Raw genomic sequence first — 72,089 nt, 5'->3', positions numbered from 1 at the left:
AGGAAACTAGACTATCACTGCGGTTTACTGAAACAATTTCAAATCAACCTTATTCACTAGTGTGAAGGTACGGTTCGTGTTGAAGGGATGTATGAGTTCATCTATGTATGAAGCGGTATTCATGTTACGCATTTGAATTTCAACTTTATATAAAGGTGTTAAAGTGGTATTTGGCAGTGTTTGGTCTGCGAATTGTTTTAATCATGACATTGAAATAGTGCTAAGGCAATTTGTGCCCTAAATTTATAGCACTTTTAGTTAGCTCTCGTTTAAAGTAGATTAGGTGTTAAAGACATTTTGCTGTAGGATGTGGAAATGCATCTTTTAGTAAATATCAAAGTTGAACTTTGCATATGGTAATTAGCCGTTTGAAGATGACAGCTATTGTTATTAATGCTCGTTGTGTTCGCGTTCATTTTTGTCTGTTTTCAGCGGATTTCAAGTTTTAAGCAACAAAGGAAGTGTTTCTGTGTATAGGTATTAAACTACAATTTTTGCTGACTCTACTGCAGTGCTATGCGGGGCTCCGCCCCAATTTTACATCGGTGACAGGTGCGACAATTGTAAAACATCACTGTTGCTGACTTCACAGGTATCCATGGGCTACGGTTACCGCTTACCATCGGGCGGGCCGTATTCCTGATTGCCACCATCATAGTATTATTTAAAAAAATGTTATACCGGAAAAAAACACATATTTATCTTGCGAAGTTTCTGACAAGTGTCACAAGAAACACGACAATTGTCACGAAATTCCGACATAAATAATACGGCCCGCCCGATGGTAAGCGGTAAAGGGGCCCACTGATTAATAGCCTGTCAGTTGTTCGGAACTGTCAAAATTTTGTTCTAACTGACAGACCGATACCGTCCGGCGGACTGTTAATCAGTGGGCCCCTTAACCGTAGCCCATGGATGCCTGTAACGTCAGCAACAGTGATGTTTTACAATTGTCGCACCTGTCACCGATGTGAAAATGGGGCCTTGGACAGTATGCCATGCCCTTTGGGCATCTGAAGCACCTAATTTTAAAAAAATTATGTGACTACCGCCAAAACATTACACACAGGGAGTTTACGATCGGGCGGATATTACGATCCGCCGCTGACATATGATAGTCTTATGCCCAAGAATTCCTAGCGGAGACCAGATTGTATGTAATATGTAATTGGTTTTTGTAAATGTTTCTATAATATGTCCCTTTACCATACGCACCAAAAACGCAGTTTTTACTACAAACTCCAATTCCCACTTCCCACCTTAGTGAGGCTTCTAAGCCGTCCTTACAAGATTGCGTGTAATCTCCCCAGTAGTCCTGAGCCCCTGGTGCCTGACGACTGTTGCATAACATGTGGCATGAATTATTAACCGATTGCGAACAAAAGGGTGGGTATGTATGAAGTAGGCAGCGTAATACCTAAGGCCGGAAAGGTAAGTCCGTCTAAGCTTCTAGAGTTACACCAAGAATAGTCTGCAACGATTTTGATAGTTTGACCAAGAAAAGTCTGCAGCGATGTTGGTAGCCCACTCAGTGCAAGTGTTATTTTAAACGTCCAACTTCTATGAAACACTTGCACTGCGTGGGCTATCAAAATCGCTGCAGACTTTTCTTGGCCTAACTCTAGCATACGCAGTGCAAGCGTTATTTATACGTCATAATTTCAATAATTTCATAGAAGTGTGACGTTTAAAATAACAATTGCACTGATGCACCTAAGTAATCTTGCCGATTTATAATGTATTTATAAACTGTACACAACAGCTTGCAGGGGCTTTACTTATTTTTTGGACCTTTCTTTTAAATTAAATTAAAATTAAAATTCATTTATTTCGAGTATCTGTGACTCATAAGTACATACATAATTCAATACAGGTATTATCATTAAACAAACACATACTTAATATTATAATTTACAAAATTACTGCAACCGTGGTAAGCACATTGACAACCATCATCTATTTCTCAATGTGTTTACCACAGTGCTTGCTGGGCGTGTGAAGTCCGCAGCAAAATGTGATATACGGACAATACTTATCCGCAATCATTTCTAGGACGCTGTTGGAGCTGGCGCGTACGCGTCGCACCATGGACGCGGCTCGCAGGAGGCGCATGGTAGCTTTAAAACACGACACATGCGCCTCCGCAAACATCCCTGACGCGCTGCAATATCGCGGTAGCCCCATCAGCGCCCTAAACGCGTTATTATACTGTACTTGTAGGGCCTTATACGATTTCAAAGTGAACTTTCGCCACAGACTGCAGGTGTAAAATGTTGTGCACTACTGCAGGTGTAAAATGTTTTAACACTTTAGTTAGGTTTTTTTCCAAATTGAAAGCATTTCACAAAATACAAATAAATTCAACTCAACTAAGACCTTACAAAGGCGAAGCAATTTCGAGAAATAAAACTGACAGCCACGGGCTATAATCAGTTCAGTTCAAACTTCATTGACTGCACAAAGTCGTAACTACAATCCAAAATTATTACAAATTTAAACCTTATGACTAGGCCTTAGAGACCAATTTCTAATGAGCTACGATTGACGATTACGCTTTTACAGCTAGCACGAGTAAACACCGCTTATAACCATAAAGACGCTACTCCAAACAGCAATAAAACACAGTTCTCAACGTTAAGTATTATACTTAAGATTGAAACTCGCATGGGGTGTTTTCGAAGATTGGTGCATCTGCTGAGTTCCCACGATGCTCCTCGATTTGCTTTGGCCCTGGTGCTGGCAATAATAGCAACACGTGGTTACTGCAATGCTGCAGAGAAATGGCAAATACCATTTGTAACGTAAAATGAGGATAAAGATGAAAGATAGAAGCAGGCTTAGACAAAGAAATAGTACCTACCTAGTGCTAAAAATTGCAGTCGCAATGTAGTATGCGTACCCCTGCGGCCTGCCCCGTACATATCTCAGGCAGTTGGTATGGATGGAAGTTGCGAGGTGATTTACTATTAGAAGGTACTTGCAGTTTGGGACTAAAATTAGTTATATAAACTACTTAGGTACATTTAATTAGCATAATACAATTCACAAATAAGCTTTATGAAGCAGCAGCTTTCAAGCAGCCTTCCATCAGTCCGTAGATGATTATAATTAACTTCTTACCAACAGCCTCAGTGAAATGGGGTTTAGGCCTAGCCATGGTTACAATCGCTATCTCTTCGACAGCGAAACTCATTATGTCTCTCTAACTGTTCTATATTAGTGTGACAGTGACACTTGCGTTTCGACCGCTACGGAGCGTAAGCGATGGGCGTCTTGGCTACTCGGCCTGACGTAACTTGGTTATTATATTAAGCGTTTCAAGTTATCAGAAACGTATAGCGCCGTCTGCTTCTTATACTCGATAAAGTCCCGAACTCGGCCCTCGTCGGCTTTCGGCCCCGCACGAAAGCGCACTGTGCTTCGACGGTCCGGCCTTTCGGCCTCGCACGAAAGCGCGACGCGCCTTCGCAGGGCCCGGAAGCTCAGTCAGTGATAATCGGACATCCTTTTATAGGCGCCAAAATCTAATGATAGATAAGAAGTTCCAATACCGATAAATATACTTATACTAGTAAAACATGTACTAGATAGTCTCAACGATTGCATATACTAGAGAAATTGGGACGGGTACGCTGGGTGATATGTATATGGTCAGGGCTATAACCGCGAAAATCAAAGTTCCCAAATTGCTGGCATCTTTCTCCGTCACTCTTCTTACGCCTTCATTGGAGTAAAATAGAAAGATCCCCGCAATTTGTGAATTTCGGTTTTCGCGGTAGGTCCTAAGGACATTAATTTGCCGCACAAGGTGAAGACGCCGGTTTGATTCCGGCCTCGGCCACCGGAGGGCATATTCCCTTTCTCTTAGTATATGCCATATATTTCTGTTTCAGTGTGTACTGTGTGCGTAGTTGATCGTAAGATCGTTTTAATGTAACGTAAATCTGGACTCGGTTACGCACATCCGCTGGTGACGCTGGTATTTGAGGGTAACTATACCTAAGTACATTAAACTTCACTTTGCTAGCATGAGTAGCATGTCAAGAGCGAAGTTTTGCCACCGCATTGTGGTGTAGGTACCTGGGTCATTTACCATATACAGTTTTATTGTATGGTTAATTTTCTCGCGTCATTCCTGTAGACATCGCATCGCAAAGAATCAAAAGCTACTTTTTATGATACAGCCTTACTTACTTAAGTTTCAGTTTTCAGATTAGGATCTTGAATTAAAGGGTTTAATTAAGAAATGTAGGAACAGGTAGGTACTATACTATATACTCCTTCGCGACTTCGTTTCAGCACCAATTTTCATGGGAGTTCATTATTGATTTTTTATTTACGTACCTAGGTAATAAACCTTAGGCCCTAACTGCCCTAAGGCTTAGGGCATATACTAACTACCCTTGAAAATGCGACCGTATCAAAAATATACACTGTATTTACAAGTATAAATAATTTAAATCAAATCTTTAACCATTGCCGCGTGTGGGTGTGTTCTATTTAGGAGCCACAAACGGCTGTCGGTGTGCCAAGCGTTATTATAATTCTATTGCCATTATTTATACCCGACTATCGACTGAGAGGTTCGGCTAGATTTGAGTACAGTCAGCTTTAAATAAAGTAACTGAATTGCCTAGGTAATAAGTTTTGCAAAAAAAAAATCATTTTTGGTACAAGCTTTTATCGCTGTTAAAATTCATGGTCTTCCTTTTATTTCTGACACTATGTTATTTAGCAAAAAATAATTCTTACGATGAAGCCTTTCGATCGGTATGATAAAGCTACAGGGTATTTTTTTCTTGTGTAGCGGGTTTGATTCCCGGTTCAACCGTGTAATTATTTAAAAATCTATGAATGCAGTTTAAATCGTTTTTTTAATTAAAATAATGTCTTCTAAAATATCCTAACTACGATATTTAAGGTACTTTCCCTTGTTGTCCCATAGTCCTGGGACACCCTGTATAGTAATCCTATCAAGCTTTTCTCTCAACATATCCAATATTTTATAATTCCAATGAAACAATTTGATCGCTAATCCGCCGCTCCGTTGCCAACTGTACTGATCCCGATTTCGCGGTCACCGCCCCAATAGATCGTACCGTCAGCATGTTTATCCCTTTATAGTTCCGGTCAGCGGCGCCTGCCCAGTGAGCGGTCCCGGGTTCGCACTTGCACATAATAGAGCAATGAAAATGGGTCACTTTATATGGTCGGAAATATCCTAAAAACTAACTAAATTGCTGTTAGTGTTGTAGTACTTAAGACATCATGCGTTAGACAGTTACTATAGTAGTATATTAATACAGTAGTAGGTATATACTCGTACGTTCATAGTAAACTAGGTTTTGTTGGTTTTATGAAGATTGGGAAGGCCCCCAGAACTAGGTGGACCGACCTGGACCTGGCTTAATTGTCAGATTCGCAGAATATAGGGCAGTAAAAGAGCTTGTCATTCAAGTGTAAAAATATATATTATTAAAGTGACATTCCATTTCCAACTGCAGCTGCAATACTGTTCATTTTACTATGGAAACGCGTCGCTGTCACTGGACATTTCCATAGTAAAATGAACAGTATTGCAGCTGCGGTTGGAAATGGAATGTCACTCTTACTCTATAATATGTCCCATAGTTTTTAATTTGCCTTTTTGGGTATGCTGAGTGCACCCACATTATTATTTATACTCGACTGTATGTATAGCTCATGACTGTGACTTCTCGAGGCACGTAGCAGCTGTAAACACCTTTTATAACCCCTTATTATTAACCCATACCATAAATATGGATTCGATTGAATTCCAAAGTTTATTGGCACGGGTCATGCCCAATCATTACACTGTTAATAGTAATGTCATGACATTGACATAAATCCAATATTACTATATAGAGCTAAAATATAATATCATATATATTACTATTACTATACATATTACTACAAACAGGCGATTCGTCTGCTCGTTTGCTTCCAAAAAAAATACTGAAGCAATATATTTAAACTACATAATGTACAAAAATCTTAATATGGACATGAATGGACATCACTCAATGACTGAAGCGCGTGGCCTAGCGGTAAGAGCGTACGACTTTCAATCCGGAGGTCGCGGGTTCAAAGCCCGGCTCGTATCAATGAGTTTTTCGGAACTTATACGAAATATCATTTGATATTTACCAGTTGATTTACGATGAAGGAAAACGTCGTGAAGAAACCGGACTAGATAATCCGGCATTATTTGCTCAATCGTCACGTATCAAATGTTTAACCGATTTAGATGAAATTTGGTAGGTACAGTCGCCATCAGATATATCGGAGCGGCCAAGGTGTTCACAAATATCTGAACACGCCTCTATTGTCAGGGCGTTAGAGTGCGTGTTCAGATATTGTGAACACCTTGGCCGCTCCGATATATCGGGTGGTGACTGTACGTATAACTAGGTGAAGTTGCGGAGAAGGACATGGGATAGTCTTTATCACGGATACGAACGGAGTCGCGGGCAGGCGCTACATGAATAGGCGATGGCCGGCAAACGTATGGAAATAAAATTCGCACTGAGATTTGGGGGTTTAGGTTCGAGTCCTGACTGATCCGCTTTATGTGTAGTGCTTATGATAACTTTATTGGGTCATTGCACTAGTTTTCGTCCACTTGACGAAATTTGATTCAGATTCAGATTCAGAGCGTTTAATATGGTAAAAACATACATGCCAAAAACATAAAAATAAAATCACGTACACACCTAAAACTAATTAAACCTAAAACTGTACAACTGTTGAATACCTATAATTAAACCTACATTGCTGCATTTTAGACTTATTGCAATACTTAATTTCGAAACAATATGTCTCTACATAAAAACGCCTGTTTCGAACACATTTATCATAGATCTCATCGCCACGCTATGTCATTGTAATATTTTATATTGAAATATATTTCATCTACTTATACAAATCATAATTACTATCCTAGTCCTAAAATTTAAATATCAAAAACACACCGTCTATATTGTCTATAACATCAAAAACTTATGAAAGCGCGTAAGCAATATTACACGAACACGAAATGAATCTCCCACATTTATTTAATGTCGCCATAACATTAAAAATAAACACGAGAACGAAAGACAAACCATGAACCACTCAACCGATTGTATCGTATCAAAAATAGAATCCGAATATCCACGAAACATATGATTGCAAGCGAAAAACGCGTGAAAAACACCAAGCGACACCCAAACCGGCCAGTCCTACGTACACCCTAGCCCTCTGCAGACGCGCGCGGGAACTTTTAAAAAGTAAAACATCTTGTCGTTGATGTGTGAGTGATGGAATTTAAAAAGTTGTTTCGGCGGGAAAGCGCAAGGATTTTGACAGATGACGGCCGCTCTGAACAGGTGCGTTCGCGTATAGATAATGGATATAGATTAGCTATTGTGTTTTTTGAAATGTGTTTTTTCAAGCGACGCTCTTAATCCTTTGTGCAGAGATTGATTGAAAAGGAGACTGTTTCTTGGGAGTTTTGAAACTGTGACTTTTTACTACTAATCTGTTTTCTTAGTTTGAATTAGTTTAAATTCTTACTGATCTAATAATTACTATAATACCTTGACCTATTTGTCTTTAAGGTACTGTTACACATGCTCTAAAATAGCATGCTAAAAAGCGTGCTATTGAGTATGCTCAATACGAGCATGCTTATGAGCAGTTTACATTTGCTAGCAATACGCATGCTAGTTTTAAGTATGCTCCTGAATAAGCATACTCGAAGCAAACACTCCAAATACACATGCTATTTTATAGCGTGCTCTCTCGCTCTCTGTCAGTTCAAACAAAGCTATGGACAATCAAACAGCTATCCGTATGGAGCTGAATAAGATCATCCTTTTGCTGGCGATGCAATGCATCATGCATCCAGAAACTTATATCAGCTCGGCAAAAAAAGAAAAGAAAGATAAAGATTTGGGTCCGTGATTGGATATCTAGAAGACAGGACTTTGGAGCAAGTGCTCAATTGCTTACAGAAATGCGAGTGGAAGTTGCTGCGGGTTATAAAAATTATTTGCGGATGCTACCGCATCAATTTGACTTTTTAGTTACTCTCTTAAGTTGAAAGCGCTATACAGAATAAGCAATCAATCAAGCCCTCAATAAGCAAGCCTGTTCACACGCGCTAAAAGCACGCCCCCCTCCACCCGCGCTGCAGGTAGCATGCCCAAAAATCGCACGACCGTTGATTTTTGAGCAAACTCAAAACGAGCATGCTCATTATTAGCAATGTTTCGACACACATGCTACTAAGTAGCAATTGCTCAATAGTGGCATGCTTTCGTGCTAGAAATCAGCATGTGTAACAGTAGCTTTAAGTTGTAAGTTTTCAGCACGTCCATAATATATGTATTAAGATATACTTATCTTATTTATTAGCTTACCTACGAAACGAATCAACTATGTCTTATAGATTACTTAAGGATGACTCACCCTAGACCGGACCGGGGCTGGGCCCGAGGTTCCGGCGCTTCGTTTACTATGGAAAGCACCATACGTGATCACCGATCAGCCGTCATAGAAAATGACTTGTCGGACGCCACGGCCCGGGCCCGGCCCGGTCTAGCGTGAGTTATCCTTTATTCGTCCAAATATTCCAAGTAGTACATACCTATGTATGTACTACGTTTTCGTACCTTCGTTTACCTATGTAATACCCATGTATTTACTATAAGAAAAAAAAGTAAAAGATGCGGATAAATTAAATGTCTTGCTTGCGGCATTTTCTGGCATTCAATTTGTAAACTTTCTTTGCCTTGTTTTTATTTAAGTTTTGTTACCTCTTTAACGTTTCATTGAATGCGTATTTGGGTCAAACAGAAAACTGTGTTCGCGTCTTTTCTGTAGACATACACAAAAGTTAAGGGCTATAAGGGTTAATTTTCTTATTTAACCCTTATCCACGTGAAAAGGTACTCCTTTTATTTAGAGAACTATGACAAACTCATTACCTATACATGCCCACAAGCTGTTAACTATTGCCCACAGGAGAAAAAAATCTACAGTACGCGCGAACACACTAGTTTTCTCTTCTGTGGGCAATAGTTAAGAGCTTGTGGGCATGTAGGTAATGATTTTATCATAGTTCTTTAAATAAAAGGAGTACTTTTTCACGTGGATAAAGGTAAAATAAGAAAATTAACCTTTATAGCCCTTAACTTTTGTGTATGTCTACAGAAAAGACGCGAACACAGTTTTCTGTTTGTTCCATTTTCGTTTGTTACAATTTTGTTTCTATGTTTTTAGCGCAATGTTATCTTTTTACGATCTTGTTATAATAAGTAGTTAAGGAATTGCATGCTGATTATGATTTAGACGGCCGAGCTTAAGCGAAACCATATAGTAACACAAGGCGGGCAATACATTATCTGGCCAAAGTAGGTATAGGCTATTCGCGTTTTTCGTCAAAAATGGGATAAAAGTAACATTTAGGTACCATAAAATGTATGATCAGTGGATACCGAATAGTACCGATAAACATATATACCTGTCTGCTGAGTAAGCCCTAGCTGGAGATTTCTATAGGGACGTGCAGTCGTCATTTAGATACACAGGGGGCCTAGTCAAAATGGCAACCGGCATACTTCAAAAACGCCAAACGTAGTTCTTCCAGAACTTCGAAGATACCACAACACGAATGGCTCCATAGTGCCATATAACCTAAAAGAATATGCCTAAGCTAACACACAGTGAATATTTGAATTATAATATTTATAATACTTAACAAAGTGAAGAATTTGTCTTTAATTGTGGCATTGCCACACTAACTCACTGCTTCTAGCTCGGTTATTGACGTCATGCTGTATTCTTTTGTCTATAGATTGACATACAACTAGAGTTAGACCAAAAAAAGTGTGCAGTGAATTTGATAGCCCACGAAGTGCAAGTGTTATTTTAAATGTCAAACTTCTATGAAAATTTCATGACGTATAAATCAAACCAAAATCAGTGCAGACTTTTCTTGGACTAACTCTAATCTATTATTACCAAACGCAAATAAACGAGCCATGACATTTTGACAGATGTCTTCGTTTAGACAGTTTGACAGATGTGATAAATACGCGCCAGTCGGAAATACAAAATGTGAAATGGTTACACTAGACGCTTACTTACCTAAATATTGCATGTTAGGCCGACTGCGCACTATATTGGTTAACCCACTCACCCAAGTCCCTGTTTCACCAACGTGACAGGTGCGACGAATTGTAAAATCACTGTTGCTGACGTCACAGGCATCCATGGGCTACGGTTACCGCTTACCATCGGGCGGGCCGTATTCCTGTTTGCCACCATCATTGTATTATTAAAAAAACTTTATGATATCGGAAAAAAACAGATATTTCTCTTGCTAAGTTTATGACAATTGTCCTGTCCCCAATTTCACCGATGTGAAATTGGGGCCAGGATCTAATAGCTAGACGGCCTCTTGCCTAGTCGGTAATACTCGTAACATTGCTTACGAAACAGGAGGTCCCGTGTCCGAATCCTGATAAGAGCGTTTATTAGTGTGTTCATCACGAATGGTCCTGAGTTATGGATGTTATCTATTGTGTTACGTAGGTATTTATCTACTTATACCGGGTGTTTCCTGTAACAGGAGCAATAAATTAAACAGTAGGCTGTACTCCTCAAACTGGCCAACATTTGTTCAGCTACTTTTAAAAATAACTTATGATTTGATTTTTATTACACTTTTAAGTTTATTCTAAGAATGTATTGCAAATTTGTTATGTTTAAAGCGTAATAAGCAACGTCAAACACAATGACATTAATGTCAGCGTACATTGAAGGCAATATTTATTTCGTTTGAAAAAGAGGAAGTCTATTAAAGATTCATAATTTTTAAAAGTTGTTTTACAAAAGTTTTATAGTTTGAGGAGTATGCTAATATGTTTTATTTATGCATGTGCTCGTGTTACAGGCAACACCCGGTATAAGTATGTATATTATATATCGTTGCTTACCCATACAACCAGCATTGCTTAGTTTGGGGTTACCCCGATCCGTGTAAGATTATCCCCAATTTATTTACTTTATAAATATTTTATTTTGTATCGTGTGTAATTTGCCTAATGTAATGCAAGGCGCGGCGCGAAAATATAAAGTGCATTTCTGGCTATATACTTACGGCTTTCCTTGTACGTTTTCGCTCACTGTTGGGAAAATGAATTTTCATTCGTATTATCTAAAGAAGCATAGTGCATTTTGGTATTATGAATGAGTGTAAATTTTCCAGTGTACCTACTTAGGTACAAAATATTTAGGATCCAGAACGAGTGACGCTATTAATGATGATAATGACACTCCTATAGTTTTCTGTTCAAGCCGGTGCAAACTTAGTTCAGACGAACTCTATCTTAAAAAACTGTAATAATTAGGTAGTTATTCATTATAATGACAATATGAAGCCACAGTGACCTTCGCTCGCTGTCAATGCTGTTGTTCAAGGAGCTGTAATCATCATCATGAAAGGTGTGGGCGTCAGTGCGGTGCCAATTATAAAGTATCGGCAACCCTCTGATAACCCTAACGTTCTTGGTAACGATGCGGCGGCCGGCGCTCACAGCGCAGACCGTACATTACGAATAAACGCGGCTGTTATCATCACACGTCAAGTTACAGTGGCCTCGGCCGTCAATGCATTATTCTACGCTGTAGTCATCATCATGAAGGTGTGGCAGTCAGTGTGATCAATTATGTTTAAAGTATCGGCCCCCGCAGTGCATAATGATTTTCCTTCGTATTTTCACGGGAAAGTACGAACGTGTCTTACTATTTCAGTCAGTGTTGATACAAAAAGTACTGAGATTGGTGACAAATACGAACGTATACGAGAAACAACGAAGGAAAATAGTTTGCACTACATCTGTATTAACGTTTTCTCTTGCGTTGCGGTACGTTGCCGTCCAAGCAGACCTGGCGTCGGACTATTAGGTACCTACTGGTAGATTAGAGTGAATTTAAGCACGAAAGTCAAGACCGATCCAGATGACGGCGTACTGTGGACGCCCTCTGCCCCATCTAGGGGACAAAGGACTTTAAGTCAAGCCCTTAAAAAGCGTTTATATGAAACCGAACGGGCAGCTCTCTCTGGCGCGCGACATTAACGCCGAGAACGGACGGACAAGAACTGCGCAAGTGCTGTAAAAACTCGCGCGCAATAAACGGCCTCGTTAATACACTCACCAGCCGATGAGGGTAGCAGCGAGTAGCCCCTTACACACGGCCCGATTCGAACTTTAATACGTTAAAGATTTGCAAAAGATACGATATGGATCGGATATGTCAGTGTTTTTGTTTGAAACTAAAAGATCTTTGTACTAATGTTTAAAGAACTGTCCGTAATGGGTAAGTGAAAAATAAAGTACCCAATTTCCCGTTTGCGTAAAAGGCCTTCGTTCTTTCCACCCGATATATGCACTCCTGCTGAAGCAATTTATGTACGTAGGTAGGTACCTAAATGTATGAGCCCTTGACAACGTTATCGGTCATTAACCTACATACAGCCCTTACACACCTTGTTACACATTTGCAACTCACAGTCGCCAGATATAGACTGGCTAATGCGCTCAAAAATATCTGACCATGCACTTTATCGTTTGGCAACGAAAATAGAGCAAGTAGAAGTTGTGTGTTGTAAAGGTGGCCACTGACGAGCCTTCCAACAGTCCAAATAGCGTGGCTGCAATCCAAAATCGGTCCGTGAATGTCAAAAACGTACAATGCTTAATATTAGGATGCCTTCCATTTGGACGAATCCATTGTAACGGCATCCATTTGGAAGGCTCGTCAGTGGCCTGCTTAAAACTTCTACTCGCTTTAATTTCTTTAGTAAGATTAGTACCAGACATACATACCTATTACATTACTCGAATGTCCATCCCCAATATCATGTTATTTCAGGATGTTGTTAAAAAATGAGAGTGTAACTTCGATTGTATGGTGGCGGCATGGTGGCGGCTAGAGTCGCGTGACTGTTAAGGTCTCGATAAACGGCTCTGTTCAATTAATTGAGAACACCTCGGCCGCTCAGATATATCTGGTGGCGACTGGATATTGTACAACTATAGTACGGCCCTATTTGAACTTTAAGATACGTAAATTAATAGATCTAGAAACGATATGGATTACATATGTCAGTGTCAATTGTGACGTGCAAACAAAAACGTCAGTTTTTACTCAGACACATATAATCCTTATCGTTGCTAGATCTATTAATTGACGTACCTTAAAGTTCGAATCGGGCAGGTAGGTACTTGCGCCAAAGACGGGTCGTTTCTTAAGTTTGCCTACTTTCAAATTCATACCTTGTCATAGTAACAATACTACACTCGGCATCGCACCTCGCCAAAAAGTTTCAAGCAAATATAGCTCTTATCTTATGCATTGTATACCATTGTACTCGTACATGGCATTGTAACCTGTCATTACTGGTATCATTAGATAGCTCATCTATGAACATTAACAAAATAAATTGCCACTCGACCATCGCCGAACATCGGCGTTTTGTTTGAAAAAAGGGCCGAGATCCGATTTTAATGAGTAGGTACGCTGTTGTGCAATCCTTGTGGTTAGTTATGGGTCATTCGCTCTCCAGTGGTCACTGAGGTCACTACAAAGCAAATCTTCTTCTTTGTCGTTATTCTCTTAATTTGTAGTATCGTGGTCAACTGCTGCTGACATCAGGCACAGATGTTGCTTGCCTTACGATTGCAGCAGCATGCAGCAGCTTCAAGCAGCTCACAGAACAGCAGTAAGCATCTTTGTTGGGAAAACTGATGTCGTCTGCGTTTCCCGCACTGAAGGTGGTCACAGCTGCGATACTGCGTTGTTTGTGCGAGACTACCTGCGTGAGGTTGGGATCACCGTAATGGAGTGGCCAGCAAGGAGCCCTAACCTGAATCCAACCGAACTTTTCTGTATCTGTTGATTTTGTAGTGTTTTTATTCTTCGTTATTTTTAACCTGAATACAAATGATACGGAAATTACATTAATTGACTACTCGTAGTATATAGCTTGGTCTTCACTTATGGGTTGAAAGGTCAAGATATACAGGACGGCGGTCGGGTGCGTCGGGAATCAGGCAGGTCATCAGATAAGGCGGTGACAAAATGGCTGCTTCCTCGAGCGGCAAGATGCATGTATGTACCTCTACGCAGAGTTATGAACTTCATCATATTTATACCTACGGGTAGCTTTAGACGGGGGCAGGGGACAGAATAGATAAGGTCCCAAAAAGGCCCATCGTTAATGTTTTTTTTATTTTCTTGCAGTTTTGTCTATGTTATTAGCGAACATGGACGCAAAATTTTAACCCATTCACAGTTTTGGACATTTTGATAGTACGTAACCGATTCTTTGGCGCTGGTGCCATAAGCCATAAGCTGGATATAAATCCATTTCCAAAATGGTGGACTTGGAGAGGGCAAAAACCGTTGGATCAGTACAGTACGTAATTAAGTTTTTAAAAGCTACTTAAAAACTTTAACGGTTAAAGATGTAATAATAATTATTAAATAAACAATATACAGTAATGAAGCCGCAATAACCGCGATAGAATTCTAAATGCTAATTAAATGATTTTATTACTTACACTGCTAATGCGAATTGGACTGTAACTCTACTAGCATTAGATTCAAAATGCATTACAAATGACACAGCTTTTAAGAATAGAGGAAGATTAAACGTTACTATTAAAAGCGCATATCTACTATTTCAATGTCGAACTAAAAGAAGTCTTAACAGTTAAATAATAAAGTTCAAATTAGGAGTATCGGTGAATAATCTGATGTTCTCAAAGTTCGGACACACAAATCTGTCTCTGATTGCCGGTATTAAAACTTTTAGAGCCAAGTGACTGCAGTTATTTCAAAGAAAACTACGTTATGCTTAACAACCAAACCGTTTGAAATCTATTACCTGAATACGTTTTTTTTAAATAGGAGCCTTACTGCTGTGTGGCCTACGAGTAAAAATAAACAGATCACACGCATTTTATAGCAAACTCGTTCGCGTCTTTCCTGTAGACGTCGCAAATTTATGGGAATCTAAAGCAATAAATTTTTACGCGGCGCCTTTCCATACAGGAAATTTTTTTTTAGATACTTATTGTGCCTCAAATAAGAATAACGGGATATATATTTAGGTACCGGAGTCGTTAACTTTTAATGTTTTGTCCACAGAAGTAACCTTTTTTAAAAAATGTGTTTGACCCCAACGGTTTCAATTGATAAAACACGGCTCACGGTGGAATTATTAGGACACAAACTTAATATAGCTAGTATAGGTACCCAATATCTAGGTACATAGGTACAATGGGGGCCAATTCGAATTCGAACGTATTTATATTTAGACATCTTAATAATGACAGATTTGTATACTTACGAATGTTCTTTTTTGTGGCAATTTCTAAAATTAGAAACAAAGGTAACAAAAGCTTTAGACAATGATTAAGCTAGAAATGCATTCAGCATTCAATGTCTGTCCATTCAATGGCATACAATGCAAAAGTTGCACAATACAAAATTCAGTTTAGTTTGCCATCTAACTAGATAACTGTGACAATTCTAACTTTGTAATGCCCAGTTTTAAGTTAATGTCATACAGAAAGGACTAAGGCCTATCCTGTATTACTTTGCTTCTATACTAGTAGTAGCGCATAGCGCCAAAATGGTGTGCGAAATCATCACTTAAAAGTGTGAGGACTTGAGGACACAATTAATACTTTGCCACTCTTATGGATAAAATGCAACTTTTCATGAGATTTGACGAATAAAGAGAACCTTATGCGGGAAGTAAGTATAGTTACTGTCAAAAGTAACTTTCTTCATACAATCTCCGTTTCGGAAGAAAACGTTTTCTACTAACTAAATCTTAACATACAACAACTGGCGAGAGGTCGCACAGGACCGAGAAAAGTGGCGCTGACTTGTGTCGGAGGCCAAGTCTCATTTTGGGTCGCTGAGCCAACGGAGTGAGTGAGGTATCACTTTGATTTTGATGTCGATCGCTTCAACATACTATATTCTAGGTGTATCTAGGTCTCAAATATGGTCTGCCAGACTCTGACTAGACGAAAACATAATGCATATTTAGAAGTTGAAAAACGTTTTCTTTCTTTGTATGGTCGATCACGTGCACTATACTCCCCTCTTAATGAGATGGTGTGGTGAAAAAATATTTGTCGCACATACTCGTAGTAATCATACAACGACGCCAACGCAAGCAAACCCACCCTCCAGTATTTAATAAGCGAAAACCCTAATCACGTAATTCCCTGATATAGGGTGTCCCGAAATTTTTATCTACCGCCGTTTTCGCCTAATCGTCGCACTGGGACCGTGCATGGCCAGAGGGGGCTGCGAGGGGTCGGGAGGGGCTGGGGCTGCGAAGGGTAGCCGTAAATCGTAGTTGGCCGGAGAAATATTTGGAGCATCCTGTATTAGGAGATTTGGTAGTTTTTTTGGAACTTTTGACCTATTTGTCAGCGTTAGAAGGCAGAAGGAATAGATAATATTATTAAGATGTTACAGAAAATGAAGGCAATAGGTGACATCGTGAAAGAATCTTAACTATGGGTCACTCTCTCACAAATAATAATTGGTGCGTTTCTTCTCACTCTTCTCGTACCTCGTAATCTTTTGGGACAGCCATGATTTTATATACTTGATATTTCTATTGTACGCCACTTTACATATATTTTTGATAAATTAGTAAAATATTTTTACCTTACACTTTACTCGTTTATTTGGAACGTTTTTTTATTATTTTAGAATGTAGCTCAACATTTAATAATATTATTAAGAATCCTTTAGGCAGAGTTAGTATTTATGTATTTTTTTGAAACCGTTTCTACTTGTCATTTCAGTATCCAGATGCTATCCACAGATGATAGCCTAGGTACGGCCGGAGCTATATTAGACTATATCCTAGGTATTGCGTCGAAGCCTAACGTCAGAAGCTATGCGGCATCAGGCTTAAGTCATCAAACAGAATAACTTAGATTAAGCCCGGAATCTAGAATTAGGCCAGGGTGCATACATATTGTAGAATTATTTGATCAGAATCACTATTTAGAATATATTTGTTATAAAAATTAGATAATGTTAATGAGATATTTTTTTAATAAAATTAAAATTTAGCAGACGAATTGCCTGATGGTAAGCGGTTACTGTCGCCCATGGACACCCACAACACGTGTAGTTTTGTGTTGCGATGAGATGGATCGGAGTATTTTTTTTTTCTTCAAAATACGCTCGTTTAAAAGGTAAACTAGAGAGGTTAGTAATCATCAAATACTCATTGCCCAAGCCGCGTAGCCAACATGCCAATCGCCGCTCCGTAGCAATCGAAACGCAAGTGTCTCGTCTCACTAACATGGAAGTTGGAAGATTGATATCTTAGACACAAAGCGTTTCGTTGTCGTAGCGATAGTGACTGTAGTACTAGGCCGGAGCTTTTATAAATCTACTCGTAGGTACTGAATCTACTCCTTAAGGATGACTCGCTAAAACAGTCCGGGTCCGGGCACTTCAGTTTTCTATCTTACCTAAGCATCACGTGATCACCGATCACCCTTTATAGAAAACGAAGGTCGAACGCCCGAACCATTCTAGCGTTCATTCTATTCTTCATAAAGGTGACTTATTAATAAAGTTGTAAGAATAAAAATAAATCAAGATTTCTCTACACCGTGCAGAGAATATAAAAGAATGGTAATCCTCTAAAGCCCTCGTAATTGCGTCTTTTAAAATGCCTCCGTTAATCCTTTAGGCTTAAGCCAAAGTCCAGACTGTTTTAGCTTATAAGGGGACCTATTCAAACTTATATTTTGACACCAAAATGATATCTAAAATGGTGTTATTTTGTTATCATTTACCCCCGCGTGTCTCGATTAAGGCAAAGTTACATGTTGAAGAAGTCTATGGCGATCGCGCGGGCTATTACCTTTTATATCAATTACTCTAAAATATACCTCTGTTTAAAATGTTGATTTTCAGAAAGAAGTGTGTACCAAGTGTACCAGTTCAGTTAAGCACAAGCTAAGCCGTTAAAATTTTTATATTTTAAGACGAAGGTGACGAAGTGACTTCGCCCCCTTTCCATGCATGCATCAAAAATTATAGCTCCACTAAGAAAGGATTTTCATTAAACTCGTAGGCAACCGTATTATTATCTAAAAGCGCTACAATTTTTCAGTAACTCAACTGGCTGAACCCACTGCACCTTAAAAGTTCTAAGGTCTACGCGAACGAAGGGGCTGCCATTGGCTAGCCATTTGATATTTACCAGTCACTTGAGTTAATTAATATACCGTGAGGAAACGCAAAGATCTGAAATCCATAGGATCGAAATTCACAGGAACATTCAAGCGGATAGTTTTTGACTTGTATCTGATATATTGTTTTATTCCCCAGAGAGGGATATCGATTTGTCACCTCTACGTAGATGTTATGTTACGTTCTGTTTTGGAACCGTGAGTATCGCAATAAAATTAGCACGCATAGTTGGTATATTCCCATTTGTTTAAACTTTAAGCCGAGCACAGATGGGAAAAGGCGCTTTATATAAATCATTTAATGAATCTTTTCTATATGCTTCATTAATGGCGGCGGTCACGTGGGGCGGGGCGTACACCACATAGCTAGAATTGTTAAAAACATGGAATGTTATTTAAGAGCTCCTATTAACTAATATTCGGACAACTATAAAAAAACTAAATATTAACGTCCTGAGATTAGATTGGAATCATATTAGCTGTGCCTCGTTTCCTATTAAGTACCTACTGGCAGTCTTATATATAGATATATATATATTCTTGAAACGTTGGTTTGTAAAGATCTAAGCGACGATATACATACTCGTATAGATAGTTAATTACATACATAGACAACATTTTATCGGGAAAAATCAGGTGACAAAACACACTAATTAATTTAAAAAAAATATACATTAATTAACCTTATTTTAGTTCTATAATACATAAATAGTACGGTTCACTATGATGGTTCTTAACTTGTGATGTTAGCGAGTTTTGGTTGTGACCTGACGAAATATTCGTGATGGAGATGAACAGACAAATAAATGCCCTTACCGGGATTCGAATCCGGGACATGCGATTCACCGATGGCCAGTTAAAAGTGTCACTTTTAGCATAGAATACAGTTGCAATCGGCTGTTCGCACAATCAGCGCTGCATTGCATTGATCCCTGCTGTATTGTTTGAATTTAAACCTCCGCGGTACAACCAACACAATAGGGCGGATTGCATTCATTGGTTTCGCGTGTGTTCGAATGAATTTGTTCAAATATGCTTTAATAAGTAGAATGAAAGAGCTTACAGAATTAACGCAAAGTTCTGCGCAGACAATCAAGAGTGCTTGACAAGTACAAACAGCAACCCTCCTAATAACTGTACATCGGTGGACTTTATTACAAAAGGCATAAGGGCCACGATGGTACCGTCGTCCACTGGTCCACTGCACATGTCTAAAGTAAGAACGCTAAGCACGAAGAATATCGTATATTGACCCGCCTATTCCTCTCTATATAGCACGCGTATAGTTTAGCACTCCTGTTGTTTCCTATTTACGAGTATGTATTCCTATACTGTTTACCTAGGCCACAGACCTAGGCCGTGTGCTTATATGCCTCCATGCAAAAAGTTCCGATTTTCCTTAGTTATTATTTAGTCCAAACGTCTTGGCCCATTTCCCGTCATAGCCCATTAATTGTCAAAGTGACAACATAGAGCTGTCCTGACTATACAACATAGCATTCTAAACTGTACCTTGTTTCCTCAAGTTAGGGTTGATAATTACATGAACAAAGAAGCTAAAGGAGTTCCAAATCGAAAATTTGTTTTTAAATGCGGCGTTTTTGTCGCTGTTTAGCGATTTATGAATGTTTTAATGTGCTCTGAGTTATGTTTTATGTGACATGGTTTCGGGTCAATAAAAAATAATATATGGGCGAACGAGCAAGCTTGTGACACCATCGATTAACTAGGTACTAGTAGTCCTGGACCAGTGGTTCTTAGCCGATGGTCGGACCACTTTGCTTTTTCACATCCCACAAGATATTTATTGAAAGTTCCATTATTTTTACCTTAAGATTTAAAATTTAAAAATGGGGTGAGTAGTGTCAAAACTGAAATTCAAACCTCGATAACATTTTATTTTTACATATGAAAACTGAATGGTGTATATAGTATATACCATTCAGTGGTCCGGACGTTTGTATTTTAGTTTTTATTATATTTTGGGTAGTTCCATTTCATAACTTTGACGATAAAGAGGAAAACTCACCTAACCCCGTAGTGCCCCGTATTTGGAGTGAGAGGGGTTTTCATACAAAGGTGATTTTGGAAGATTGTTGGTTCTATTTATTTTTTACTATAGCTCCATTTTAAATTGGAATACATTATTTTTGTAGCAGTAGCCTTAAAAATCCCTTCTCACCCCCCTCTCAAACCTTCTCTCCCCATTCATAACCCACCTCTCCCCGCGAAAGCTACTCACCCCGTTTTACGGTAGTCCGAAAAACTCGCGTTATAAATGTCACAATTTGACATTAATAATAACATTGCCACACTTTGCCACGCAAAGCTTGAGTAACTCATTAGCTTTCGAGTTTTTTTACTGATTTTTTATAAAATCTCACATAGATAATATAATATGAGCGAAGTAAGACGCTGAAACCGTGATGTTTTCTGCAGACGCAGTACGTTCCGGGTGTGGTATGTATAAATCAATATGGAGCCATCCCCTTAAGGCCGGCCCGGGGCTTGATGTAGCACCCAACGACTTAGGCACAACCACCTAGAAATACCTAAAGCTTGACAAGATTCCATTTGGCCCTGAGAGACAAGATTCTGTTTCATTTTCAATGTCAGTACCGGTCAAGACTAATTTCAAAACATTGTTTATTAAATGCTACGCCTTCTTCCGTTTATGTGGGTAAATAATATATTGAATATTTTACTGTTTTCAAAATAAGTTTTCTTGGATTTTTGACAATCTTTTTTGGAAACTTGGTGGTAAATCTTTTATAATTGTGACATATTTTCATCTGGTTTTCTCCTACCGGCTAAGATGGAGCAATAACTTTTTTGCATCATATTACTTTTCAGATTTAAGAACAGCGATTTTGCCCTGTGTTTTAATACATAGAAGTCTTTCCAAACGGGAGTGGTGAACGAAATTTTTATTATGTCTGCCACATCCAGCCGCCCTTATCCGCGTCCGCCCTTATCGGTCACACTACGAGTAGGTAAGTGCTGCGAATTGTCCTCGCCGCACGCTATCTCAGGAGTGATGTCCTAATGGCTTATGAGCCCGTTGGCTATTAAGCCTTACGCTGCGTGCTTACATCGTTAAGTGTTATAATTATTGTGCGTTGCTGGTTTTTCATTCAATATGACGCGACAATTCTGCATAGGTACTCTGGTCAAATATCTTGTCAAAGATCTATTGACAATGACTTAAGTTTCAAGATGACATGTACTGGGACCGCGTCGAGCACCAGTACGTTTATCTTATCAAATTATATAAAACGTGTCCCAAAATTCAACGATAAGCAGGCACCAGGCCCCTGTTTCACCAACGTGACAGGTGCGACGAATTGTAAAATCACTGTTGCTGACGTCACAGGCATCCATTGGCTACGGTTACCGCTTACCATCGGGCGGGCCGTATTCCTGTTTGCCACCATCATTGTATTATTAAAAAAAACTTTATGATATCGGAAAAAAACAGATATTTCTCTTGCTAAGTTTATGACAATTGTCACAAGAAACACTACAATTGTCACGAAATTCCGACATATAACTCATTACCTGTCAAGAATTACCTACAATTCTTCTAAATCTTTGACAATTGTCAAAAACTTCGCAGGAGAAATATCTGTTTTTTTCCGATATAATAAAGTTTTTTTAATCAATACAATAATGGTGGCAAACAGGAATACGGCCCGCCCGATGGTAAGTGGTAATCCTAGCCCATGGATGCTGTGACGTCAGCAACAGTGATTTTACAATTCGTCGCACCTGTCACCGATGTGAAATTGGGGCCAGAAGATGGACCTGCTCATGATTACTCGAGAAAAAAAAATCTATTTAGGTGTCCGTGCCTTCGCTTGAACCACATATGAGATTACACCCTTGTAACTCAGCCCTAATCTAGCGAATTCATCAACTAGTAGCGCCATCTAACGCACTACTCAAGTACTAATGTCGCCCGGTTGCCAGCGCGCGGCTGCTTGCTCTTCAGTACGCTTTTGTAACTCAGCCGAGCAGTACGTGTACAAAGCATGTTTAGAAGATCGAGAAATTTCACATTCCGCTCGGTGCCCATGGCCCAGCGACGAGACGCAGTGACCTTCCTACAGGCACCGTCATAAAAAGTACGGGAACTTACGCCTCATGGCGTCGTCCTTGTGACGACATGCGTCGTCCCGTGTGAATGAATTTCACATTCCGCTCGGTGCCCATGGCCCAGCGACGAGACGCAGTGACCTTCCTACAGGCACCGTCATAAAAAGTACGGGAACTTACGCCTCATGGCGTCGTCCTTGTGACGACATGCGTCGTCCCGTGAGGCGACATGGCGTCGTCCCGTGAGACGACAAGCGTCGTCCCGTGAGACGACAAGCGTCGTCCCGTGAGACGACGAGTGTCGTCCCGTGAGGCGACATGGCGTCGTCCCGTGAGACGACAAGCGTCGTTCCGTGAGACGACAAGCGTCGTCCCGTGAGACGACAGGGCGTCGTCCCGTGAGACGACAAGCGTCGTCCCGTGAGACGACAAGCGTCGTCCCGTGAGACGACAAGCGTCGTCCCGTGAGGCGACATGGCGTCGTCCCGTGAGACGACAAGCGTCGTCCCGTGAGACGACAAGCGTCGTCCCGTGAGACGACAAGTGTCGTCCCGTGAGGCGACATGGCGTCGTCCCGTGAGACGACAAGCGTCGTCCCGTGAGACGACAAGCGTCGTCCCGTGAGGCGACATGGCGTCGTCCCGTGAGACGACAAGCGTCGTTCCGCAGACGACATGGCAGCGTCTTGTAAGATAAAGAGCGTCGTCTCGTTTGAAGACCTTGTAACATTCCGCTTGGTGCCCGTGGCCCAGCGATGAGACTAAATGAGCTCCTATAGCTATATCGTCATAAAAAGACTACGGGTGTAAATGGTACATGGCTTCGTCCCGTAGGATCACAAGCGTCATTGCGTGTAAAACGATAAGACGTTACGTCATTCTGTGAGACGACAACGTCGCGTTAAGTTACGTCATCCTGTAACTTCTTACAGACGACTTCTTCTTACAGGCAATGTCTTCACATTGCGCCATCCTGTGGTATCGTCCCTTGAGAGGATGTTGCGTTGTTCCATAAAACGACATATATGTCGTATCGTGAGACATTAATGCATCGTCCTATGAGACGATATCGCATCGTCCTCTGATCTGAAATGACTTTGAAATGACGTTCTCTTGTTATACAAAAACCGTTGTCTCATGGCCTACCATTAATACAGTAGCGGACGTCTTATTAGTCACTTTATTGTTTGATGTCTGCACGATCGAACTCGTATTTAAGATCTGCATGGTCATGAACCAATGTGCGACCCAGTTAGTAGACGTCATCATCATTGTAGCCGACCGAATGGTGTGTCAGCTTTTAGAACGACGAGCAGCAGAATTTCTATTAGCGGGTTTGGCGCGAAATTGATAACGAAATGCAGTTACGGTAACTGTCTCAACCCGCCGGGAAACAGTTGCCGGGGGATACCAAACACACCAAAAATATACATTCTGAGGATCCTAAACTGTATGACCAATTGGAAAAAGAGAGAGGGGAGGCAAGAAAATCGACAATAGTTTTAAAGAAGGGAAGAAGATTAAATATTTCTCTCTTCTGAATAGGAATACCAATACACGTATAATGCCAATTCATTTACGGCTCTGTCATAGGCCAACAAAAGATACCTATCCCTTTACTGCAGCTCTAAACCCGAAAAGAATAAAGAGTTTAAGATATGAGTGGAAAATCGTCGCACTTAATCCCTCTTTAGAATGATGAATTACTAGTCAGGTGGATAGTGACTTTGGGCATCTCCTGTATCCTCTCCAAATGTTGACCATTAGCTACAACATAGCGGCCTGTCACAAAGAAAAATCTTTGCGCTAGTCTAGAATTTATCTATACTTACTTTCGTTTACTTAACGTCTACTAAATAGCTGTGAAGCAGGGACTACTGAACTAAGAGTAACACTTAGAAAACAGCAACTCTACCTTCCATCACATTCCGTTCAAGAGATCGAACTGACAAAAGCATTTATAATGCTCCATTCACATCAGTCAGGTAGAAACTTGTGAAATCAGGTTCAAATGTTGTAAGTAATAAGCTCCACTTTGGAAGATTATCTAAGCAGCGGGTTGTCAATCGACCTGCCGTTAGTATAACAATCATGCATCATAAAACGTTGATCGCAAACATGAACTCGTACTAGTGGTATAACTATCGGAACAGACGGTATTTGTAGGAGGTCCTTTCAAAGAATAAGGACCAACTAGTAGAATGTTAATTTAGTACGGCAATCCGCATTGTTACCCATGATTGATCATTAGGAGGTTAAACATCAGTTTCTTTAGTGGTAGACGTTATACCTATGTATGATGAAGCGCCCCTCCAAGCTATGTAAATAAATAACGAATTTATAAAAAGATTTTTCGGTAGTTCAGTTAGAGTGGAGACTGATGCTGTGTATTGAAAAATCGCGAATTAAATTAGAGGTGAAGCCGACTAATGGAACTAAACCGTCGAACCAACAGCCACGGTCCACGGCTTTGCATCTAAACGATGATTGTTAATTTTTTTTTTTTTATATTATTAGTCACAGTACGCCCGGGCCAGCGCCGGCAGAGGTTTAAACACGTCTCATATGTGGTTCAAGCGAAGGCACGGACACCTAAATAGAACCGTTTTTCCCCCGAAGGGTAAAAAACGGATATTTAGGTTCCTGCCGAAGCTTGAACCACCGCTAAGGGCCTTGCCGGCTTATATGGTACTGAAGAGCAAGCAGCCGCGCGCTGGCAACCGGGCGACATTAGTACTTGAGTAGTGCGTTAGATGGCGCTACTAGTTGATGAATTCGCTAGATTAGGGCTGAGTTACAAGGGTGTAATCTCATATGTGGTTCAAGCTTCGGCAGGAACCTAAATATCCGTTTTTTACCCTTCGGGGGAAAAACGGTTCTATTATCATCCATATATACATATATCATCCATAATAATGTGGACCCAAGGAAAAAAATGGGGACTACTTTTAAACGGAGAAACGATCGTCCCCTTACCTCTTAAATGTAAAAAGCAGCCTAAACAGCATAACAAAACAAAACTTTATAGGAAAAAGTAAAATAAAGCTTCTGATAAATATCAACTCTAATAAATATAAAGTTTACCATAAAACCAATATTTTGAAAACCCATCGACACCATCATAAACACAAGTTTTAATGCCGTGACAGATCCGGATCATTTTTAACGTCTGGCGTTACCCCAGATATTGGACAATATGTTTTGATCACAACATCTGTCGTAAACTTAAAACCACCTACACTATAACGAAAAACACAGAAATATAAACCTTTTTATCATTAAATTACGGTCAAAAATAAAACGACAGGCTTACACAACCTCAACACATACACCATAATGACAAAACAGAGAAAAACCAACCTCTTATATCTGATATACGGTCAAAAATCAAATGGCATATTAACAAATCTATACTTCACAAGTCTTTATTGAAAAAGGATTCATAATCTGACTTAAATAAGGTTGAAAATCAATGAATGGATAAATACCTACGACGTTGCTAAAACAATGTTAATTAGGGCTATTTTAATACCCCTATAGATAATAATTTATACTAGAATTTTATTTGTCTTCGCCCACAGAAGTTTTTAGAACTGACAGGTATGATGTTGAATCAGTTTGAATGAGACTTATACTATTATATATATTGTACAGCAAATGCGTAAAATATAATTTTTATCGTCGTCAGGTCATCACCCGATCTTTATGTATGTCCCAATTTACGTTAAAATTCTGGTGTGCCTTGTGCCAATCAGCTTGTGACTTGTGGCTCGGTAGAGTTGATGAGATGACAATGGGAGTATGAGTACAAAATACATTAAACATATTACCCTTTCTACAACTGGGGAACAAACCAAATAATTTAATTTTTATTAAATGATTTGAGTTATGTTAGTGACACTCCTTATAAATTACGTTATTTATGTATAAGTGCAGATAGCACCTTAAGTTTGCCTAATTTCTAAGTTTCATACTTTTATAAGTGTGAATGGGTTCAAGTTTTGCGTCCATGGCCGCTAGGGCGCTAGTAAATAGTACGAACGCATATAGAAATCAAATTCCTTGACTGTACATACATTACACAATGTCGTTTGACAGGAGACGTACAAATTAGCCGTTTTACGATATGATATAACAAATAGTTGTGTAAAAATAGTAGTCATAAATCGTGCGCCGGCGCACAGGGGCAGTCGGGCCACTAAAACAGCGAGCACCCGTCTAAGATATATTTGCACCGAATTGAATAGAACAATCTGAACAAAGTGAGAGTATGTCATTTTAAACGTCATATTTCGGTATTTTAAGATTTTTTCAAGCCATTGCAAAGTTAGCTTAGACGGAGAGTCCAACTGTCCAATTCGAACGTACACTGACAATAGAATGATCATCATCAGAATCATACGAGATAAATTCATGACATCTAAATGACATCATCCGGATAAAATTCTGATGTCAGTGTACGTTCGAATTGGCTCGTTACTCTAGCTTGGTCTGACTACTCGCTTTATCGCCAGTGGCCCGCCATGGAGAAACGCGATTTCATCTCGCTCTTATCGCGTGCCGAGCGTATGCCCCCTGGTTGTATGGCCCCGTAACGTTACATCAAACACCGCAGCTTTATTCGCTTTACGACCTATAAATCCGTTATAATAATAACCTGCCAGTTATGCCAACAAATATATCAATACTCGAACTCTTTTACTTTTCTTTGATTGATTGATTTTCACAGATGGAGATGTGATGTGAGCGGATTTAGAGTACTAAATCATAAATTACTAAGCAGTCAAATATTTAAATTTATTTAAACTTGACTAGCTTCTGAATGAAATATCCAAGAACCATTTAGCACTAATGGCATAACGTTCTAAGGCTCTCCGAGTTAACTTTTTAACTTTTGGCAGTAAGCTCTCAACTCACTGCCAAAGTGCACCGAAGAAAAAATCGAGACGACGGAAATCGACGAGGCTTTAATCGGCTTTGTAATATTCAAAGAGAATTCGGAAGCTGTGCTAATAGATCCAAGTGGCCACGTATATCGTAACGCAACCCATTCTTTGTACAACCTATGCAACCATCCTGATATTTTAAAGATAATTTACTAAGGCCCACTTGCACCATTCTACTAACCTGAGGTTAACCGGTTAAACCTGGAGTTACCATGGTTACCAGTACAAATTGACCGCTTAACGGTTTAACCCCAGGTTATTTGGATGGTGCAAGTGGCCCTAAATGATAATAAAACAAATAGGACTTATAAACGGAAAATAAGTGTCTATCGGCCTAACCACTAGTCCACCCGGCCACCTTGAGAACTTGGTCACATGTCTATCGGCCTAACCACTAGTCCACCCGGCCACCTTGACAACTTGCTCAAATTTTCTTTATGACATCTTAATTTCACTTTAATAATTTATATACTTACGAGTAGTATGGGACTATTCAAAAACACAATAATTTCATTTGTTCCCAAGGTATTATTGGCAATGCCGAGCCACGTAGCGCACGTGTCTTTGAACCCACCAAAAACATAAATGTAAAAAAGGAGAGCCAAGTTCAATACAAAAATTATGCTTGGCTGTGGGGCTCGCCGCAAAAAGAATGGAGATCTAAATGAGTGCCACTGCCAAGTTCTATGCAAAATCCAAATATGTATTTATAGGAACAAAATAACATTATAAACAAGTATTAAACTCTATTTCTTTGCTTTATTGGATACCTATAACAATTGCTGTTATTTAAAAAAATGTGAGATCTTAAAGTAGGTTAGATTTGACTTGGCCAGTTTTCATTATATCAATCATTTTATATATATTGTAATTCTGATTAAAACCTGGCCAAGCCAAATCTAACCTACTTTAAGATCTCACATTTTTTTAAATAACAGCAATTGTTATAGGTATCCAATAAAGCAAAGAAATAGAGTTTAATACTTGTTTATAATGTTATTTTGTTCCTATAAATACATATTTGGATTTTGCATAGAACTTGGCAGTGGCACTCATTTAGATCTCCATTCTTTTTGCGGCGAGCCCCACAGCCAAGCATAATTTTTGTATTGAACTTGGCTCTCCTTTTTTACATTTATGTTTTTGGTGGGATATCAATACTTTTTGTAAAGAAAACTAGGCAGGTATTGAGATTTAATGTTTTTTCTTCTGTTTCCGCTGTATGGTTTTTACTTCTGTTCTTTGTATAATTATGTGGTGCCGCGCGCCGCCGACGACACACCGTTGGCCGGTTGTTTAGAGCGTATTACAAGTTTTTTGTACGGGGGGACACCACTTATTTTTTGACTAAACTTTATTTTAATATAGCAAATATAATAATACATAATATATTGGGGTAGTTTCAAATATCTGCTTGTAACGGTTCCAACGCTACAATAAAAAAAAAATTTTTTGTATGGGGACCCCCCTATTTTTTAACTTTTTTTTATTTTTAGATTTTTTTCTACGCTTACACACAATAACCGAGCTGGATTCCAAATTTCATCCTTCTAGGTCATCTGGAAGTAGGTTAGGTTTAGGTACTTATATGTCCGTCCCAATAAAAAATGTTTTTTTTGTATGGGGACCCCCCCTATTTTTAAACTTTATTTTATTTTTAGATTTTTTCCTACGGTTACACACAATAACCGAGCTGGATTCCAAATTTCATCCTTCTAGGTCATCTGGAAGTAGGTTAGGTTTAGGTACTATAAGTCATAAGTCAGTCTTAAAATTTACGACTTTTTGACCTTCATACCTTTATAACCGTTTGAGCTAGCTTCATGAAATTTGGGCTTCTAGATATCCTTATGGATATAATTAAACACACGTAGTTTTATGTGTTTACGTCAAAGATGTTTTGAGTTATAGAAGGGTCAAAAGTGGCACCAAGTGGTTCGTGTAATATTACACTCGGCGCTGGCTAGCCAGTTCCTTTGCTTGAACTTGGCTTGACACGCTGCCGCGTGTCTAGATATGGGGCTCGAATGGACACCTAAAACATTTCAACCACTGGTAACAGAAAGGTCACCATGGTCCTTTAGTAAACTAAAGGGTACCGATTACTGAAATCTGAGATCCGCCGATTAGTCAAAAAATGCCTTGAAAATGAGAACAAGGTACCAGGGTATAATGAAACACTAGGTTATTTATTATTGACAATGCCGAGCCACGTGGGCGGGCACGTGTCTTTGAACATGGGGCTCGAATGCGCCAGGTGGACATCCAGCATCTCGACCACTGGCAGCAGGAAGGCGGCCAGGTCCTTCAGGGTCGCGATGACCTCAGGGCCCACCATGCGGGGCTCGGCGCTTAAGGTCTCGAGAATGTTGTTTTGGATGGCGAAGTTGACTGTGCGGCGGAGATGGTACTGAAAGGAAATACAAATTAATTAAATAATTATGAAAAGGGCTCGGACGATACTTTAACTTTGCACCAATTTGAATAGAACAAAGGAGTGTCATTATAAATGTAAAATTATTGCAGAGTTAGGTTGGTCCGACTTTAATCGTTTGTCCGTTATTTTGATGTGTTTGTAGCATTGTGGTTTATATAGGTATTATTTCAATATCTTGCTAACCTACAGTTTGTCCTCGTGGTGGCGTGTCTACATCAGTGGATAAAAGGATCTCGTAATGAATGACTGAGCCCGTACCATGAGTCGCTGACAGGTCAAAACTGACATCTACGCTACTCTAACGTCTACTCTCACTCGCACTATTATGCGAGTAAAAGCCGATGCATAGAAATTAAGTTACGTTCTCGATAGCGTTTATGTGAGTGCCAAACTAGTGGTAACCGCACTTTTCTGAGCTGCCTCGAGCACTTCGCGCCCGGTGAGAGTGAACCACTTTCCTACCTGGATAACTAGAAGTGCACCAAGATGCACAGGCTTGACTTCAATGTCCTGCAGCTTGCGCACTAGGACCCTGGGCGTTAGGTCATCCATTCTTCCCAGCTGGGCTAGAATTCTGGGCGCCTGCGAACAAGAATAGACACCTGATCATCTGAGGACCGCCAACATAAAAAACCTTATCTGCCTCTCTGTCGCTCTAATATGCAAGCTATAGAGAGGCAGCTAGATAACGATTTTGATTTTTCGACGATGGCGGTAGACCTTTAGGTTTGGTACAGTCGCCATCAGATACATCGGGGCGGCCGAGGTGCTCATAAATATCTGAATACGCCTCTCCTGTCAAGGCGCTGAGCTTGTTAAGCTATCATGAGAATAGATATTCCCGATGCCTATATATATCTAGTCTGATACGTAAGATACTTTTGATGCTGACTGTACAAAGAAAAAGCAACGATTATTGAATTTATGTACACAGGGAGTCCCAGCCTGTCATTTAAATCCCATCAAAAACATAAATGTAAAAAAGGAAAGCCAAGTTCAATACAAAAATTATGCTTGGCTGTGGGGTTCGCCGCAAAAAGAATGGAGATTTAAATGAGTGCCAAGTTCTATGCAAAATCCAAATATGTATTTATAGGAACAAAATAACATTATAAACAAGTATTAAACTCTATTTCTTTGCTTTATTGGATACCTATAACAATTGCTGTTATTTAAAAAAAATGTGAGATCTTAAAGTAGGTTAGATTTGACTTGGCCAGTTTTCATTACATCAGTCATTTTATAAAGTTATTCAACATATATATTTTGTAATTCTGATAAAAACTGGCCAAGCCAAATCTAACCTACTTTAAGATCTCACATTTTTTTAAATAACAGCAATTGTTATAGGTATCCAATAAAGCAAAGAAATAGAGTTTAATACTTGTTTATAATGTTATTTTGTTCCTATAAATACATATTTGGATTTTGCATAGAACTTGGCACTCATTTAAATCTCCATTCTTTTTGCGGCGAACCCCACAGCCAAGCATAATTTTTGTATTGAACTTGGCTCTCCTTTTTTACATTTATGTTTTTGATGGGATATCAATACTTTTTGTAAAGAAAACTAGGCAGGTATTGAGATTTAATGTTTTTTCTTGTGTTTCCGCTGCATGTTTTTTACTTCTGTTCTTTGTATTAATTATACAAAATACAAATACAAAATACAAAATTCTTTATTTTTGTAAGTTACACGATAAATATAAGCTAAGGGATGGAGCCTCCCTGTAAGCAAAAATAGCTTGTGTTGGGAGCCTCCGCTCTTCCTTAGGTAACATGAGGTTAATAATAATAAAGCTATATAATTCTAGTTATTGACAAGATAAAGTTTACAATTTACAATTTACAGTTCCCATAGGTTAGATAATTTAGGTAGGTCTCTAGTTGAGATAATCTATAATTTATTATTATACTTAATTAGACAAAGTTTTAATAGTGATCGATTAACAATCTAACAGAAACAGAACAGGTATCAGGAGTATTCTGTGTGTGTGTGTGTGAGTGTGTGTGCGTGTGTGTGTGTGCGTGCGTGTGTGTGTGCGAGCGTGTGCGCGCGCGGGTGTGTGTGTGTGTGTGTGTGTGTTTATGCGTGTCTTCAATGCTTCAACGAAGTAGATTCTCTGTCTCATCAAAGGTTTTACTTTTTAACCAGTTTAGAAGGAGCTTTTTACATTCGTAGTACGATTTAGAGTGGAAATCCAGAAGTTTGTTAAGTTTATTATAAAGATGAGCCGATCGTATGTTGAACTGTGAGCTAGCAAATTTTGTTCTAGTTCTAGGACGTAACGCTATGTTAGCAATTATTCTTTTCTTTTTGTAATTGGGGTTGAAAGGTAGAGTTTTGTGTTTATTTAGGATAGTGTGAAGGATATACAATTTCCTGACCGATAGAAGTCCACTTATATCATATAGTAGATCAGTAGGGAATGTAATTTTTTTTAAATATATTACTTTTAAAAGTGCTCGTTGTGCACGTTCAAGTTCTATGAAACGGCTTTTAGCAGCACCTCCCCAGACAGGTATGCAGTATATTAAAATCGATTGAGCCAACGCAGTATATATTTCATTCAGGATGTTACGTGACTTTCTTTGTTTCGTGGTTAATTTTTCTGGCACAATGTGTCTCAGAGTTTTAAAAACCCAGAGAAGTTTCCTAATTCTGGAAACCACCTGATCAATATGGGAGTACCAATTTAGGTGCTCGTCTAACAAAACTCCCAGATATTTAGTTTGCGCAATTTTATCGATGGATGGGCACCCACAATCGGAGCCGATACAGGATTGATCAGAGTGTATTCTGAGATCCAAATCTCGTGAAGGTTGCGAGGAAGTTGTAATACTAAAGCACATATACTTCGTTTTGTCGGTGTTAAGTGTCAGAAGGTTTATTCTTAACCATTTAGCAATCTGTGCCATCCCTAACTCAGCACTGGCTTTAACTTCTTCCCACGATTTAGCGGAGAAAACAACTGCGGTATCGTCAGCATAGGAGAAGAGTTTTGCGTTAGGAATACTAATGTCACAGAGATCATTGATATAAACGAGGAATAATGTTGGACCCAAGACACTACCCTGAGGGACACCGTAAGAAACAGGCTCGTCCTGACTGGTGTGTTGTGATAGTTTTACTCGTTGCTTTCTGTCAGTGAGGTAATTTTCAAATAAAGAGAGAGGTGTACCCCTTATACCTATTTTCTGAAGTTTTTGAAGGAGAATAGAAACAGAGACGGTGTCGAAAGCCTTTTTCAAATCTAAGAAGACTGCTAAGCACTTATTGTTGTTATCAAGGTTATCAACTACGAGCGAGGTAAGGGCAGTTATTGCATCTTCAGTAGACAGACCGTGTCTGAATCCGAATTGTGATGGCGATAGAATGTTGAATTTATTTAAGTAACTTAGCAGTCTGGTATTCAGAAGTTTTTCCACAATCTTCGAAATTGCAGGTAGCACCGATATCGGTCTGTAATTGCTGACATCATCCCTGTTTCCATTCTTGTATACCGGTGTGATTAGTGACTGTTTAAAGGATTTCGGGAATATTCCTTGGCTAAAACTAAGATTTACCAGGTGTGTTATGATAGGGACGATTTCTTTAGATACATATTTTAAATAGCTATTTGATATATTATCCCAGCCAGGCGCGCTATTACCCTTAAGATTGAATAATGTGTTATTAACCTCATCCAGTGTGGCAGGTAACAGTGCAAATGATCCAGGTTTTACCGGCAGGTGATTTAAGAACAAATTTTGGTCGTCGTGAGAGTTTGGGACAATTTGTTGGGCGAGCTCTTTTCCGATATTAGCAAAATATTTATTGATGAAATTAGCTGAATCAGAGGGAGTCGGTTGGATATTTAACAGTTCTGTATGAACTTTATTAGGTTTATTTGTAAAGGTGATTTTTTTTATATTATTCCATAGTAACTTGTTATTATGAACTGAATTGGCAATAAGGTCTCTTTCAAATTTTCTTTTTAATTTTTTTATGAGGTTGTTACAAAAATTTCTATAACGTTTATATGTAATTTTTATAATTTCTATAATTTTTATAATTATGTGGTGCCGCGCGCCGCCAACGACACACCGTTGGCCGGTTGTTTAGCGCGTATTACAGGTTTTTTGTATGGGGACCCCCCCTATTTTTTAACTTTTTTTATTTTTAGATTTTTTCCTACGCTTACACACAATTACCGAGCTGGATTCCAAATTTCATCCTTCTAGGTCATCTGGAAGTAGGTTAGGTTTAGGTACTATATGTCAGTCACAATAAAAAAGAAATTTGTATGGGAACCCCCCCTATTTATTAACTTTTTTTTGTTTTTAGAGTTTTTCCTACGCTTACACACAATAACCGAGCTGGATTCCAAATTTCATCCTTCTAGGTCATCTGGAAGTAGGTTAGGTTTAGGTACTTATATGTCAGTTACAATAAAAAATGGTTTTTTTGTATGGGGACCCCCCCTATTTTATAACTTTTTTTAATTTTTAGATTTTTTCCTACGCTTTCACACAATAACTGAGCTGGATTCCAAATTTCATCCTTCTAGGTCATCTGGAAGTAGGTTAGGTTTAGGTACTTATATGTCAGTCACAATAAAAAATGGTTTTTTTGTATGGGGACCCCCCCTATTTTATAACTTTTTTTAATTTTTAGATTTTTTCCTACGCTTTCACACAATAACTGAGCTGGATTCCAAATTTCATCCTTCTAGGTCATCTGGAAGTAGGTTAGGTTTAGGTACTATAGGTATGTCAGTCAGTCTTAAAATTTACGACTTTTTGACCTTCATATCTTTATAACCGTTTGAGCTAGCTTCATGAAATTTGGGCTTCTAGATGTCCTTATGGATATAATTAAACACACGTAGTTTTATGTGTTTACGTTAAAGATGTTTTGAGTTATAGAAGGGTCAAAAGTGGCACCAAGTGGTTCGTGTAATATTACACTTGGCGCTGGCTAGCCAGTTCCTTTGCTTGAACTTGGCTTGACACGCTGCCGCGTGTCTAGATTTGCCCCCTAAAATCAGATGTGTACCAGTTGTTAGTCCGGTCGTTGTATTTCTTTCTGTTCGGTGATATACAATCTCTATTTCCTTCGAGACAGCCTAGCCTTAGATTTCAGTCGTAAAACCGACGTTATTATTATACAAGTTTACTCATGAGATTCGGTTCGCCATAAAATTCTTCCATAAACTCCATTATACCTACCTACGTACCCACGTACGCCAATAACGTCTATATTGTGTTCGTCTTATAGTGGAAACAGATCTTAAGGCTATCGTATAAGACAGGTTCTGGTTAAATGGGAACGTTCGGGATAGGAGCTTGTAAAAGTTAAAAGTGTTCTGATATGGGGTAGGTAGGTATATATAGTTCTTCTGATAACATTTTAGTGTTTTGGGCGAATTAAAGTAAAAATAGAGATAATGATAATAAGTACCTTATTGGCGATAAATCTGTTTAATGTCTTAGAGCCGCGCGCACACATGGAGCACTTGTCGGTCGGCGATCTACATATTATTATAGTAGCGGTGTGCGGTGTCTATGCGGCAAGTGGTTGGTTCTTGTATTGACCAGTGATTGGCACGGACGGTGCCACACCGCGGGCTTCTGATTAGAAATCTTATTCAAAATAACACTCAGTTGAATTACTTTTTTATTATGTGCATTAACACATTCAGGGCCAAGAACCCGACTGTCGGGTACACTCTATTCGTAGCAACTGCGCGCTACAACGGCAAAGATGTGGCTACGCGCTACGAGCGTAACCCGAATTAAGACTTTAATACTCACAGTGAACAGGATGTCGTAGAGCCGCGCGCAGACATGGAATACTTGTCGGTCGGCGATGTCGTCGTGCTGGTCGCGCGACTCCACCGACATGTAGTAGTGGTGTGCGGTGTCTATGCGGTCAGTGGCCGATTGGTTCTTGGGTAAATCCTGGGAACAGAAGAAATTTATATATCACACTTTTCGCACTATATGATCACAGATAAGATGAGTATGTATGTGTCTTTACTTACAGTGACGTCATTGATCGGGTCGCCACTTGGTTGACACGACTAAAAGATGGTAATTTTTTTATTTAAGAGCCAACAGGAGTTCATTTCTCCATACAAACGTACTCCTCGTTTTCCTCCGTGGTTTTTGAAGCTAGAGCAATGTTTTTTTCAACACAGATTAATATTGTCAATATCTGTGTCGGACCGTTTTGCTTTTTTTGATATTTTTGTTTTTTAAGGCGCTAGAGCCCTTCAAAAATAGCCAAAATGGCCTAATTGACTATGCCGCAATGAGAGGCGTGGCATTCAAAACTGATATCAATTAGCCAATAAAGCAAAACAGTCCGACATACATAATTTCATAATCATTTAGATTTCCAAATTTGGTTACGATTGGTTAAGTATTGGAGGAGGAAACAGAGGAGTACGAAACCTCGATTTTTGAGATTTTTATGCAGGATTTTTCGCCTTGTCCTTATCGCACTACTTTTAGGTGCCGCTTCCGTTAGCGAGACGGGTATATTTACCTAAAATATTTAAAAATCAGCTCCTGTTTCGTCTTAACGTCCAACTTGCCCTTGATTATAAAACATACTTATTAAATAAATGAATGAGTAAGAGTATATACGAGTACGAGTTGAATTTTATTGCTTATGTCTACCCCACAGCCCGCTAACGTGTTACCGTGCGATAAAAGCTCCGAGGCCTATTAATGACTCTCATCTAAGAGTCCAGGGATGTTGCAATATTGGATTACATTACATCTCCATTTTACATGGAAGTCGTGTTATAGGTTTCACGGAGGTTTTAAAAATGTCTATATTGGAATAATTAAAGTGAGTTAAAGTAACTCACTCGGGCTATGTCGATGAGTTTCATGATGAGTGCCGAGTAGATCTTCCGGCTGATAGCTTCAGCTCGCCGTTTCCGGTAGTTGTCCACTTCCCTGCACCAACGTTACTCAATTACTCATCCATCAGAACCCCTAGTGTAAAATGCATTCGATCGCGCATGAATAAAGTTTGCGTTTGCGTTATGTCTATTTTTGTATGTAATTTTAAACAGCGCGCCAAGCGGGACGTTATGGAAACTCAAAATCCTATATAACATGACACTTAACGCAAACGCGTACGTCACATCACGCTGTCGAATGAAATTTACACTAGGGGTACAGAAGTTAAGCTAATTCTACAATGGAAAGTACCTATCTTCTAAAGTCAAAAGCATTAGTCCGTCTTCTAACTAATTTTGCACAGACTTGAATAAAACAAAAGGTGTGTTATTAGAGATGACATAATTTTCATAAAAATTGGTCATTAATGATGAAATTGCCACACTTTTTGATTGCAAATTGTCTGACTGTATTCATAAACGTCTGGCTCTCTCTCTCTATCTCTAAAGAAATGATCTCTAACCAGCAGTTTAGTCTCTATCTAACATTATGAGATTAGTGTTTGTTAGAAAGAGACAATATATCTAACAAAGGTTTGCTGAGATTCATGAATAAGGGAGATAAATAATCTTCAATTGTCCCTACGAACAAGTTTAAAATGGCATCAAGGTGTGTGTAATATTCGAGGCCTTCCCTCGATGCCTGGCGGGACTCCAAATCAATCGGCCGGCCTTCGAGAAATCAGAGATTACTTATACTACAAAAAATCGTGTCTACAATCACCTAATTTGAAATTTAAAATTTTGGGATAATGAGTAAACTACGCGGAAATGTTCGTATTTGTCATGTTACCTCAATAAATCTCAGTACTTTTTGTACCGAGACTGACTGAAATAGCAAGACACGTTCGTACGTTTCCGTGAAAATACGAAGGACTTGTACGTTATGCGAAATAGGGAGTTGATTTTAGAACGCAACCTTAGGAACGTTATGAGGTCGTTGGCAACCGTAGGTAATAGAAATACTTGATCAAAGCATTCAGAAACCAATTCCTTATGCATTAATGCTTCCCCGTGATTCAAAGTAACCCCAGTTTACAGGTACTGAATTTGCTTTACTATTATATATTACATTAAACAGCTATATAAGCTAAACAGGTATACATTTAAACAGCTCGCCAATACAAACATCATACTACACCGCACTCCTCCTCGCTCTGACATCAACTGGCCTACTGATTAGTGACGGTAATACCACCACACTTGAAATTCTCTCTCTCTCTCTACTCTCTTACTCTCTCCCCCTCTCTCTCTCTCTCTCTCTCTCTCTCTTTCAAGTTCTCTAAATTCTTATAACAATCGATAATCCTTACTACATAGGGCTAAGGCTCACTATTCGTCACCCTTATTATGGCATAGACACCTGGCCGTTCTGGATAGCCTGCACCACGGCGTTGTCGTTGAAGAATAAACCTTACGGCGACGACATAAGGCACCTTTTGACGATGTACTTGATGAGAAGCGACATGGTCCTGTTGAGCAGCACCTGGTTCTCCTTCCTGAGGTCGAGGGTCAGCTCGCCGTCGAAGCGCCGGTCTTGGAGGGCCTCCACCACGGTCTTGGCCACACGACGGTTGTCGTTGAACAATTGCTGGAAATATATTTGAATTTGTATCATTATCGATACACATACGTTGTACTTGCAATAAACACTAATCAATCAGCGCGATTCGGGAAATGAATTAGAGATTCACTAGATATGAAATAGTAAAGATATTAGATATATATGACGTTCCACGGCAAAAGGTACCTTATGGCGATTGGCGCTTACGCTATTATTAACACCGATCCAATATTACTGCGGCCGCCATAAGGTACCTTTTGCCGTGGAACGTCACATATCTTTACTATTTCATATCTAGTGAATCTCTAATTCATTTCCGGAATCGCGCCGAATGTGTAAACACGGCCCAAGGGGAAGGCTAGCCACACTTACCCGTTGACTTACCGACTTAACTAAGTATTTGACGATCTACATTTTCACCTCGAAGACTGAATACGTGGTATTTACCAAAGTAGGTATTTCTAGTTTCCTTAAAATTAAGTACCTAGTATAAAACGCTCCGTATAACGCTTTTTCATTCTTACCGTAGTTTTGAAACACATTTTAAAATTCAAGTTACGCTCCTAGCCAAAACTGCGGCGTGAATGCGCCCATCAAAGACTACATGTCTAGCAGGTGAAGCATTTAAGGGCCTATTAAATATATTAAGAACGGGTCACTCACGTATTAAAATACGTGAGTGACCCGTTCTTAATATATTTAATATGTCTGTGTCTCACGGGAGTTTTGTCATTTAAGGGCCAGTTATTAAATAACAAAATAAATAAATCATAAATCTAGCCCTAAATTAGCCTGAGGCATTGTTCCCAGGACGCTGGCCGCGTTCCCCCTCTGCACATCGAGGTTGAGTTTTTGCGCAAAAAAAGGGGCAGTTACACCAATCACGTTTAGCATAAGTACTGCCCAACGTCACGCAGCAGTCAACTATGAAACTTCCTATGTAGAAAAATTAACTGAACGATTTAAAGGTGACAGACGGTTTGGTGCAACCGGCTCTAAGATAACTCGCGGTCACCATACATTGCCGCTCGCGTACTGATTCAGTTTAGCGCAAAATTCAGTAAGGGTCTCCCCTGATATATCGACGCGCATTCGGCAAAAGCCGATAGGAAAAAGCTTTATGTCCACGCAATAAGAGCGAAAAAGTCGTCGTTCGGCTCGGCTCGCATCGGCCGGCGCCTGCCGACGCGTCGACGGCTTTTTCGCTCTTATTGCGTGGACATAAAGCTTTTTCCTATCGGCTTTTGCCGAATGCGCATCGATATATCAGGGGAGACCCTAAAGCCCTAATGTTCAACGCGTGTGCAGTTCCCGACTGATTGCACAATAATGGATGTACTATATATGTGAAGCGGTGTCTATGAATATTAGTCTATAGTAACGAACAACAGCAATACAAATATAATATTTCATTGTGCATTCAATTCTGAAACAGGCTTTGCTCCGCCATGACACATCGCTGTCACTGAAAAACTGATATATTTTAAAATGCGCCATTGTTTCGTTTTGTCAGCGGGCATTCTTATTCAAATGTAGTTTGTTTCGACTGTGTTCTGTTTGTGAGATGTTACAAAATGTTAAAAAAATCATTGATACTTACTATTTAATAAAAAATGTATATATTTAATATACATTTTAAGAAAAAATATGCAATGTTTTGTCAACAAGGTCTCCACAACGTCAAAAAGGTCTCCACTATAATCAGCCGAGCGCTGTTCACCTGCCACACTTTAATAATAGGAAAGTCTACACTTCTCACTTTAACATCGAAACAAATTAATACCTCATCAAACTGCTGCGACGTTCCGCATCCCACGAGCAAAAACAATAACACTATCCTACACATAATAAAAATAAAATAACGTTAGAAAAAGCGTGCGAATTTTAAAATCGCCCCTGTAATCGTTTTTATGGGCACGTGCGCTGTGTAAAATGTTTTTATTGAAGATGGAATTGTTAAAAAAATCCGTTCAGAATAATAAAAATGTTGGGTAACATTTCGGATTTTATTTGCGTGTATTGAGCGGTGTAATGGTTAAGGACAGCGAAAGTTATGTTATGTCATACAATACCTACAGATACTTACAAAATTATTTATATCAGAAATTACACGTCTATTTTGAGTTATGATCTGAGGTAGGTAGTGTCGGAGCACGCTAAGTTTTCATACCAAGTGCTACGTCAAGTGTATAGCTTATAGGGATGTGTACTTATGTACATAGGTATCCTTTCTTACTGCCAAGTTTACGTAAAGTTAGCGTGGTCACAGTTCATGGAGCCGCTCGTTAAGCACTAATATTGTGACCTCTTCACTCGTTTAGCTATAAAGGTACTCTCATGGATATAGGTACAGATATCAGCAATAGTATCTTACACAACTAGGGCCGCAAAAATATGTGACACGTGCTTATTTGGAGCGCAATAAGAGCGCGTCATATATTTTTGCGGCCCTAGTTGTGTAAGATACTATTGCTGATGACTGTACCTATATGTATAGAGAAACGCAAAAAATGTTTAATTACCTACTAATTTTAATATGAAATTAATTTAGGTGCTGTAATCCAGTACCTAATTAAACCTAATTAAAGTATCAATTAAATGTTTTTGCGTTTTTCTAATTTGTTATGAGTGGGTATATTTGCTGCTTATGGTGTTATTTAAAAAAAAATCCGCAGGTTCCGCGGCCGGCTCTCGCCACTGCCATAATTCGCGTCATTCCTGTAGACATATTAAGCTAATATTTAAAATACACTCTTACAGCCAGGATAGGTACAGCTTTACCTACTTGAGAGAGGTAAACGTGATATAAATCAAATCTAATATACAGATACCTTATCTTATCTTATTGTTTTCGGGGATTTCGCCCTTGCGGATACACTTCGACCCAGAGGGATCTTTTGTGCAGTTACCTTACACACTAACATATATTATAAAATATTATAAGCTAAAAAACCGGCCAAGTGCAAGTCGGACTCGCTCTCAAGGGGTTCCGTACCATTACGCAAAAACGACAAGAAAATCACGTTTCTTGTAACATGGGAGCCCCACTTAAATATTTATTATATTGTTTCTGGTATTTGTTGTTATAGCGGCAACAGAAATATATTATCAGTGAAAATTACAACTACCTATCACAGTTCATGAGATTCCGACAGACGGACAGCGGAGTTTTAGTAATGGGGTCCCGTTTTTACCCTTTGGGTATATACGGAAACCTAAAAATCATTTAGGCGACAAAGTTTTCTGTTGCGATGTAATAGTTTACAAACATTTAAACATAGTTCTCATAAGTTATGACGCACCCAAGTTTCACGCGGCCGTTATCGTGAAATTTAATTAAGGAATTAGGCGTGTATGGCCTCCGTTAGCGGATTACGGCAGTTTACCTAAAAGCAAGTGCTTTAGCCACGGCAGGGCCCGGCCAGCTGCCTCACTGTGGGTTAGGGCCGGTTGCACCAAACTGACACTGTCGAAGCGTTCTTTAAGGCCCCCCCCCACATCTAGCGTCTTCGAGCGTCGGCGTCTGCAATTCTATGGCCGCTGCCGACGCAACGTCGACGCAACTGCGCAGCGACGTCATTTTCCATAGCGCTGACCAAACGCCGACAGACGCCGTCGCTCGAAAGACGCTAGATGTGGGGGGGCCCTAAATTTTACTAGTTGCTGCTGGAAAAGCGGTCCAAGGTACCCCTATTAGTGTAGTAAACGAAGCAAGTTGTTGTATGGAGACCCATGCATTAATTCCTCAGTCGATGAAATTTTGCTTGGTTATTGTATAGTATGAGCCGAAACTAACATTATAAATATCCAAAAAAAAAACCGGCCAAGTGCGAGTCTGACTCGCGTTTCTAGGGTTCCGTACATAATTCCGACTCACGCTTGACAGCACATTTCTAATAGGTTTTCCTGTCATCTATAGGTAAAGAACTAATTTATGTATTTTTTTCAAAATTTTAGATCCAGTAGTTTCGGAGATACAGGGGGAATGGTCATTTTTTGTCTATATGTATTTTCTTAAATAACTTCAAACCTATGTAATTTTAAATTATACAAAAAATATGTCCATCTTTGGGTTACTAATTTACATATGTGTACCAAATTTCAACTTAATTGGTCCAGTAGTTTCCGAGAAAATAGGCTGTGACAAACAGACAGACAGACCCACGAGTGATCCTATAAGGGTTCTTTTTTTTTCGTTTTGAGGTACGGAACCCTAAAAACACTCCTAAGTTAGGTATTTATACGTAAACATACAAATCTGTTTATTTATTTAACCGAGTAATTCCTCCGTCCGAAATTTTGTACCAAATAAGTTATTGGTATTTCTGCTGGGATTTTTTTTATTGTTATGTCATATATTGTTGCAATACGTTACATGAATATTTCCGGTGGAGACGAAAGTTTGAACGGAGAATTTTTCCGTAAAAAGATATTAACGATTTAAGACTTTAGGTATTTACTTAAATACTATTACTATTATTCTTTGGATATTTATACAATACTTATTATTTATTGATACTTTATCATACTGTAAAGTTTTTTCTGGCTGAGGAATTACTGCGGGGTCCACTACCTTTATTTACTACACTATATTGTAAATTTCATTCAATAGCGCGACGTCACGTACGCGTTTGCGTTATATAAATTTATCCATACTTAATATTATAAATGCGAAAGTGTGTCTGTCTGTCTGTCTGTTACCTATTCACGCTTAAACCGTTGAACCGATTTTGATGAAATGTGGTATCTCTATATACTATCGAATATTCTGAACTGTTCTAAAAATGTCTAGCCTCCGAGGCCCGAGATGTCTGGTAAAAATTTTTGTAAGTATATATTTATTTTAACATTATTGCACCAAAACAAATAAAATGTACAAATGGCGGACTTAATGCCTAAAGACACCAGTCAACCCTTACCAACCATAACTTCAACTACTCCTACTTCTTCAACTTCTCCTACTTCTTCAACTTCATCTTCTCCAACCTTTTCAACTTCTTCAATTTCATGCAACTTCTTCAAGTTCAACTTCCTCAACTTCTTTAACTCAAGTCACTCTTTAACTCAACGGAAGCATACACGACACATTTAGGCCTGTCCCCTATACTTAGTTCATGCACGGGTCCTATTCTGAAAATATGCTTGTCTGTAAAGTCAGTTTACGGACGATAATTTTGCGTGATAAGGTCAAGAAAACATTACCATTACATTTCGTAACGTTACCATGGAGATTGGAGATTTGTCCACAACGTGATACTTTTTCGTTCATGCTACCAACCGGTCTTCATCGATTTATAAGACGTCATCACGTTAAAATTAATAAATAAAAGAAAATAATATCTTAAATTAAAAAGGCCTCAAAAGACCTTTCGTTACAAATAAAGTTCGCATTTTTGACTAATTAGTCATCCATTTTTGGGGTGAAAAGAAGGGTGTAATAAAAAGCAGATTTGTTTAAAAATGATGGTACCCAAATTACTAATTCCACGCAGACGAAGTCGCGGGCAAAAGCTAGTAAATAAATAAATATATAGTTGATTAAGCAGATCTTGTCATTAGAAAAATTTAAAAAATGTAGGGCCTAAGGGATATTGTCTAATAGAAAATTTGAATTTCGCGCTGTTTTCTACTGACAAGATTTGCTTGACCATCTATACAAGAATTGGTCGTTTAAAGGTATAAGACTGATATCCTTTCTAGGAGGTCCCAACCCTTTCTCAACTTGTTTAAGTACATAATGATTGTGTCCAAACAACTCTACAGAGTAAACCGAATAATTTTAACAGCGTGTTCCTGATCATATTTAGAGACAAAAATGTCCTATAAACTTTTTTGAAATTCGCCTAGTTTCAGAGATATTATTAATTAAAAAATAAACAAGTTTTTATTGTTACATAGTGTAAAAGGCCTTTTTGATGGTGATGTTGCTGCTATGGGACGTAGTCTAAATATCCTTAAATCGATAGATGTCAAAAAGTGACAAGTATTATAACACTTTGCAAAAAGTGGGTTTTACGAAAAAAAAATGTAAAAATCAATTTTAAGTGACAAGTTTACCAATAACATTTATTTATTAAGTACAAATACATTCAAAAACGTGAAAAAAAAAACCAAAAAAAAATTTTTTTTTGGCGGAATTGACCTTAACTCATATTACATTTTTTACTTCTTTTGACCTCAGAAATGCGTGGTTAAAATTATTCGGTTTCCTCATGTTACACCGTGTATTTTTCTTTTTTTTTATATGAACGAAAACGGAAATAAGAGTTCATAAAAATGTAATATTCGAATCAACCTAGGAGAAAAAGTTTGATTCCCACTTGACCTAATTAGATTTGAACGGAAGCCTCCAATACTTTTTATTATATAATTAAAAAGTTTAAGTCATTATAGAATTTTTTTAAGTGTCCTAATTTTATACTGACCCAGTAAAAATAAAGCATTTCGTGTTTTAGAAGATACATTTGTGAATTAAAGTTAACGCCACGCCAATAATACCAGTTTCGGTTACTATCAAAGTTTTTTCGCTAATAACTTTTTTCGTTACTAAGCATTTTTAGATCTGTCTACACAAATAGGTAATATTTTTTTTGTGATACCTATGTAGAAGAAAAACTTACCTACTTAGGAGTTCTTCGTATATTAAAAATATAATAAGAGTCAGTCGAAGCTAACTTTACACAGATTTGAAATACCAAAGTGTGTGGCACCAATCCTAGAAAACCACAGACAAAACATCCTCCAGACTGAGCATAGTCGCGCTACCCCCTCTGCCACGCATACGGTAAATTTACTCCATGTTCGAGTCGAAAGTGTCTTTGTGTGACGTCCGTGTCTTTGAACGGACCAATCACGGCACGGGATTTCGCTCACCTCGTCCCGCGCACCCCCGTATTTTTGACATCATCGGTTTCCTGAAATAATTGCTCTAAACTCGGTCTAGAGGATTCCTAGTCTATGTAGAAAACTAATGAAAACCTAATAAAACACACCTCACCAGAAATATTCCGACGAATTGAGAACCACAATTTTTCTTCCGGTAAAAATTTACTACAAAAATTAATTGATTTTTTTTGCAATAACTTTTAGTAACGGTCAATGTGACCTATTTATGTTTCACTTAAACTTTTCAGAATAGGCCCAGTGCATTAACTACATATAAGGGGCAGCGTAGGAGCCGTCAAATTTTTGGCGTGAGGTATAATTATGTGTCGCGTATGCTTCCGATGTAGGCCACAAGATGGCAGGACCTACTATGCACAAATACGGAATATGCTACTATGGAACCGTACCGACGAGAACAGTAGATGGTAGCACTTGCTTTGTCAATGTACATGTGCACATATGTTTCCGATTCAGGCCACAAGATGGTAGTCCCTCCAACGCGCACGGTCTCTATAGGCCATATTCATGTCAATAGATTTAGCTATGCAAACTGTCATTCATGTCAATCCCTCGAAGCTGTCAAACACGGAGTAGTGTCGTCCCCTTCCTGTCAATATCCCGGTCTCGTTCGCGACCGGAAACTGGAGATTTTCGCAAGTATCCCGTTTCAAGGGTAATGGGGGGTGGGGCACTGACGGATAAGCTATACGATGCGATATACATGCTACAGATGTGTCATGTGTGGACGCAGGTTTACACTCGTGTGAAGTTTTTTTTTAACTCTCAGCTAGTTGAATGCATTTCATTACGTAGCTGTCACACAAACTACTATTATAATGCCAGAATTAGACACATCTGCCTGATATATATGTGTGTCGGGTGGAACAGAATGAGGGAATTTTATGCAAACGGGGAATTGTTTCAGGCTACGTACTTTATTTTACACTTATTAATCATGTTAATATTTTTAACCGTTTTTGAGATACAGTTCGTTAAACATTAGTAGATTTATAAATCTGTATGTTTCAACAGTTGGAAGTAGATCCAATGAATGACATGACAGGGGTCAATTTAAAATGCTGTATTTATAATTGCCACTGATATAAAAAAAAATAATAATTTTGTTTTACTTTTTAATCCATCTTTACGATTATAATAACTCGATTGTACTGATTGTAGATCACTTCAGTGTCTCATGTTCCATCTTTTATATCAGATAGTTCATTATACTTACTCGTGCCTACCTACTTAATATACTGGCGTATTCCAGCTTCAAGATATTCACAAGAGACGACACGTACTAGATCCATTCTAGATACGTTATAGTTTAGATATCAACTAGTTCTCTTTTACAGTGCAATTCGGGCAACCAGTGTCACTTTTACGTTAGATAGAGTAAGATATCTATTAGATGTGAATTGGATCTCTAACTCATATCCTGTGGCAATCGTTCAAGAGTATCTCCACAGAATCGCGCAAATGTCTAATTTGACAGGTTAGATCTTAAACATATCGTTAACGTATCTTGGTGATGTCGAAAAGATCAATTCAATTCAATTCAATTCATTTAATCATTGCTTTGTGTGTACAAAAAGATCTTATAGATCTTAAGATATCTAATAGATGTCTATTTCAAAATCCGAATCGGGCCCATAGTTTGTTATTAGTTCCGCTACTAGCTGTATCTGAGTTACAAGCCGCGCGTTGCAGTACAGCTCGGAAATTGAATCGAATCGATTTCTGCGGGAATGCCGATTGCATCGTTCAATCTGCCACACAATTACAATAATATATACAAACCGGCCCAGCCTTTGGGAGAATAAAGTAAATGAGAGTTTATTGAAAGATGGAGAATCGACTTCAAAGAAGTCGGTCGTTTTTTTTACAACGCGGCAGCTGAAATACATTTTTTGCTAGAAAACTAACAGGCCAATTCGAACGTTCTCGTTCAATAGTTACTATTAAATCATGTCAGATGGCACTGTACTAAATTCCCTATATTTTAGATACCTACGTTTGTCAGAACTCTCGGCCGATGGGCAAGACCTCCTGTTTAGTAATAATGATTCCCGTTAGATGGCGCCGTACTAAACTCCCTATGTTTCAGTTGTCGTAGACGCTGAGTGCTGTTGGGACGCTCGACCGATGGGCAAGACCTCCGGCGGACGGGAGCCTCCACGACCACAGCGGATAGCGCACAGAAGGTACACGCTTTTTATGTACCTTATTTATTACAATGTGTACAGTCAGTGGCCACCTCGCCTAAAAGATGTTAGCCAGTATTCTCCGAGACCACGGCGACAACGCCGTCCTCGAAACGTCGGAGGTAATTTTAAAAGCGATTTACTTATGTGTGATTAAGGTTTCGTAAATAATAATATTGTATGCGTATTACTTCATCATATATACTAAGACACTTAAAATTGAACAAGATTCGATTTTCTAAATCGAAAATACAATGTAAATACACAAATGTCATATGAATATTAAAAACTGCTTGTAAAAAGAAAAGCAAACACAAATGAACTGACAGGGTGTTCTCGAAACCATACAGTGAGATACGGCTTACATCACTTTTACACGTGTTTTTACCGATCATATCGACTCCATTGTAGTAATCTTACAAATGTTTACGCAAAGAATTAAAATAGCCTAAATCCACTTTAGCATTTCCGCGATTATAGACCATAACCTGCCCGCAATGAAGAATATAATTGCGTGAAAAACATTAGAGACTTTTAACGCTCCGGATCACGAATTGCAGAAATATGAATAGAAATCGTAAACATCTTTAGATCAATTGAGTTTATTTCTGTTAGTCAATCGATTGCGAATAATGTGTTTCAATGTGTGTATCTAGGTGAGATATGTTAGGAATAGATATGAAGTGTAACTACTATAATATAGTATGTCTATGTTGATGACTTGTGTGGCCTAGTCGGCACGGTATGACCTTATCTATGAAGCCGATGGTATTGGGTTCAAATCTTGATAAGCGCATTTATTTGTGTGATGAGCAAAGATATTTGTTCCGGAGTTATGCGTGTTTCCGATGTATTTATTTATAAATAATTACATATAAATATCGTTTTCTTAGTGAATTTGTGTAATATGTAATTATATTTATTTAGGTACACATGTACATAGTACGGCTTGTTCCATCGTCTACACATCCTAAGATACTATTTTTAACTGTAAATGAGTGATAGCACGGACAAGATCTACCGATGAGCCATTAAAATGCTGTTTTTACATAATTTGCACTATAAGTGAATCTTTGCTATTAGTCAAAATCCGAAAGATCGAGTTTTAAAAACGATTTTAAACTGAAAGAGGTCGTTGTGTAATTAAATGAGCCATGTAAGAAGTGGCACCAAAGGCGCTGCCGTTTCGAATCAACTTCAAACAAGGCCGAGCGTCGTAAAGCGCACCTTTTGTTTGTCAGTCCGTCTGTAACCGATGGACAAACTTCAAATAATGCCCTTGATCCTGTTGCTATCTGTTAAGAGTTCATTTTTACACGTTTTATTCAAGGGCAAATGCCATGAAAAGATTTACACAGGAACTAGACTAAGTATATATATTTATATATGCTAGGGCAGTCTCCAACTAAAACTTTAAGGGTGTAAGGTATAGAAGTCATTAATCACATACTGTTGATATAGGTAGGTAGCTAAATAACATTTTTGAACTAACACTAGTTATGTAGGATATGTGCCTGAAATAAATGATTAATTTTTTTTAAAACTCAGGCACAAATATTCGTTAAAGAAACAAGTAATGCCCGTACCAGGATTCGCACCTAATGCCTACAGCTTCGTAGGTAGGGTCGCTAGTGTCACTACTGAACTAGGGTGGGAGACTCGAACAACTGAAAATCTTACAAAATATGTAGTACAATACAGATACAATTTTAACATTTAAATTTTAATCTCCAGCTTTCCAATCGAAAACCGTGGATCATTAAAAATAAACTCACCGAAATAAACTATTATAACACACGCAATCCATCTCTCTGCCCCCGTTACACGACATTGACATTTTAATCTTTTACCAGAATATAAATAATTTATACCGAAGCTAATGAGTTTTAAAAATACGGTCATTATGTGTGTGATTAGTTGGATTAGTTGAATCGGTCCTTGTAGTACTTAATAGTACATTTATCACTGGGACGATTTGGATTGGTTCCAACGGTGGACGTGGGGAGACTAGGAATGGGTAAAGGCGCATCTACGATGGTGTGCTGCCGCATTGTGGCATGCCACATTGTTTATTTATTTACTCAATTTTTTAATCGGATAACAAAGGTTATTTAGATGCATAAATGTATAAAATGAAACGTTATGACTATTGCGCCTCGCTCGTCTCGCTCTTCTGGGCTTAGATTCGATTCATCTTAGAATTTTGTGACCGTAATCTAATAAATAGCGGACGACCGCTTCTCATTTACTTCCTTGGATTTATTTAACGTTAATACATTATGGAAAATATTATTACACAATTTATTGTGTATTAACCATAGCAATGACGGGACATTGTTTGACTTTATTGAATATTAAGTGTGATGGGCGATAAACAAATGCCATCCAAACTTTTGTAAGCTCCAATTAAAGTACCAGAAAATTATCAGAAAAACGTAGACAGCTAGACAGCAGTTATTTTTGACACAATTTCTATTTAACAAATCAATTAGAACCATAAAGAGTTGGTAACTTGACCGTGTCGTCACTTATTCTGTTTTTATACAAATTCTGTACTGGCTAGGTAATCGTTTTGACACTTGTTCGAAAAAAAAGGAACAGATTTGACTAGTAGGAAAATACCCTATTAAATTTAAATGCATATTTACTTATTTAGTTTTTTGTCTTATTGGGTTATTTGGCTTGGCTGGTAAGGCCATTATTTGTACAAAGCCTTACAGAGCTTACTTTGGACCGGGTCGATCTGTGTAAAATTGTCCTATAATATTTATTTTGACGCGTGTCACAAGCCGCATGCCACATGTACAGTATAACAGCACCTTTACAAAAGGTGCACTGCCGTGAATACTTTATACCCCCGTTTGACACGTTACTTTGAAAAATTCAGTTTGTGGACTTCACACCGAACGTATGTGCCTGAAGTCGGCACGAGCGACATAAGGCATTGAGGCAAGATATAGGGTTATTACATGTATCCGGTTGCCGGACTGCTGAGAGGGACAGAGAAGGGACTTTTTTTATTTCTGTCTCGCGTTTAACAGCAAGTCTTATTATACCTAGATATGTCAGTTTTGTATTTTTCTTAATGTTATTTTAACTTTAAGTTTACACACGTGGTGTTACCCTGTAATTAATTAGCTATAAAATAAGTTTAAGTTAAAATGACATTAAACTCAAATGTGAACTAATGTAAGATTGTAACCGCTGTTTAAATAAATAAGTAAAGAAGACTTCACAGCGTCCGTAAGTCCACAAGGTATTCTGCAGCGACAATATAAGGAGCCTGACAATCCTGACATTCCTGACATGTCAAGTGTAGAAATATGGGTGCACACATCTTACTCAAGGGCGGATTAAGAACTATGAGACATATTTTTGAGTAAGTTGTATGATTTTTACACTTGATTCAAACATTGAATGTAATTAGTAGGTATTAGGAGTTTGAACCGCATGAGGTTAAACGTGTGTCTCGCCGTCAGATGCCAGCGTCCGGGGAGTGAGCTGCGGCGCAGCGTCGCCCGCAAAGACTTGCAGCTGTAAGTTACCGCCATGGCCGTTTATCATTGCACTCTGACATGAGGTATGTGGTGCCGAGGGATCCTGGACGCCATGGACCTAATAAACATCCACTTGTAAATGAGGAGTGGCTTTCAGAAAGACTTACTTTTGTATGGTGCTCATAGTATTCAGATATAAAATAATGGTTTATTGGTTCATGGTCAGTGACTAGATGTTACCAAAGGATGAGATCTGACAGAGAAAGTGACTGTAATATTCACCTTGTTAGTCTCACATTTTCGTAGACCTCTCGATATTACAGGACTGAAAACTAGACTAATAGGCCAATTCGAACGTGCGTTGACATCAAACTGGTATTAGAATCATCATCATCATCATTTCAGCCTATTTACGTCCCACTGCTGAGCACAGGCCTCCTCTCATGCGCGAGAGGGATTGGGCTATAGTCCCCACGCTATTATAATCCTGTCAGTTAGCAACCATTCGCACGCATAATTTGCTCAGAGCAAGACGCCCGCGTGATTCGCGTGAATGACAGCTGATATGATTATAATATCAGTTAGATGTCAGTGCACGTAGGAATTGACCTGATGACTACTAAGTTTTAATCTGTAGTTAGATATTTATGAGCAACACATTCAAAAAAAGCGTTAAATTAAAAATGTTGTCATTATTAATTTTATGTCTGACGCCATCTGATCATCCATAGGTAACAACTAGTCTACAAATATTCCTATTTACAATCATAATAGGCTTTGCGCATCTTTACGATTAATCAGGATAAATACTAACAAATGACATTAGTAAATTTATCCTGGTTAGTCATTAAATGTTGTTTTCCTTTAAACAGCCCTTGCATTGTTTTGAGAGCTTGACTAGAGTATTGAAGTTCAAGAATGTGACTTGTTGTAAAATTGATTCTCTGGATCAATAAAACCATCATCATTTCATACAAAGTAGGTAAACTGTTTCCATAGGCCTAAATCAGGAACAATTAAATTAAATTCATCAAAACTAAATTTTATTCGTTCGTACTAATAAATTATAAATATTGATGACTAATCAGAACAACAGATTATTTTTGAATATATAAATAATAAGTTACAGCTATGGCACTAAAATTATTTCTTCGAAACATGATTTTGCTAATGCCATCTAAATTTAATGTTTAGTGTAGTCAAGCTCTCTCAAAACCGTATTAGGCCACTAAAGTTTTGATACCTCTCTCAAATATTTAATCATACTTTATCTTCAATGAGGCATCAAACTTAAGTGTTCAATACTGCCCTTAGTCTCAGGGTCTGGCATAAGTTACAACGCGACTAAACTTACCGGAAAACCACCCAAATTTAGTCCGATAAATTACTAAATACTATAACTATTTATGGTCTAAAAGTTTTTTAATGTGTGATAAACAAGCTAATTCGATACACCGACATCTAAATGATTCATTTATCGTGCATTTCGCTTGTACTTGTCCGTACATTTAAATAAATAAATAGATTGGCCTGTAAGGATACATACCAATGTTGTTTTATGTTTTTTCTGAGTTTGTTCTCTCATTTTCGAAAATATTTGGTCTAGAATTGGCGAATTCATTCTAAAACTAAGATATTATTCGAGTTATAGTTCAACTCAAGTTGTGAGATTTTGGACTACAGCTGAGTGGTTTTACAGTAGCGCAGGCGAGACAGACAACTCTCTTACTGAAAAAGTCGGGTATAGTCCGTCTAAGCTAAATCTGCACCGAAAAAAACTGTGCACTGGCAAAGTGACCATGACCAAGCGCTAATATAAATGTCATATTTTCATAAGAATTTAACGGTTATGTTAGCACTTACACGCTCTGTCACCGAGTCGGCGCAGCGAAATAAAGGACGCTAAGCACGAAGAATTTCGTACGTTGATCCGCCATTTCTTATCTCTATCCCACGCGCTCTATTATATTGCCGTCCCGCCCATGTGCCTGCGGTCCATACCACTATGCGAGCGTGACAACAATATAATTAATGCACGTGCGATAGAGAAACGAAATGGCAGGTCAATGTACGCAATTCTTCGTGCTTAGCGTCCATACCTTAGCTTGACTGGCTCTAGTCTCATGCTCAAGTCGCGTGGTCACTTGTGCTAGCAGGCAGGGTCTGTTTAAAGGAAACAAGCTGTATTGTTTTATATTGTTATATATAAGCGCTGCCTATGTGATTGTGACCCTTGGTACCCAAATTCCTTGTGCCGTATTTAGGTACTTAGTTTGTTTCCTGAGTAGAGCCTGCCTGTGACTCGGAAAAGCATGTGTCCTTCATTTGGTCCGAGTATACCTACATGTATTAGTATTTAGAGCGTCCGCTAGCTGGCGTGGTTGCACGGACCGGGTAAACTAGTATGAGCAACGCTAAAGGCTCCTCTTCGCGTTGGGCCAACGCCAACGCCAACGAGGGACGCAGCCATGCGGTAGAATGAGATAGCAATATCACTTGCTCCCTCTAACGCATAAATGCGTCCTCGTTGGGGTGTGCGTTGGCCCAACGTGAAGAGGAGCCTTAACTAGCGCGGACGCGTGCGACGGATTTTACCTACAATTACCCGCGTGCGTGCGCCCGCTCCGTTTTTAGGCTCAAGAGATTATGGCGTAAATTACTTTCAATACATCTCGCTCGCACTAATATGCGAGTACGGGCGTGGTTCATAGAAACTCTGTCAAACTGGTGATAAAGGTGAAGTTTCTTTTGAGTAATTTTCTAAATAAAAAGTGGTTTCACGAGATTTCTAAATTCCCTCACAGGTCCATTCGAACATGCACTGACATCAAGTGTATAATCATAATCCTAAGCACAACATATAACATTGATTATGCCTGTTCTCTGTCCATTTTTACTGAAATCGGTTTTGTATATTTTTACGTAGCTTTTGAAATGTGCCTCGTAAATATAGCAACCTCTAAGGTCATATTTTATGCATGTATAAAATACACGCGGCAGCTTCTAAAATAAGTAGAACTTTATAGCTTAACTTGAATTTTTGTTACTTTACTATATTTTTCAGCGCCAGTATTTTCTTTATCATCTCATATCTGACATATTTTATTATTGTATAGATATGCATTTATTCGTTTCAAATGATCTGAACACGCTCTTTTTACCTTGTCGATGTAATTAATAATTTTGAACATTAAAAATATTTAGGTATAATATTTATAATAACCACCATATTTAAATATGGCAAGCACTTTTATCTCCTTATGTGTGTGTTATGTCATAAAATAGTGTTTTAATTTCCAATTATTATTAGCTTATAATATTATATTAAAAATATATAAATTTCATGTGAATCATTTTTCTAAGCGTGGGATTACATGAGAGGTTTGTGTAGAACAAGTTCAAATTGGCTGAATGTTGTCGCCTTTTATTTTTCCAAAATACAGATTGAGGTTGAGGTACTGTTAAGTTAATAAATATAGCCGAACTTTATTTCGACGACCGGTCTGGCCTAGTGGGTAGTGACCCTGCCTGCTAAGCCGATGGTCCTGGGTTCGAATCCCAGTAAGGGCATTTATTTGTGTGACGAACACTAATATTTGTTCCTGAGTCATGGGTGTTTTCTATGTATATAAGTATGTATTTATCTATATAAGTATATATATCGTCGCCTAGCACCCATAGTACAAGCTTTGCTTAGTTTGGGGCTAGGTTGATCTGTGTAAGATGTCCCCAATATTTATTTATTTATTTATTTAGTTAGTTATTAACTTATTATTTAAGCTCGATCTTTGAAGTATGTTTTATTTACGCTCTTTTCAATTCCTTTAACCTATCTGCTTTTTAGCATTTCCAATGGTATTTCATAAATATAAAAAGCATGTATTATACTATTTGTTATTTATTGATAATCTTAAAAAATTAAGCAACGTAAAATTATTCTGAAGTTTTTGTAGTCCATGAAAATCAAAGGAATTTAAATCGTTCGGTTTGTTATCACCAGGGTATGTTAGTAGCCTTGAGACTAGCCTTTAAAACACATACTTGCAAAGTGCTATCTCACATCCACAATGAAGTCGCTAAATAGGTATATATTTGTAATCTGGCAAGCCAATATAGCAGTAAAATTTTGTAAAAGAGATCAAATCTTCATGTCTACATTTTATATATTTGAAACCTTTTTTACTTACAAAGCTGATTTGCCAGAATGTGATTATCTTTTGAGGATGCATGCAATCTTTGAAAGGCTAGTGACGTGCTTGCATCTCCTGTACAAATATTTTATAGAACGGTATTAGCGGTATAGCGAGAGAGAAGGTGCTGCCGTTTATAATGTAACTATACAAATATATTATAGTCAACCTACGATATAAATTATAAACTGAAATACTACATGTATAATTTTTGTTAACACATAAACGATGTGCGCAGAGAGGGCCGAGGCGCGTGGGGAGGGCGCGCGCGCGGCGCCGGCGCGGCGCGGCCCGGCTGGCGGCGGCGCGAGCGGGACCAACCGCGCAGGCCCATGGAGATGCTAACCAGCCTCTACGCTCTGCTGTCGGGCGGGGTACGTCACTAATATACCTTACCCTCGCTTTGAAATAACATGGCACTAAGCTGAATTTCACTGGCATCCATCAGAATCACTGTAGGTAAACGTAGCCACGTTGGATCATGGAGATGCTAACCGGTCTCTTCACTCTGCTGTCGGGTCGGGTACGTCACTATATACTAGAGATACAACGGATAGTTGATTGGCCTGACCCTCGTCAGCCGAATATTCGGTATCCGGCCGCCGAATATTCGGTCGGTGGAACTATACCTTAAATTGTTTTTAAATTATAAACGAGTATGATTATGACCGTGACTGTTTCTTAAAACCAATTTGTTTACTCCGATATCAAGTAAAGTTACTATCCGGTATCCGGCCGGATAGTAGGGCACTATCTGATATCCGGCCGAACAGTAAAATGAGGGCCGGATAGGCCGGATACCGGATAGTAACCGAATATCCGGTGCATTTCTACTATATACCTTCATCACCATGTTTTGCAATAGCATGTCACCCAGCCTGATTTCCCTGGCGTCGGTCTGAAGGCTGAAGGTGCTAACTTATATTGTACTCTCTTTAATTTTGATATATCCATGAGTAGGACCAACCGCGCGACCTGTACGTTCTGATGCTGTCAGGCAGGGTATGTCACTAGATACCTTCCCCTTGTTTTGTAATAGCATGCATGGCGTTAAGCTTAATTTCACTGGCGTCCATCATAATCACTATAAGCAAAAGGAGCTGCGGTGAATCACGGAAAAGCTAACCAGCCTCCACGCTCTGCAGTCAGGTCGCGTCACTATATACCTTCACCATGTTTTGCAATAGCACCTCTCCAAGCCTGATTTCACTATCGTCGGTCTGAAGGTTGAAGGTTCTAACTTATCAAATCTGTACTCTCTGCTTTATCGTCATATCCTCAGAAGCAAGACCAACCGCTCAGGCCCATGGAATTGAAAATCAGCTATTACGCTCTGCTATCGAGCGGGTTACCCATGAATGATTAGTGAAGTTAAACATACGTTTTGTATAACACATTTCTATGAGTAGGCACTAGGTTACCTGTAACTGAAATGGACTTGTACCATTCTGGTTGTAAGTTGTGTATTTATATAAAAAATTCATACTCTTAGCCGTAACTGCTAAAAAGTCATATATCATATTTGCAATACTTACATATTCATATTTCTATTGACTTATTTTTATTTACTTTCATAATGGTTACTTACAATGATGAGTGATGACTTTAGTTGTTTGACGGACGCTATTGAAATTGTGCTAACAGAGGTTGAGTATTGAAGAACAAGAAGAAATGATGTGTCCAGTAATGTTCTGTGACGTACTTACACATTATTGTTATTTTTCGGACTAGTATTCTGCCCTGCTAAGCCGAGTGGCGCTATCTCAAAAGAAAATGTATTGCTAATTTATACTTTAGTTTCTATAACTGAGAATTCTATTTTCAAAATCATTTGTTTTTGAGATAGCGCTTTTCGGCTTAGGAGGGCAGTATTCTAGGTTCGAATACCAATAGTGCAAACAGCAACACTCCTAACTGTACATATGTGAACCTTATTACAAAGGCATAAGGTCCACCGATGTACAGTTAACAGTGTGAGCAATGGTATGTTCATACAAATTAACCAGTATTATATTTGTTGTTAAAATATATTTTTGCATTTTACGCGAATGCAGGGCACTATTTTAAGCTTCACCGTTAGAGTGACATTCCATTTCCAACTGCAGCTGCAATACTGTTCATTTTACTATGGAAACGCCTCGCTGTCATTGTCAATTTTCATAGTAAAATGAACAGTATTGCAGCTGCAGTTGGAAATGGAATGTCACTTTTGGCGGTCTCTACTCGTATTACAAAGAACTACTTTTCCGTTAATCTTGACTTTGGATGTGCATATATAAATATAAATATATGTATGAATACCCAGCCAGCCCCACTGCGGCCCTTAGGAGAGCGGGCGATGGGACTGTGCGTGATTGCTCATTTTCAGAGAGCTCATTAAGTTTAATGACACTAGGGGCGGTTGGGGCGTTATGGACCCGATTGGTAGTGTAGGGAAGTTTTATAATGTGTAATACAAAGTACACTCGCGCCCCGAGGTTGCCGTACCATCATACAACTTTTAAATAATTTCCCATGTTAGACCGGTTTTTATCATTAATTGCTAGGCAGTAAGTATAAACAGATTTAAAATAATATAATAATAAACCTAATCTAGATTACCGCTTGCAGCGGACCAAAACTCAGGCACCGTGTTTCATATTTTATTAAAAGAAGTAACGAGTAATATTTTGCTAACAGCAAGGTGTCAACCCTAAGATCGATTCGATTGCCTTCCGGCTGCACTGCGGCGCGACGACGGCAGCCCTGCTGGCCGCCAGCGCGGCTCTCACCACGCGCCACCTCGTTGGGAACCCCATCGACTGCATACACACAAGGTTAGTGCTTAAGGCTCCGTCACATAGGCGCGTTTTGCGGGAGGCACGTAAGAGAAGCGCGCCGCTTTTACATATAAAATGCTCACGCCCCGCCCGGAAAACGCGCCTGTGGGACGGAACCTTTAGTGTACCATCTAGTATGTATCTAGCGAGTGACAACCGCTCACTCGTCATATTGTTGGCAATGGCAACCCACCTTCAAATAAAAAAATACCTCAAACTATCGCAAATTGTGCACTGATTCTGATTATTAAATAGGTGAGATATTTCTGTTATGAACGTTTTGAAATATTCTAATGACTCTTTTTATTCATTTCACAATGTTTTAATAGGTAAACCTTTTGTATAACCGTGATTACCGTGATAGATAAAAGAAAAAACTATCTAGCAAAATTAGGTCAACAGTATGAGTACCGAAAAATACACTGTCCTATCACATCCCCATAAATTTAAAAACTGCACAAAAATATATCAGCACTATACCCTACGCCACCTATTGAGCCTTGTATAAACTTTTTACACAGGCGACACGCCTATACACGATGGCTCACAATGTTATCAAGTAATATCTACCGTTAAGCATAGATGGCGTTGTTTTCAATACTGCGAATAATGCGGAATTCCTTTTCTGATCGTGTAGGATTCAGTGCAACTTAATTTCACGTAGACTGTACTTATTTGTAAAACAATCCCTTGTCTCATAATGCCATATTTTCTACTGTTTTCTTATTAAAGTCGATGAGAACCCAATTATTGAAAATATGTTGAATGCCAATGAAACTGAATTATGAAATTAAATACCTTGGGTTTAAATAAGGATTTCGTGTTATTGTATATTTTAAAAGCATTTTTAAGAAGGTAGCAGTTTGTAACTTCAGAGAGACAAGTAAAGACATTTAGCCAGCGACGGTTCTACTCGTAGTTCGTTGCATTTAGCATATTCAAGTTTAGACTTTTATATATTGAGTAAGGCGACTTTTTAAACTCTCGAGTTTTGTATTGTCACGTTATTATATGGAAGTTCAGTGCGTCAACATTGGACACCACAAACTGCATTTCAAATAAAATCAAATTGATATTATATTTTCCAAATTGAAATGTGCTTTCATTGCAGTATGTAACTTAGGACTAACGAGTTAGGTTAGTGCATGACATTTGTAATAAAAAGTGTGGCAGTTTCTTCTTTCAAGTCAAATTTCTATGACACAGTGACGTTTAAATAAGTAATGACAGTCTCTCACTTTGTTCTATTCAAAACGGTGCAAAGTTAGCTTAGACCGACTCTCTCTAGTTGTTCCTCTGAGCGGCATTGCTTAGGTATTAAATAGTCAACTTTATTTATTCTTGATATGATTCGATTGCTCACGCTTGTTAGCGAGCACATTGCAGTGCGAATCATGAAGCCAATTCGAACATTCAATTTGACATCAAAATGACGTCTTTTAGTTACTAATCAAGTAATCATCTTCGTCATGATTGGATCATATAAAAAACAAATCGTTATTTGAAAATCTGAATATTAATCGAACTATTTACATTGGCTACGCCAAGACCCTCTACGGCGTAGCGAGTTTCGTAGAGGGCTCTACTACGCTACGACGTAGGCGCTATCGGCTTCCCGTAGGCGAAAAAACGCTCCGCACGAATCTATCAGGCCAATTTGAACACACGGCGCGATTCGGGACATGAATTAGAGATTAACTAGATACGATATAGTAAAGATATGTGACGTCCCACGGATAAAGGTACCCATGTATGGCGGTTTATTCGACGTAAGTGCCGGTCGCCATAAGGTACTTTTTCCGTGGAACGTCACAATTATCTTTACTATTTGATATCTAATGGATTTCTAATTCATTTCCCGAATCCCATAAGGTACCTTTTGCAGTGGAACGTCACATATCTTTACTATTTCATATCTAGTGAGTCTCTAATTTATTTCCCGAATCGAGCCGGTATACACTAACAGAATCATACGGCCCGATTCGAACTTTAAAATAAGTCAATTAATAGATCTAGAAACGATATGGATTAGATGTGTCAGTGTCAAGTGAGTGAAGCCGCCATAAAGTACCTTTTGCCGTGGAACGTCACATATCTTTACTATATCGTATTTAGTTAATCTCTAATTCATTTCCCGAATCGAGCCGTATGTACGAGCGACAGGCACGATAACTGAAACTACAGTCCATAATTCGATTGAGCTGAAACTTAATCACATACAACATTTTTGTAGGTTTGGTGCAATGCAATATTAGCACAGTACCATCGAGCTGACCTGATGGGCACAGGAGCTAGCCATAAAACTCTGTGATAATGAGGAAACAACGCAACCTTATTGTGCTTGGGTTCGTTAAATAGCCTCGATGAGTATTAGGTGCCTGTTAAAAAAAAGTGAGCGATAAAAGTTTATGTCAAAAAGTTTGACATAATAGTTATTTACGATACATGTGCGAAAAAGAGGAAATTCGAAACGAGTGGCGATAAATTAAAACACGACCGAAGGGAGAGAGGATCGACACGAGTTGCGAATTACTTATTCGCACGTGTATCGTACAACGTTTTGTAGTACATATGGCCCGTTAAACTTTTGACATAGGTACGCACGAGGCACGAAAAGTGCTCTTTTACGCACTGGTGCGGGAAAGTAGGACCATATGTACTGTAAAACTTTTTTGACTTAATTTAAAAAAATCCTTTTCTAGGGACATTCCGGAAGACGTGCTGAACACTTACTGCTGGATCCACTCGACGTTCACGGTGGCGGGGGGCGCGGGGGAGGCGTACCCGGGGGTGAAGGGCGCGGGGGCGGCGCCGCACCGCCGCGCCAAGTACTACCAGTGGGTAGCCTTCACTCTGTTCCTACAGGTTAGTGGTTACTGAACGAAAATGTGCTTTTTTCAGGACTTTTTTGTACAGAATGTTCTTTTTTGATAAAATACCTATTTACTTCTTATGTACAAATACATTTTACTTGAAAAAACGAAAAAAGTCAAACGGCGCGGCACACTGGCACAGCTATAGATAAAGTACAGTCGGCAGCAGAAGTAGCTAAGAATCAGAACACGTTTAGAATGAGATCACTCTGAGCAGTTTATGTATGTAGATATACCGAACCTTGTTCTCTCGACATTAGAGTCCTTGTGTAAGATAATTTTGAGATAGCGACCCGCGTAGCTATTTCTGCTGCGGACTGTACAATAAATTGTGTAAAATTATCTATATTCAGGGCGCAAAATGGGGACTGAGTTCGTATGGAGGAGCGGTCGTCCACTATCCTGTTAACTTTGGACATGTCCACAGGAGAGACAAAAACTAATTCCTACGACCCCTCTGACTTGACCGCAAGAGAAGCCTGGTAATGGGGCTAGTGCGGCGTGACTCGTAACCCTTTTATTGCTTATTTATTGCCTAGATATAGTGCTGTTGCCGTGGATTGGGTCGTGCGTTTACTATATTTACATTTGCGGCAAATGTATCCCCTGTATTAGGCGTTTAACTCAAAATTAGAAGCTGTATATTAAGGACATTCGAGATTAACTAGATTATTAGAGCATAGGTATGATATGTTTACCGCTGCATAATTATATAAATGTTTAGTTAATTTTATGGCAATTATAACTTTCTCTTGGTAAACTCATTATTATCATAACATAACTTAGCGTATATAAAAATGCATGCACGGGTTTCAGAGCTAATAGTATAACTGACTGTACATAGGAAAGTCTGACAGGCCATTACACTGACGGCAGAATTATATTTGAATCTTGTTATTTAGTTATCGTGCGTCTCGCACGCGCCTATATAATATACATGTACGGACACGAGTGAAATGCACGTTAACTGAATGACATCAATCTGATATCATTGTACGTTCGAATTAACTTGAAAGCTGACCATGAAACTTAATTGTAACTTTACATTTTACAACTCTTCTAAAGTGGGTTAAAAAGAAAGCCTACTCGTACATGCAAAACGTCGATTGGTATCCGCCGCATATAGATTTCTAAATGCAAACGTCCCTCACCCGATCGCTATTGGCCGCCCTCTTTTAGGCAGGCTGAATTTTACTTTACATATCGACAGAGACTGGTAAAGAATAAAGACTGCTAGAGTTAGACCAAGAAAAGTCTGCAGCGATTTTGATAGCCCACGCCGTGCAAGTGTTATCCTAAACGTTAAATATCTATGAAATTAAGATGAATGAATAACACTTGCACTGCGTGGGCTATCAAAAACGCTGTAGACTTTTCTTGGTCAAATTCTAACCTGTATCTGTTAACTAAATAACTCGAGGGCTTCGGAACGCTTTAAGAATAATCTTTATCGGACAGATACTGTTTAAAAAAGATTTTAGTTATCCTGATTTAGTGTCCCACTGGGTAAAGACAAAGGCCTCCTCTCATTTCCTCCACTCTACCCTGTCATTTGTACTTTCCCTCCTATCCGGATAGATTCCGTCCAAGTCATGATCCTTTTTGGTCTGCCTGCACCCCGGCCTGCACCATATATGGTGTTCTTTGGGTCCAACTCGGTAACCATTCTGGCGCACCTTTCCATATGAGGCAGACGTGTCCAGCCCAGTCTCACAGTGGGACTCCCACTTGAGCTTAACAGTCTTGACACCTACATCTACTACTCGACTTCTGGAGCGCATCTCCGTGTTTGAGTTGATCATTTCTGTGAACACCTAGTATGTGTGCCTACGCTAGATTGGTAGTCTTTATTATTCTGTGTGTATCTGATGCAGACAACACCTTATTTGGAATAGTGTCACCACGTCACAGGGGCTTTGTATCTTATTTTTAAATACATACAGGCTCTGATTTAGATTACGACCTATTTCAGCTTTATTAGTACCTAGTAAACAACTGTTGACCCAACTGGGTCAGAGCTTTGCGGGTTTTCATTACAAAAACTAACTTAACTTTTCCAGTTCGTCGCTAAAGGACTCGCGCTCTGTAAGAATAATTATAATAGGAAACCTACCAGCAGCAGTTAAGTAAGTCCTAGCAGTATTAATAGGAACTGGTGGGAGACGGGTCAGGACCGGGATACGTAGGAAGGGAGGAGGGAGGCCTTTGTCCAGCATTGGGACACTCTAGGCTCATATAAATAAATTTACAGTCACTCTCTTAACCGATCATCGGCATAGATATAGTCAGCCCGTAAAAAGTCTGCAGCGATTTTGATAGCCCACGCAGTGCAAGTGCCATTTTAAACGTCAAACTTCTATGAAATTATGACGTTTACATAACACTTACACTGCGTGGGCTATCAAATCCGCTGCAGACTTTTATTGATAAGTAGGCCTAGAGTGCTCACTCCATACATACATTAAATTCACATCCACAATCTTCCCAGCGTTTTTATTATTTTTAAATTTCAATTATTTATTCTTTTTCAAACATTAATATTGTTACTACATATGATGATGCTCCCCGGACATTTGGGAAGTGTGTGCCGTCCCGAATCCAACACGAAGAGACCCTTTTGACACTTTAATGACATGTAAACGGTACACCGAGCGAATGCTGTCCTTGCCCGTATGGACAAGACTTTTTTGGACTTGAATGACAATTCAGTCACATATAAAAGCACCAATAAGTAACTTTTGCTCCCATTACAATACTCACTCGGTATAACCGCGCAAGCTGCCAACGCACAACGTCGCGACTAGGTACTCGTAGCGTGACAGCTAATCCAATAGTCGGGATGATTAGGATTGGCCGCTGAAGTGATTGCCGGCTTGGCGATATATCTAAATGATATCGCGATCAGCTAATGATAATGACGGACGGTATTATGACTAATGTGGCATTTTATTCGAATGGCGATTGCATTGGGGATTCCGAGAGAGATACAAATATAAGAAAACAATATTGTCAAATAATTATATGATTAAACAATATTAAATGAGTACCTTAGTTATATAGGTAAGGTGAGAATCTGCATCGGAGGGGTTTCGCAAGTGCTATAGGTAGCATCCCCGCTACATAATTTTTAAAACTCGATGAGAAGCATGACAGCTATCATGTCAATACAATTTTCCGAGTGCGTTTCCACCAGATATGTGCGAGGATGCATTGGAGATGTGTTTGTTAAGAACTAGTAAAATGTCGACTAGAGCTGCGCTGAGCGAGGACAGGTAAATGAAGCGATTCTATTAGTTCTTAACAAACATGGATTGATATTGATATTGATATTGATATTTATTGAAATTAAATTTTACAGCATTACAGCTAACACCAATGCACTGTAAAATTAAGTAGAAAAATTAAGTACCTAAGTAATAATAGAGCGATTAATAAGCTAGCTATTGGATGTTTGTTCGCAAAAAAGTAAAAAATCTACTGGATGTACCTACGCAACCTCGCACGTCTCTGGTGGAAATACTGCCTTATAATTATTACCCAATTTCACTTTTCATCACGTTGCCTATAAATTGGCTATAGCTAATTAATTTATGATTAATGGTAATACTGACGACGGAATATTTTATAGTTATCATATGTGGGCCAGGCACGGTCTCGATTTAGTTCACGAAATATCATAAAATTTGATCAGATTCGATATTTTTGTAAGCGTAAGAACGATCGATGTAGATACGTTTATTCATCAGTTCATCACTGGCTTCTGCCTGTGACTTCTTCTGCCTAGGATGATGATGATGATGGTTAATGTAATCTCTCATATGTCCTTTCTTGAGACCCAAATCTCCATACCAAATTTTATCCAAATCGGTTTAGCGGTTTAAGCGTGAAGAGGTAGGTAACAGACATACTTTCGCATATATAATATATATATCATATATTAGTACGGATTACCTATTACTTAGAGGCCCATAGAGGTTTTCCTACTCCTACTTATCTTTTTTTTACAATACATAATAACACAGAGTCCTGTCCTTTTTTAAAGTTGTACTTTTATATTATAAATAAAAATGCTCATTTATGACCTACAGTTCAGTCAAAATGTGAACTAAGTAGTATCTATTTAAGTTTAAAGTTTTGGCGCGAGAGCGTCCCTAGGGGAGACCGGGGCGAGTTGCTTCTAATGTTAATATATTCCGTTTTGGAAGTAACACGTCGCTTGGCAGCCTCCGGACTTCTAATAAACCAGTAAACTTTAAAACGACAGACATATTTGTATTCTTTTTAACCGACTTTAGGAGGACTTATAAAATTTGTCGGGAACCTGGGAGTTCATCTTTAGTAGGTTTCTGCACCCAAAGGGTCAAAACGGGACCCTTATTATTAAGACTCCACTGTCTGTCTGTCTTCCTGTCCGCAGGCTGTATCTCATGAACCGAGATAACTAGACAGGTTGAATTTTCACAGATGATGTAATTTCTGTTGCCGCTATAAGAACGAATACTAAAAAGAAGGCGGCCTCGGCAAACTCGCACTTGTCAGGTTTTATGGAGTAGATGTTACGTAAAATATTTGTAGACATTATTTTAAACTTTAATAGCACACTGGTTTCTTTCTAAATGAAACATTATACTTATAAAAAACAGTAAAAATACATTTCTTTAAATAATGTTTGGTTTCCTAACCAAAAAATATTTGAAAGGAACTATCGTAGGTACCATCATTCGATGCGAGAAATATAGCATTGACTATCTCAATAAAAACTTAAACAGGTTGCAATGAAAATGCAATCCTATTTTCAAGAGGCGAATAATTGTCTACTACATACGATAAGTATACGAGCAGGTTGGTAACATTCTAAGACGACAGTTAAATAAATTTCGTGCCTAAGCTCCATACACCCGCAGGCGCTAAACTCGCTATCTTTAGCTCATCTCAAACTAGTGATGTCAACATTCTAGTCCTGAGACGCGACTCAATTTTTCAATCCCTTACTTGTACTTTTTAAACTTGTTAGAGACTTACGTCATACTTTCATACAAAATATTAGTTTCATACAAATATTTATGAAAGTAATATTTTGGCACAAAATTTATATTTTCATACAAAATTTCGTCTAAATCAGTTTAAGGGTTAAGAAATAAGTACTGAAATATTATAGTATTAATAATATTGGTAGGAATCAATTTTTAAAGTACTGACTCAAATTCTCTTACCGACACTATCTTAAATTCCAAAGATAAAGTATATTTGTGGGCACTTAAATGTCGGTTCAACTCGCGCGAGAAGAAATTATAGTTAGCATGACACCACTGCATACTGTGGACACTGGAATAACTTTACGGGCCCAATTCATAAGCGATAGGCCAATTTGAACGTAGATTGACATCAGAATGCTATCTGAATGATGTCATTTAAATAAAGAATAGAATCAGCGTTACAAATGCGGAAATCCATACATATTAAAACAAAAATATCACTTTGCTAATCCGCGAAACGATAATGTGCTAGACAATCAGTGCTAAGCGCTAACCCGTGCTATTATAATGTGCTAGACAATCAGTGCTAAGCGCTAACCCGTGCTATTATAATGTGCTAGACAATCAGTGCTAAGCGCTAACCCGTGCTATTATAATGTGCTAGACAATCAGTGCTAAGCGCTAACCCGTGCTATTATAATGTGCTAGACAATCAGTGCTAAGCGCTAACCCGTGCTATTATAATGTGCTAGACAATCAGTGCTAAGCGCTAACCCGTGCTATTATTTTTTTCGCGGATTAGCAATGTATAATATATTTGTTTTAATTAGTATGTCATTTAGTTATCGTACGTCTCATTAACGCCAACACATGTACGGACAAGTATAAGTGAAACGATAACCGAATGCGGGATGTTGAAAATGAACCAAATTTTAAGAAAATAAAAGCTACAAGAACAACTCACCTTATCTGCTATCGCTGACTACACACGGAAGGCTCAATATTATATGACATAGTTATTAATTATTATAACAGGGCGATCAAACAGACACACTTTCACGTCTTTGTTATATGGGATTAGTCTGTTTAACCCGATAAGCCGATAGATAAGGTTAACTCGGAGATAACAGGTGAGTAAGCGAGCGGTCAAGCTTTAGAAGGAATCTCGGTTTTATTGCACCAGGTTCTTTCCACTATTTAATATTTTTTAAAGTTTAAACTAACAAGTAATAACCCAGGACCCCTATTCGACAAGCGACGTTTGACGTATCTCCGCCGCCAAGTCGCGTTCTGTTTTATGATGGGGCCGTGTCGTACAGCTGCGTTCGTGACCCACAAATGGTCTCACCGGAAGATCAGCGCTGACTTTTGGGTTAGCATTTTATGCTGAGGCGGGACCATTTCGTGGTAAACTATTTATTTATTTTATGTTTAACTTTCTTTGTTGTTATTTACTTGTGTATGTTATAGTTTATCACGAATAAATGAGATGATTTGATTTTGATTTGATTTGATTTATCGTGTTGACCTCCCGGTGATGTGGGAAAAATCATAAGTTCTCGAATACGTACAATGTCAAAATTTGACATTAATAATCCACAGTTAGGGTGACAAGCAAACCAAACCGAACCACCCTTAGTTTAGAGTTGAGTTTTGGTTGTACCAAATTATATTATCCACCGTTGATGGAATCAACACTCAGTATGCAATAAAATCAACTGTTGATTTGACGTGGATGCGAAATCTGACAGTTGTACATGTCGAATTTGGCCCCAGTTTCCTTCCGCTACTTCCCACGCATTAAGGCGCCGGTTTTACTCCCGTCGCTTTACGATCGTCACCTGTCGCGCGCCGGTTCCACTGTCAATAAAAACACGCCAGTATTGGAAACGAGTCCACATGCACCATGCCTATGACGTCTATTAGACCAGGGGGCCTACCGTGAACACCGAAGTTCCCAAATTGAAGAGGTATTTTTCTTTTTTACTCTGATCAAGACGTAATTAGTGACAGAGAACAACCACCAGATGCCGACAATTCGCGAATTTCGGCGTTCGCTGTAGGCCCTCAAGATCGTTAGAACTAATCTCATATGCATAATTAATAATTATTAAATCAAAATTCGACATCCGATCCTTGCAGTGGTGCTCTTGAGCTTCAAGAAACCCGATGTAGTCACATTGAAAACTGGTCCCGTTACCACCACCCCCACCAGCCCCTTGAATTTCCCCCTTACAATTCCTAGACGTCTTATGGCTGAGATGATGATGATGATGATGAATTCCTAGACATTCGCTGTCCAAATCACATCTTTTTTTATAAATTGGATCTAACAAGTGATTGACTGATTGATTTGACTTTGCATTGATGTACGTATTTTGTGTTTAGATACTTTTGTTTTAGTTTTAAGATGTACTACTTGCATAAGAATTATTTCTCTCTGCCCATGCTTCACTGAAACGACTCTCTCCTAGCTATTATTGTCAAATCAATAGAAAATCAAATGTATAAAAAACCATCTGTCAATCATAATTTAAACTAAAGTGAACGCATTGTTAAATCTCGTGGCGGTAATTTGTCGCGTGAGTGTCATCTCTTGACAGTAGTGACAAGCGAAGTTGACATCGGGTCAGATTACCAGTACGATTGTAAAGAACGTTACTGTATTATATGAAGTTGGCTCGGAACTATGATAAAGGAAGAACGCTTAGCACGAGAAATATCATACAATGACCGCCTGTTCCTATCTCTATTGCTCGCGCGTAATTATAATGATATTCCACCCATGATGACGCTGACGCAGTCAATGGTACTGTAGGTACGAGCGGGATAGCAATATAACTATGCGCGTGTGATAGAGATAGGAACGCGTGGGTCAATGTATGAAATTCCACGTGCGAAGCGTCCGTTCTTTAGAGGTTATGGCGTGACAAAATGTGTCATTAAAAGGTGGTTCGGCTCTTAAAAATTATATAAAGATAACGAGGAGGATATTTAAAATTTTATCACCAGTTTTATTTACCTACTTATTGGAATTCGATTAAAATTTTTAGCTTAGTCTCAAAAATCTATTGCCACCTTCATCAAAATGGACTCAGTAGGTAATATTGACGTTATAGTATATTTCACATACATAGTTAGTTAGTATATAAATAGTTAGCTTGGATTACGTGACAGGTGTCATCTCCATAATAAAAATACTTTGCGCCCTGAAATCCGATGACTTACCTACAACCTCTTCGTTTTTTAATAAAATACATAATTTCAGATTCTAAGAAACTCTCTAAGTACAGACACCTATACAGCTATATCGGAGCGGCCGAGGCGCTAAAAAATATATAAACACGCCTCTATTGCCAAGGCGTTAGAGTGCGTGTCCAGGTATTATGAGCACCTCGACCGCCCCGATGTATCTGATGGCGACTGTACATTGTTTCTCAATTGTATATTGTGGTTGTTCTTGGTAAAGACATTGGCATTTTTTCGCGCTACCTCTGACGTCATTCTTTTCGCTAAGTCGGATGATTTGTTGTTTATCTGTCTGACGACTTTGGTCGGGTTTAGGGCTTCTAATATAATTTGTACGAATTATCCGAGTACTATCCACGGGTGACCCTAGGGCTGGCTCATTCCTAGGCCAAAGAATAGGCATAGCTATTCAGCGTGGGAATGTAGCCAGCCTTATGGGCACCCATCCGCAGGGGACAGGTCTGGGGAACCTAAGGTAGGTGGGTAAGTTTTATTTATTTATTTTATTAGATTTAGTTTTAATTTATTTAGTTTACACTTATTTTAATAATAGTTTGTATAAGTTTTGTTATTGAATAAATTACTCCTGTCTATCCGGATAATATTTGGAAGCCCTAATATTGAAGTTGGGTGTATGAAGGTAATGGCCCTAGGTTCGAGTCCCGTTTATTTCCGTATTTGAGTGTCTAATTGTTTTCGAGTACGTACACAATACGTACAACGTACCTAATTGATTATAAAACGATTGTGACGGCAAAGGTGTAATCCAAAAACAAAAGTTCATAAACAAAAACATTCATATTTTTGAAAAAGCAATTATTATATATCGTTATACTACTTTGAAAAAAAACTCGTAACTAAAAATTTTTATTTATTTATTTATTTTTAAACTTTATTGCACATACAAAAAGTACAACAGGCGGACTTAATGTCGTTATAGGCATTCTCTTCCAGTCAACCATAGAGCGAAACAGAAAAGCGCCATGTGCAGTGAGAAATAAAGAAAAAAAAAACGTAACTTTTGAGCGAAGTAAAATATCAACATTCTAAACACCTACTATATATAATTATGTTATACCTTATGACGTCCATTGGAAATTTGAATTTCGTGCCTCTTTCTACTGAATTTTTTTCTGTAATCGGCTATATTGAGAAAACTATATAAAAGTTAACGGAAGCAGGAAAGACAAATTAGAACCCAGCGAGTACAAAACGATAAAAATCCATCATCCCACCCATAAAGTAATAATAATATGTTTTCATAGATAATAATATAAAGCCGGCGGATCGTCGGTCCACTTGTTAAAATGTGATATATTTTGTTTGGATTTCCTCCAACGAGAATAAACGCTGGTTTAACACCTTTATTATGATTTCGGAGCATTGTACGTTTTGTAATCATTATTTACATGTTAAAATGGTTTAGCTTTTCTGCCTACGTTTATTTTTATGCCAAGAGACAAGTATAGTTCGGTGACGTAGAAACTGTATCAATCATCTGGCTGGTTGATTTTTTTTTCTTTCTTGGTACCGTATTCTCATATATTAACCTTTATCTGTATGTTATGAATAATAAATTTCATTTCATTTCTCATTGATCTCAATGAAAATACGGCACTTAGAAAAAATATTGTCTACATTTGGTTGAAATCTAGTGGTTTTAAAGAGCTCCTGATTCAGGCCGAAATGAATACTACATCCCAGTTTGACCCAAGTATAGTAGTTTGTGTTACAAGGGATCAAAATGATATATATCCGTCAAGGGCGTACATTGAATCCTGAATGAAGCGATGGATTATACAATAGAATCAATAGGGATTCAAGTGTTAACGCCCAACGCGAAATAATGTTGATACCGTGTGACACATACTTCTTTTTACATCAACTATGAGGAAAATAAAAAAATCTTAGTGTTGACACAATCTGATTCTTAAACAGATTATTTAAACTAAAAAAATAATGTGCAAAAATATGTAAAAATAGTGTGCTAGAAGAGAAAAGTGTTACTTTGATCCCTCCTAGCAGGGAAGAAAAGTGCCACTTTGATCCTTCCTAGCAGGGAACAAAAAGCCCTTTTTCGAATGGTGATGTGAAAAAAATATTTCAGTTTTCCGATAGATTACTATTTCGGATCGTAACTCTGAGGAAAAGTTTTAGGACATACGATAACCTTGCTTTATGATCGCTAGTCAAAAATACGAAGCTACCAAATTGGGTCGAAATGTAACTAATAATAAAATACAACAGCAAATAAATAATTGACAGACCTATCAAGTAACATTAAACCGTCACGTTGTATTAAAATGCGCTTGAGTGTACCCGGCGGACTTAAGGCCTGGCGCATAACTAGCTGCATATTGCACTGTCTCGTGACACAGGGGCGCCATTTGTCATCCCCCGACACTCGGATGTCGCCGAAAATGCTATATTTTCACACTTAGGCGAATCACACACTGGCACCACGATTTGGCACTGCTGCCCCCCGCATGTAGGTACAGAAATTATTTTCCATCGTATTTTCACGGAAGCCTACGAACGTGGCTTGTTATTGCAGTCAGTCTCAGTATTAACAAAATGACAAGTTAGACATCCATAACCTCATCGTACAGTCACTAGCAATAATAAGTTTCACAACGAAGGTATCATTGTTTTTCTTATTTAAAATAATCATCTTATTCTCTAAACTAGTCACGCCTTACGTCACATTCTCCAAAAATGAACCGTTAGCTTTTAACGTCACTGAAATCATGTCAGAACATGTCAGGCATGTCATAACCTGTCACTCTCGGCGGCGTAACCTGAACCGAGTAATTATGAAAAATAACAGATATTTTTAAACTTTAAATACCATGTTACCTGCTGTTTTTCGTGTCGTTTTAATACATAACCTCAACATTTAGAAGTTGACAGCAGAAGCCAGGCAGCTGTTCAAAATACGCGCTTCTTTTTCTTAAGGGGACTATTGTAAAAGTTTTGCTTTTAATACTGAAATTTTACGCGTTTTAATCAAGAGCAAGCCATGAAAACATTTACACGAAAACTAAACTATTTGCAAGGGCAGACTCCAACCAAAGGAAACCTT

At 38.6% G+C, this 72,089-nt stretch overlaps 2 protein-coding genes across 2 annotated transcripts; one reads left to right on the top strand and one right to left on the bottom strand.

Moving 5' to 3' along the window:
* Positions 1-29,542: 29,542 nt before the first annotated feature.
* Positions 29,543-40,247, bottom strand: LOC134678978 (uncharacterized). Its single transcript, XM_063537736.1, has 6 exons — positions 40,098-40,247; positions 38,187-38,341; positions 36,655-36,745; positions 35,591-35,737; positions 30,257-30,376; positions 29,543-29,767 (listed from the first exon to the last, which is right to left on the bottom strand). Exons 1-6 carry the CDS (start codon positions 40,158-40,160, stop codon positions 29,543-29,545), a joined length of 801 nt encoding a protein of 266 aa, XP_063393806.1. The 5' UTR covers positions 40,161-40,247.
* A 10,606-nt stretch (positions 40,248-50,853) lies between these two features.
* LOC134679175 (innexin shaking-B-like) lies at positions 50,854-60,789 on the top strand. Its single transcript, XM_063538052.1, has 4 exons — positions 50,854-50,939; positions 55,329-55,464; positions 57,770-57,906; positions 60,612-60,789. Exons 1-4 carry the CDS (start codon positions 50,854-50,856, stop codon positions 60,787-60,789), a joined length of 537 nt encoding a protein of 178 aa, XP_063394122.1.
* The last annotated feature ends 11,300 nt before the right edge of the window (positions 60,790-72,089 follow it).

The sequence above is a fragment of the Cydia fagiglandana genome, chromosome Z, assembly GCF_963556715.1.
Source record: "Cydia fagiglandana chromosome Z, ilCydFagi1.1, whole genome shotgun sequence".
Classification (NCBI taxonomy): Eukaryota; Metazoa; Arthropoda; class Insecta; order Lepidoptera; family Tortricidae; genus Cydia; species Cydia fagiglandana.
The sequence above is the reverse complement of the archived record's forward strand: the minus strand, read 5'-3'. Positions and strand labels throughout refer to the sequence as shown.

Coding starts and splice junctions, on each gene's coding strand:
- LOC134678978 (XM_063537736.1), bottom strand. CDS start 40,160: ATGTGTAGGATAGTGTTATTGTTTTTGCTCGTGGGATGCGGAACGTCG. Junction 38,342..40,097: donor CGTCGCAGCAGTTTGATGAG/GTATTAATTTGT, acceptor ATATATTTCCAG/CAATTGTTCAACGACAACCG. Junction 30,377..35,590: donor TCTACGACATCCTGTTCACT/GTGAGTATTAAA, acceptor TCTTGTTCGCAG/GCGCCCAGAATTCTAGCCCA.
- LOC134679175 (XM_063538052.1), top strand. CDS start 50,854: ATGAGGTTAAACGTGTGTCTCGCCGTCAGATGCCAGCGTCCGGGGAGT. Junction 50,940..55,328: donor GCCCGCAAAGACTTGCAGCT/GTAAGTTACCGC, acceptor CGATGTGCGCAG/AGAGGGCCGAGGCGCGTGGG. Junction 57,907..60,611: donor ATCGACTGCATACACACAAG/GTTAGTGCTTAA, acceptor ATCCTTTTCTAG/GGACATTCCGGAAGACGTGC.